At 37.2% G+C, this 72,089-nt stretch overlaps 1 protein-coding gene across 1 annotated transcript; it reads right to left on the bottom strand.

Moving 5' to 3' along the window:
* Positions 1 to 19,130: 19,130 nt before the first annotated feature.
* Positions 19,131 to 44,043, bottom strand: LOC149804825 (galectin-7-like). Its single transcript, XM_089945064.1, has 4 exons — positions 43,885 to 44,043; positions 21,402 to 21,484; positions 20,044 to 20,263; positions 19,131 to 19,537 (listed from the first exon to the last, which is right to left on the bottom strand). Exons 1-4 carry the CDS (start codon positions 43,903 to 43,905, stop codon positions 19,412 to 19,414), a joined length of 450 nt encoding a protein of 149 aa, XP_089801190.1. The 5' UTR covers positions 43,906 to 44,043; the 3' UTR covers positions 19,131 to 19,411.
* Positions 44,044 to 72,089: the final 28,046 nt, after the last annotated feature.

The raw sequence follows: 72,089 nt of genomic DNA, 5'->3' as shown, positions 1-72,089 counted from the left end.
AATGTACAGCGAACATCAATGCCACATGAAGATGAAAATATATTACAGTTTATGAATTACAGACACAGGATGAAAGTTCCTTTTATAACCTACTTTTAAACTCGAGCATCACATTTTTTGCTCTTTTGTTTTTATGTTAAAACTGTCTTTTATGACTCATCGTAGGACGGGCAATTACGTTTATAAAGATTTATAGCGATGCTTACCATGAACCATGACCAGCATTCCCTGAAAAATGTCCTTGATACTTTCTAAGGCATGGATGTAAACGGACGCACATTTTACGGAAAGAGATAAACGGGCAATTATAGAAGTTCAGAAGGAAATTAAACAGATATATCCTATTTGCTACAGTTTAATAAAACTTATCAGATATTGACTCATAGATATATAAACAGTTTATATACGCTTCTGTAAGGTCTTTTTATGTTTTATTTTTTGAATTATTTATTAAGTTTGTTTAGTTTATGCATTCTGAACAAAATCTAACTTTAAGAGAACACTGACTATTATTAAGTACAGGTCAGTGTCTTCTATTCCGTTTCGCTCGTATTCTCTTATGACAAGGAATTTGATCTGAGAAAAAAGTAATAAAAAGGTGTGTATTACTATTTCAGATCAATTATGTATATCACCGTAAAAAAGTTTCTCAGACTTATAAAATTCGCGCACATCTTTTGGGACATAGGTCTTATCGGCATACCCCTTCTCCCAGTGCCGTAGTGTTATATGTTTAGTACGATTTTTTAGTGATTTATTTTCTGTCACGTACCTATTGAAACCCTTTCGCGTACCACAGTTGGTACTCGTACCACGTGTTTAGGATACATTGCCTTAAAATATTTATTAACTTTGGAAAAAAGGAAGCATTTTGGAAATGTCACCTTAATGATTACTCGCTGACAGAGAAAACACAAGCTTAACGCTCAGTTACATTTTTGAATAACAATATCTAATAAGCACGAGCATATCTTGCATTAAACTTTGTAAGTATTCAGTAATATATAATACCTGTATGAAACTCTATGTGAATCAGTCAGAAAACAATAAACACAATGATAGCAAATATTAGGATGACAAATGTTGTAACCCTAATGCTGCTCTCACACACACACATACACACACACACACACACACATAAATAGATAGATAGATAGATAGAGAGAGAGAGAGAGAGAAAGAGACAGACAGACATACAGTCATACAGAGAGAGAGAGAGAGACAGAGACACAGAGATATTCCCACCCAAAGATATGATATTTATCCAGTTTTCAGCCTGTGAAAAAGGTAGAAGAGTAAAAAAAAACTGATATCACTTCTACTCCAAATTGTACAGAGATCCATTCGACAGTACACCACTTCCAACAAGACTACGGACTACTAAATTGGGCGTGTATGCGTGTTATGATTTCAAGTCAAAGCATGTCCACAACGTCAAAGAAACAGAAGGACATGATAAAAGAAATGCAATAATAAAGATACCTATTATAAGTTTCAAGACAAAGGCATTGTCTTCAGGTTGTCTCAAAAATAGTGAGAACAATGATAACGACGAAAGGGAGTGTTCTTCAGGAGAGGAAACATGAGAAGAGCTCATACCCGTCAGGAAATTCAGGAAGTCAGGACCATTTAAAAAAAAAACTAAAGAGAATAAACCCATACCAGTGAAGAAATTTTTAAAAGAAACAAACCGTTAACGAAACAAAGAAGACTAAAATGGCCTGTTATGGTGCTTTTTGAAATTTCAGTTTGATTCTTGTTCAAAGAAAAATACCAAGAGAACGTAAACGTGCTAAAATACTTGTCTGTTTGTCTTGATGTTTAGCTTTGCTTTTTTAGGATACTCAAGCACACCCACACACGCACACATTTTAATCATGTAGGGTTTTAAGTTTGTTTTTTTGTTTTTTTTTTTGATTTGGCAATCATTGAGTAACATTTCTTTTCTAAGAGATAGAAGTGGCTCTGAAAATGATCCTTAGCGATTTTCTTGAATACTAAAGCAACTTACCAATTAACTTGACATCATGAGTTTGAACTTTTTTATTTCTTTTCTATGGACAAGTCCTACTTCTCGTGCTGTTGTTGCTGCTTCATAGTTTTTGTAATGACAGCTGCTGCAGCTGGCGTCTCAGTGGCGGTGAGACTGTATGTAGTCATAGAAGGGTCACAAGTCTTGGATAGTGGAGCTTTCTTTGTCTTGTGTTCAGCTAAAGACGTCTGATACAGTTCTCTCAGATACAAGTGTCTTGTAGCAAACTCACCAGTTCGTTTTTACCCCTTTTTTCTTCCGTTCACAATTCAAAATTGTCCTGTTCTTGTCGCTTTCTTTTTTTCCTTTTCTTATTGTTGTTGAACAATGCTTCTTCTTCTTTCGTATACAAAAACTATCCAAATCTTCATCATATTTCTTGCTGAAATCACCCATCGCTGGTAATCATCTTGGCTGTGCAGGTAGCATTACCGTCGCAGTGAAAAATACTTGCGGAGACGATACGAAATCAGATAAACTAAGTTCAAGTCATCTTGTTATGGAAGAATAATATTGGCTACAGCTGCACTAATAGTAAGCATCGTAATATCATTCCGAGTATATAATGTATCCAAAGTAGGCGGATCCAAATACATTGTCTTCGTTTGATCATTCATGATTATTGTATTTGAAGTGTTTTGCCATGGTAAATCCTAGGAACGCACATGCGAATATATACTGAAAATAACGTCACGAATGCAATGTCGTCTGATTGGACGAAAGACGAAACACGCGAACTGACTTATGCTACAGGCACATTTTCTCATGATTTACCTTTTCTCAAAACAGGCTGACAATATGTAGTTATAACCATATCACCAACCATCCTTCCCAACATACTGTTCACACTTTTTATCTAGTATGTGTGGTGGCATCTCGGGTCATCACCAAAATCACAGACACTGATATCTGGAAAAGGAGAGAATAATGTTTAGAGACAGTGCCTCTGGAAATTGTAGGTGTTTGGAACCGCTTTGATGAGACGCTTGTTAAGAAGAAGAACGGCGAATGGGTGCAGTATATGATAACCCTTTTTCTTTCTTTGGCAACGCCCAAATGCCATTTTCCTGGCCACCCAGATGTCTATGTTTATGTTTATATATGTTTTTATGTATATCTATGTCTTCTACAAAAACGAAACCTTAAAACCCCGTACATCCTATGTCGTGTTTTACGTGTGAGAGTATTGTAGTGTGCCTATAAACACTTCATATCCTTGTGTGATAATATAACATATTCGAGTGAGAGTATGTGTCTATTTTATCTCCTTTGTTTTACGTCCTACATATCAGTGTGGTATTATGTTTGTATGTATGTAATTTTACTTGTGTGAATAAACACTTTTACCCTTTCGTTAGGGGTGTATAATGGATTGAACATGAAATGTGATTACTGGATTATATCATGTTTGACGGATTGAAATCAAAAAGCGTTACTGGATTGGTGTGTTTGTTGGATAGTAGATAACAAATTTAAAATTTTCATTCCAGTTTGCCGCCATAAACAATCGACCCTCTGTATCTTTAAACATCCACCCTTTGTGCCATAAAATTGTTGATCTTATAAACCTTTTGACCCGTTAAAACGATTGACCACATGAGACAATCCCATATTAAACCTACTGACAAACTGTAAAATAGGATTTCCGGTATGACCGCCACGTGCTGCGTAATGTAATCCTGTGGGCTAATAATAATTCCCGTTAGACCCCCAACTATACTCATATAACTACTAAGGTGCATGGCAGTTACATAGATTTGCAATATTTTTATTACATTATCAAACAGTGTACGATTTCTTAACATTATACTCACAAAAGTGTACTGGACTGAGACGAACCCCTTCCACTTTAAACAAAGCGTGGGAGTAGCACACTTTGGGTGGTACAACAAATTACTTCTCGGGATATAACTATAGTTCGAGTGTATCAGAAAGTATTTGAAGAAATTATATACAATGGACTTTTTTCTGAATAGATCTTTTTCCCAGGATGCTACAAAATGGTTTCAGAAATTTCAGAAACAAATGTGGTAGGACAGCCGCATCTTTCTACATCAAGAAAGCGATAACTTAACACATGGAGAGAGACACTTCTACGCTACATTTCCAGATAACCCTAAAGCATTCAATACAGTTTGGCCTTGTGGGTTGTTTTACAAAATGCAAAGACTTGAAATCTAGGGAAAGACCTGACGCGTCCTGAAAAATTCGTTCGAGGACGTGACATGTACTATTCTCTTTGCGGGAAAACAATATAAACGATTCGTTATTAAGCATGGCTAACGTCAGGATCGCACCTTTTACGCTTGGTTTTTCTCATAATGATAGACGACCTTATGACCGAATTGAATCGAACCACGCGCGTTCTTCACATGTCTTGCTTCGTATTAGCAGACGACACGACACCACTTTTATAGCTAACTCACAAATTGCGTCTTATATCTGGAAATAGATATTCACTTTACTTTTATGTCAGTATTGGACACCATCTTCAAATCATATAGAATTACATAGAAATATGGTACGAGAAGCGTTCTATTGACAATGCAGCAAAAGTCAAGACAGAAGACAAAATGGTTTGGAATAGAAACATTAGTTATGTTTTTAGTTAGTTATTATTTATGGTTGTAAACATTAGTTATGCTATTAGTTAGTTATTATGTTTGCAAACATTAGTTATGCTATTGGTTAGTTATTAATTATGGTTATAAACATTTGTTATGCTATTAGTTCTTAATTATTTGGGAAACATTAGTTATGCTAACAGTTATTTATTAATTATAGTTGTAAACATTAGTCATGCTATTAGTTATTAATTATGGTTGTAAACATTTGTTATGCTATCAGTTCTTAATTATTTGGTAAACATTAGTTATGCTAAAAGTTATTTATTAATTATGGTTGTAAACATTAGTCATGCTATTTGTTATTAATTATGGTTGTAAACATTAGTTATGCTATTAGTTATTAATTATGTTTGTAAACATTAGTTATGCTATTGGTTAGTTATTAATTATGGTTATAAACATTTGTTATGCTATTAGTTCTTAATTATTTGGTAAACATTAGTTATGCTAATAGTTATTTATTAATTATGGTTGTAAACATTAGTTATGCTATTAGTTAGTTATTAATTATGGTTGTAAACATTAGTCATGCTATTTGATATTAATTATGGTTGCAAACATTAGTCATGCTATTTGTTATTAATTATGGTTGTAAACATTAGTTATGATATTAGCTAGTTATTAATTATGGTTGTAAACATTAGTTATGATATTAGCTAGTTATTAATTATGGCTGTAAACATTAGTCATGCTATTAGTTATTAATTATGGTTGTAAACATTAGTTATGATATTAGCTAGTTATTAATTATGGTTGTAAACATTAGTTATGATATTAGCTAGTTATTAATTATGGTTGTAAACATTAGTCATGATATTAGCTAGTTATTAATTATGGCTGTAAACATTAGTCATGCTATTAGTTATTAATTATGGTTGTAAACATTAGTTATGATATTCAAAGTCAAGAAAAAACTACTTGGAGAGCAAATCTGGAACTAAGGAATGACTTAATTCAGTTCAGACATATATATTGGGATTTAAAACTAAACAACGTGTGGTTTGTTGGACCTGAATTTCCGTCTAGGTTATAATTTCCATCTGAAATAGTGAAACGCTATATCCTGCCTGTTGTTAAATCTATGATATGTTAACTCTGGGGAAATTAGGTTGACGACAGAGCGAACCGTCTTATTTTAGGTTGCGCTAAGCCACTTGCAGAACAAAGCTATTTCTTTGAAAGTGTGATTGACATTCTAAAGGTGGGAGACAGAATTGATTTATTCAATACGAAATAATATTTTTTCATAAAAAGAGGCTTCTTGGAAGAAAGGTTTATTTTTTCCGTCCATCGATGTTGATACATGGAGCAGATTAATGCTGGTGACGGCGGGTGGTATATACAGCAAAATGCACGCCTTATCTACAGTAAACATGTCCCAGCAGTGCAGGGTAAAAACGTAGTATGTTATCGTTTAAGTAAATCAGATCTTTTCAAATATTATTTACAAAAGTCCATGAATTTTGTTGCATAGCAACCCACGGAGATGTAATATCCTTTAGTTTATATCCAATAGTTATTACCACAAATTTTCGCCTCTTTTTCCTTGGTTTATACGTTGCTTGATCCTTTTTAACGCTTATCTTGATTAGCATTTTGTTGTCTTATTAATTTTGTCCTGGTTTATAGTACAAAATATATTTGTAAATCATCCTTTAATACATACACCATGGCATAGAAGGAAAGTTTCCGATTACTATAGTCTCCCTTTATTATTACAGGCATTATTGTCCTGAGAATTATATACATGTTACACAATATGTATTATTCATTAAAAGAGTTTTCATACTTTATGTATACCTTTTCCATTCAGTTGTTTTTCTAAAAAAAATTCAAAATATTTCAGTGCAAGAATTAAGTATAATTTCAAATATAACCGTAACATATTAAATGCAGTAATTGTTTTTACTATTACAATAGGAAATATTCATCGTTTTAGCAACATATACCACTTTTGCATACGATTTGTGTGTCCTCAATAGCATCAGGTAAATGTTTATAGAATGGCCAATGTTATACTAAGATAGGTAAAAATAGTTCTAATATATGTAAAGGTATATTTTTGGTCATAAATACTCATGATATTCCACGTTGTAAATAGGTTAGTCGACGCAGCATTCCTCTTTTTAGATTGTAATGTTGTTCTATGCTGTGTTTTGGTATCATGTTTATACTGAAAATAATAAACCTGACACTGTTTCTGTTGAAGAGGAAATCAAGTCAGACAGCCAGTCGTGCATGCATGCATCCATCCATCCATCCATACATCCATCCATGCATGCATACACACACACACACACACACACACATACATACATACATACATACATATATGTATCATGTAGTTAGAAAGACTCGTGTTGTTGCCACTGGTATAAATGCCTTAACGCATAATTCGTCCGCTTTAGGAATGATTATAGCAGTAATCCCAAACATATTCCAAAACACGCATAGCAATCCTTGTCATTACAATTACAAAGTTAGCGTTTTTATGTATATCTATATATTTTGTAAATCTTAGTACATGATTTCTATCTAATTTTTGTAATTTCTATTCATAGCATATCTAAGTTAGATTTTGTCTACGTGACCCGTGTCTGTTATGAGCATAAAATTGCATAGGATCTATAAATAGATGTTTACGTATATGTTGACAATTACTATTAATAATATTAATAATAAGATTTAACGACAACTTTTGGTTAATTTCTCATTGGCTGATGGGGTTTGGACGGTTATAGAAGAATTCAGTAACTTCACATTGGTTGGGCTAGAGTAGTAAATGGGGGCACCCTAGCGACAATGGGAATTAGCATTACAAGACCCCTTGGGCAACTCTAGCGACAATGGAAAATTAACATGGAGAAAAATCGTGGGACAATCTGGCGATAAGGGAAATTAACATGGAGAAAAATCGTGGGTCACTCTAGCGACAAGGGGAATTTAACATGGAACTATAGTGTGGGTCTGTCTAGCGACAAGGGGAAATTAACATGGGAATAGAGTTTGGGTCTGTCTAGGGACAAGGGGAATTGAACATATGGAAATTGAACATGGTGGGTCTGTATAGCGTCAAGGGGAATTGAACATGGTGGGATTGTCTAGGGACAATGATGGTAGAGGGTCAAACACAACAGAGACAGAAACATACATACACTAGTACAAGCGTGAGATTTATATATAAAGCATTACCAAGACCTGAAATCTTGCTGGGATGTTCAAAAATTTGCATAATTGTAATGATGCTATAAATAGCTATAATCAAGGAAATGCTCAGCGACAAAATGGATGTGACTAAAAGTAACGCTAAAATGACGAAATTGTCCCAGAATTTAAAGGAAAATAAACATATCCCCGAAAATTAAGTTACAATGGTTTAGAATAAAATGGATAAAATTAGTAACTACTTACAATATCAACTTCTGTGACGATCGTGAATAAATACCTATGTATCTATAATCAGCTGAAATTCCTATGAAATCCCACTATCTATTTATAGCTCCAACTTGTGGGTTTTTCCTTTGGAAAATCCCACTATCTTTTTATAGCCTCAGCTTGAGTGACGTTCCTGTTTATGAATTCTAGTATATATGTATAGCTACAAAATGTGGAAATCCCCAAGTCGATATTTATAGTCTCAAAATTTCCAGCGTCAGTGACGTCACTGTACTGAACACTAGGGGATAAATGTCAACAGTGTTGCAAGTGGCTGACCTGAATACACGCTACTGCAGGTAGGTAGGTAGAGTGTATCTGATAGGGATAAAGTGAGTTTTTATAGGGACAAACAGAGACCAATACACACACACACACACACACACACAACGTACGCGCGCAGACATACGCACACACACACACACACACACACACACACACACACACACACACACAGAGGGAAGAGGAAAAAACAAACCCCAAATATACTATCAATACAGAAGGGAGATAACACAAACCCCAAATAAACTATCACACAAACGTACGCGAACGCATACAAACCCCAAATATACTATTCACACAACGTCGCTAACGCATACAAACCCCAAATATGCTATCCACACTCGGGAGGAAGAAGAAAAAACAACCAAATATACGATCTACACAATGTACGCGAACACACACACACACACACACACACACACACACACACACACACACTCACACACAGAGGGAAGAGGAAAAAACAAACCCCAAATATACTATCAACACAGAAGGGAGATAATACAAACCCCAAATAAACTATCCACACAAACGTACGCGAACGCATACAAACCACAAATATACTATCAACACAGAAGGGAGATAATACAAACCCCAAATAAACTATCCACACAAACGTACGCGAACGCATACAAACCCCAAATATACTATCAACACAGAAGGGAGATAATACAAACCCCAAATAAACTATCCACACAAACGTACGCGAACGCATACAAACCCCAAATATGCTATCCACACTCGGGAGGAAGAAGAGAAAAACAACCAAATATACGATCTACACAACGTTCGCGAACAAACACACACACACACACATACACACACACACAGAGGGAAGAGTCAAAAACAAACCCCAAATATACTATCAACACAGAAGGGAGATGATACAAACCCCAAATAAACTATCCACACAAACGTACGCGAACGCATACAAACCCCAAATATACTATTCACACAAGGTCGCTAACGCATACAAACCCCAAATATGCTATCCACACTCGGGAGGAAGAAGAAAAAAACAACCAAATATACGATCTACACAACGTACGCGAACAAACACACACACACACATACACACACACAGAGGGAAGAGGCAAAAACAAACCCCAAATATACTATCAACACAGAAGGGAGATAATACAAACCCCAAATAAACTATCCACACAAACGTACGCGAACGCATACAAACCCCAAATATACTATCAACACAGAGTGAAGAAGAAAAAGTTTTTTGAAAGCACCTAAACCCTCACCTGCAATGACCAACTCTGCCAAACACCTACACCCCACCCCCACTCCCAGCACTACAAAACCCATTTAACCCGTTATTTTATGGCATCAGTGTGTGATTTAGGAAACATCAAGACACAAAATGATGGATGAATAGACTGACTATTGCTTACCGACTTGCATGCCTAAAGAGCGTGCGTGAAGGAAAACATCCTTCCATTTCAATTCTAACTAAAACATGATCCAGAGGGATAGAGAGAGGTGAAAGAGCACAATTTCATAAAGTGTGAGTAAAAACAAAACACGCCATCCTTATTATACAATGTCAAGACCAAGAGACACTTACGTTTTCTTTCTGGTCTATTCTCTTTTAGAAGGTAGTATGAAATTTCACATCAGGGCCAACGCATCGGCTCACATTGTCAATTTTTCCATTTCCATGTCTTTACTGGCACAAGTTCTTCATCATCTTCAATTTCTTCTTCTTCTGAATCCCTCTTCTCTGTTTCGTCTTGTTTTTGTTTCTTCTCTTTTCTCGTAGGGCACTCTGAATTCCAGTGTCCTTTCTCCTGACAACGATATTAGGTATCTTGACTTTTGTCTCTCTTTCTTAGACGAAGCAGGTATTCTGGAGACAAATACCCATTTACCTTTGCAGATATAGCAAACTTCATTAGCACTTACACACTTTCGTATGACTCTGATCAAATCAACGATCAAAAGAGTAAGTTTTGTTGCCACTTTCGCATGTGAATTATGCTTTCGTATGACTTTTAGCAAATATTTGACCAGCAGGTCGATCTGTGCTGACTCTTCCATCTTCGTGATCGTTTGAGAGCGGAATGAATACTCTGACGCTAAGACACTCTCCTTATATACAGGGACCTGCTGCGTATGAAACCTAGTCAAATGTAATTTTGCAATAAGATGAAACGATTTCATTGAGGAAGTAAAAAGCAATGATGTACCGTATCGCCTCACACAAAACCTGAAGTGTTAGTTCAAATCCGTGTCAGCGATTTCGAAGACGACATAACTGAGCTTTAATCAATGCTCTCCAATTATGCCACAAAACCACGAGTCCTGATTCACGCCAAAAGAAATTTCGTTCGGTCCATAAGAAATAGTATCATATCTGAGAAACGCAAAAAGGAACTTCCAGAAAACTGAGAAAGACGGCTTACACCTACAACGTAAATGTATGAGTTCAAGTAGTGCGTAAAACTTAGTCAAATTAAATTTTTATAGTCAAGACGAAACGATCTCTTTTCGAACAAGAAAGCAGACACCAAGCGACAATGGCGATCCGTGTCACACAACACTTTTCAAAATGTATATTATCAGAGGTTTGTTCTAGCGATCTGCACGGTTAAATTAAATGTTGATGTATTTTGCAATAAGACGGACACAATTTCCATGGGATCGCCCATGGTACGAATGTTCGTGCATTAGTTTAATTTTTAAAAATATTTTTTTATATAAATCGCCTATAGGATAGACCCAGTAAAGCATGGCCATTCTCGTCACTGTCTGAATAGCTACTCAAGTCAATTCGAAGCGAACGCGGTAAGAAAATAAGTATAGCCAATGAAATGGCTTACAACGGGTGATGCATTGTTTTGTTCTAGGACTGTATGGCATAATAATCCCTATGTTCTTGCGTTGTTACCATTACAGTGCAGACAGACTGAAATGTGAACTTACAAGCCCTCTTTGTGTGTGTTGTACCATTTCCTCTTACCACATCAAAATACTGAGCGTCACAGTATTGGTTCGCGTTTTCAAACTGACCATTTTTTTTATATCTCACTTAAACATTTCGACATAAACACTCACACTCACATCGGTAGAGTCAGAACAGACGTGTTACAGTATTGAGGGGCATGTTATCTTTTCGTTTTCAAACTAATACATTTGGGGCTTGTATGAAGTAAAGAACCGAAAGTACAGTGAAACTCAAGGATGATGACCCAATCTGTCTGTCTATTGATGCGTGTATTTACTTAAGAAGAAATATGACCTCTAAAACACAAAGAGATACGGCAAACATGATTAGATCAAACACAACGATGTTTTCCTTCACGCCCGTGTAATTTAGAGTTTCAATCGTCTTTGAAGACAAACTTGGTCTCCTTTTGTAGGGCTTGAAATAATAAAAGAAACTGAAAAATCTTAAGCACTTTGCTGTAGATAATTTCATCAACAGACTAAACAACATAAATACCGTTACAACAATAGAAAGCCTTAAATCTTCTATCAAAAAGAAATGCATGAAAAAAATTAAAGGTTAACGATAACTAACCAATGAAACCGAATTTAACAAAGGCAATGACATGTGAAGAAATGCCTCTCACTTTGGAAAGGTAGGCGAATGTACTCTGTCATGCACCATCAACTTGAAAAAAATTATAAACAGAGAGAAACCTGAATTCAAAATTCAGTTGTTTCTTTTTCTTCAAAATTGTTTCGTTTCTTTTTTCTTTTTTTTGGAACAAATCTAAGCACTAATATAGAGTGGAAAAGGGAAAATGCACATACAAGCTTTGATATTTCTGAAAAAATGAGGGGATATTCCTAACGTTCATAACCACCTATATATGCTTGGACTTGTCTGTGACTTATCCACAAAACAAGATGTACATATTTCTGGTCAAGCTGCAAGTGTGTGCGTGTTTTTGAAAATGGTAAAAATGGGATATACAATTTTCTCGTGACACTTATAAAGTGAAGAGTCTGTGCAAGTGTCAAAAGCCAAAGTCATATAAGTTTTGTATTTTGTACGGCTTGTAAAGATTTCCACTTTAGAAAATGTGAAGTATCACAAGTTATCATCACAAACAGAAGTGGAACATAGGGGCTTGCAAGAAAGAAAATAACCCAGACAGTTGGTGTCATAAAGAGTGCTAGAGACGGTACCCGAACTTGCTTGCTTGCTTACTTGAATTAAAGTGATTTTCGCTCTAATGGAGCATGTATCACTGGTTTAATAACGCACCGCGTGATTTTTAATTACTCCTGGGGAAGGAAAGAGAGCCTCATCCCCCCAGGCTTTTATGTACTCACAGACTACTTTTAAATTTAGCCAATCAGGTGTAGGACTAACTAGTCCTTAACAACCTGACTGAAAGGCTTTAAACATGAGTGGGAATTGTCTCACCACACACTCATTTTTCTGTCCGAGCGTGGTAAAGGAGGAAAAAGGTGCTCAGCAAGACAGCCATGGATGTTAAGTACTCACCAAAACGCTAGCCCGTACTTATTTCAAATCAAGTCGTGTCACCAAAAAAGACGACGTGTACGACATCAAAGGCATTGTCAAACGCAGAATGCCTCAGTGCTAACTGGCTAGGTCTGCATTTCTTGCTCCCGCTGCTGTTGCGTATATTTCTTCCCTCCACACCGAGTTCTGGGCCTAATTCTTTAAATTTCGTTGTACCCGAACTTACATTATCCATATTATCACCAACAAAAAAAAAACAAAAAAGAAAAACGCACAGACCTAAAAGAAACACTCACTCACTTTTTACAGAACATTACTATTTTTAAAATTTTGATAAGCGACGGAAACGAACAACTTAGAGTCACACTTTCTAACCAAGATAAAGAAATCATGTGCTGATAGACTCACTTCTGTATTTTTTCTTCTAACTGACTAACATATCATAGGCAATGGAACGTTATTTCTTTTCGAGAGTATGGGGTAGCCCTAAAATTTTTTGGGGGAACTTGAAGCTATGGCGCTCGCATGCAAGTCGGTAAACAATAGTCAGTCTATTCATCCATCATTTTGTGTCTTGATGTTTCCTAAATCACACACTGATGCCATAAAATAACGGGTTAAATGGGTTTTGTAGTGTTGGGAGTGGGGGTGGGGTGTAGGTGTTTGGCAGAGTTGGTCATTGCAGGTGAGGGTTTAGGTGCTTTCAAAAAACTTTTTCTTCTTCACTCTGTGTTGATAGTATATTTGGGGTTTGTATGCGTTCGCGTACGTTTGTGTGGATAGTTTATTTGGGGTTTGTATTATCTCCCTTCTGTGTTGATAGTATATTTGGGGTTTGTTTTTGCCTCTTCCCTCTGTGTGTGTGTATGTGTGTGTGTGTGTTTGTTCGCGTACGTTGTGTAGATCGTATATTTGGTTGTTTTTTTCTTCTTCCTCCCGAGTGTGGATAGCATATTTGGGGTTTGTATGCGTTAGCGACCTTGTGTGAATAGTATATTTGGGGTTTGTATGCGTTCGCGTACGTTTGTGTGGATAGTTTATTTGGGGTTTGTATCATCTCCCTTCTGTGTTGATAGTATATTTGGGGTTTGTTTTTGACTCTTCCCTCTGTGTGTGTGTGTATGTGTGTGTGTGTGTGTTTGTTCGCGAACGTTGTGTAGATCGTATATTTGGTTGTTTTTCTCTTCTTCCTCCCGAGTGTGGATAGCATATTTGGGGTTTGTATGCGTTCGCGTACGCTTGTGTGGATAGTTTATTTGGGGTTTGTATTATCTCCCTTCTGTGTTGATAGTATATTTGGGGTTTGTATGCGTTCGCGTACGTTTGTGTGGATAGTTTATTTGGGGTTTGTATTATCTCCCTTCTGTGTTGATAGTATATTTGGGGTTTGTTTTTTCCTCTTCCCTCTGTGTGTGTGTGTGTGTGTGTGTGTGTGTGTGTGTGTGTGTGTTCGCGTACGTTGTGTAGATCGTATATTTGGTTGTTTTTTCTTCTTCCTCCCGAGTGTGGATAGCATATTTGGGGTTTGTATGCGTTAGCGACGTTGTGTGAATAGTATATTTGGGGTTTGTATGCGTTCGCGTACGTTTGTGTTGATAGTTTATTTGGGGTTTGTATTATCTCCCTTCTGTATTGATAGTATATTTGGGGTTTGTTTTTGACTCTTCCCTCTGTGTATGTGTATGTGTGTGTGTGTGTTTGTTCGCGTACGTTGTGTAGATCGTATATTTGGTTGTTTTTTTCTTCTTCCTCCCGAGTGTGGATAGCATATTTGGGGTTTGTATGCGTTCGCGTACGTTTGTGTGGATAGTTTATTTGGGGTTTGTATTATCTCCCTTCTGTGTTGATAGTATATTTGGGGTTTGTTTTTTCCTCTTCCCTCTGTGTGAGTGTGTGTGTGTGTGTGTGTGTGTGTGTGTGTGTGTGTGTGTGTGTGTGTGTGTGTGTGTGTGTGTGTGTGTGTTCGCGTACGTTGTGTAGATCGTATATTTGGTTGTTTTTTCTTCTTCCTCCCGAGTGTGGATAGCATATTTGGGGTTTGTATGCGTTAGCGACGTTGTGTGAATAGTATATTTGGGGTTTGAATGCGTTCGCGTACGTTTGTGTTGATAGTTTATTTGGGGTTTGTGTTATCTCCCTTCTGTATTGATAGTATATTTGGGGTTTGTTTTTTCCTCTTCCCTCTCTGTGTGTGTGTGTGTGTGTGCGTATGTCTGCGCGCGTACGTTGTGTGTGTGTGTGTGTGTGTGTGTGTGTGTTTGTATTGGTCTCTGTTTGTCCCTATAAAAACTCACTTTATCCCTATCAGATACACTCTACCTATCTACCTGCAGTAGCGTGTATTCAGGTCAGCCACTTGCAACACTGTTGACATTTATCCCCTAGTGTTCAGTACAGTGACGTCACTGACGCTGGAAATTTTGAGACTATAAATATCGACTTGGGGATTTCCACATTTTGTAGCTATACATATATACTAGAATTCATAAACAGGAACGTCACTCAAGCTGAGGCTATAAAAAGATAGTGGGATTTTCCAAAGGAAAAACCCACAAGTTGGAGCTATAAATAGATAGTGGGATTTCATAGGAATTTCAGCTGATTATAGATACATAGGTATTTATTCACGATCGTCACAGAAGTTGATATTGTAAGTAGTTACTAATTTTATCCATTTTAGTCTAAACCATTGTAACTTAATTTTCGGGGATATATTTATTTTCCTTTAAATTCTGGGACAATTTCGTCATTTTAGCGTTACTTTAAGTCACATCCATTTTGTCGTTGAGCATTTCCTTGATTATAGCTATTTATAGCATCATTACAATTATGCAAATTTTTGAACACCCCAGCAAGATTTCAGGTCTTGGTAATGCTTTATATATAAATCTCACGCTTGTACTAGTGTATGTATGTTTCTGTCTCTGTTGTGTTTGACCCTCTACCATCATTGTCCCTAGACAATCCCACCATGTTCAATTCCCCTTGACGCTATACAGACCCACCATGTTCAATTTCCATATGTTCAATTCCCCTTGTCCCTAGACAGACCCAAACTCTATTCCCATGTTAATTTCCCCTTGTCGCTAGACAGACCCACACTATAGTTCCATGTCAAATTCCCCTTGTCGCTAGAGTGACCCACGATTTTTCTCCATGTTAATTTCCCTTGTCGCCAGATTGTCCCACGATTTTTCTCCATGTTAATTTTCCATTGTCGCTAGAGTTGCCCAAGGGGTCTTGTAATGCTAATTCCCATTGTCGCTAGGGTGCCCCCATTTACTACTGGCTAGGTTAAATGAATAGGAACGTTCGTGATAAATTGAGTAGTGAGATCCATCACGTGGTGTATATTGTGAAATATAGTCGTAATATAAGGTGTAGATAACGAAATAACTGAGCAATCAGATTCATTCCAATTTTTTAGTCATTCTCATTTTTTGTGCTCATGTTGAAAGTCTGCAGATGTGTTTTATGTTGTAAATGGATATTATTCGAGAATAAACACGTTTGTTTGGACTGTTCAGTGGATACAAAAAGTGCTCATTATTTTGATTATAATATTATTCCGGAACTACTACAAATTATTCAAATGAGTTCTGGGCAACGCCTTCTTGAAAACAGCATGCTTCTTGGCAGATAAGTACATTTCCGGTCTTGAATTTTTCATTCTTTTGGGCTGTCACAAAACTTAATCAGGACTCTTTTTTACTTTCTTATTTTTTTTGTCAATCTAAGTTTCGTGTTATAAAAATGTATTACACCGCAAAGTCATTCAATCCAGTTTTTTTGCGCGAGGCGAAAGATCTTGACTCAGAGAGTGGTCAAGACCCTCGTAAAGATTGTCCAAGGGACACATAGACGAGAGTGTATGAGAGATACGTAACAAGGAGGGTAAGAAAACCTTTTTGATAAAGGGGGAATAGGGCGAGCCTCAATGCTAAAAAGTACTGTGTCTCAATTTCATGTATAATGTTTCTTGATATGAGTCTTAAGATACGTGTTTGAATGATATATGAATCATGCATACTAAGAATTGATCACTATTAGGTCTGTAGGATGTTTCCTACCGAGGAATTTTTAGTTAGCAATAGTGTAGTCAAGCAAAGAAGTGATTTCGCTTGTCTTATTTGTGTATCTAAGACGTGAATTCTTTTAAACCTATGAATTGGTTGCATTAACATAGGAACACCGTGGTGGGTTATACGGTAATTATACATTTGTGTGCATGTGTCTGACATTTAGTTCGAGATAGTGATTAATAGTTCACACTGCAGGAGCTTAATTGTTATTAAGCGAGAATAAACTATGTTATCGATTAATTAGTAATGATAAATAGTTCTGTTGCAGAAATATGTTAATTTACTATACTATGTTATTTGTCCATGGAAAGAGAGACAGTCTAGTGTATGTAGACAAATACGCCATTATTGTATTGGATGCAAGGTTATGACCTGTTGTTAAATGTGGTACAGGCTATTCTGAATATACGTAGAGTAGGATATATGGTCAGTTCAGTTCGGGATATAAGGAAGCATTCAAGATTAGGCTGCATTTATTTTAATATTTTAATTTATCAGGGAAATCGCTTCCCTTACTTAATATTGGCGCGACCGAACAGTGTAAGAAACTGGATGAGAGAGAGAGAGAGAGAGAGAGAGAGAGAGAGAGAGAGACCACTAAAATATTTGTGACGCGTAAATAGACCAGAAGGTACCCGAGAATGTTCCAGTGCAAGACAACTCCAGCCGACAAGAATTTGAAGATTCTATATTGCCCAGCAACCTGTTATATAAAACCGTAACTGCAATTGCATCTTAGAACTTTAAGTTAATTTAGTTTTCTAGCAGAGGTACATCCTGCCATGGTCCTGTATAATTTTCATTTGTTGATCTAATTAATTTCGTTGTTATATTATGTAAACAGGGTGCTCGTGTTTTTCTATTTTGTATCTCTGCTACGATCCCCATTTATTCCATACATAAATAAACATAAATTTCATATTTAATGAATATTCGCTCAATCCGGGCTATAACACCGTGGGCGATCATTCTTTACATTGATAATAATCACCAAATGAAAGAGCGACGAAAGAGATGTACAAGGCATTCGCTGCATTATCAGCAGCATCAGGCAAATATTGAAAGAAGGCTAATTCCATACTAGGATAAATGATATTTAGCAAACTGATTAATCTATGGACATATGTATACGTTTAGATTTATTTAGCTGTTTCAGTTTATACATGCGTTAGTTGACGTAGTATTTCATCTTTTTCTCCTTTTATCTTGGCCGTGTTTTAAAATAGTGTACTTTCCTGAATTTGATTAACCTGATGTAACCTGTCTTGAAGAGGAAACATATTCAGTTAGTCAGTCATATATAAACAGTTCATTAGCATCTGTACTAACTCATTAAACATTGATTATCTTATTTTGTTGTACGTCGTCCAACTGATCATTTCGTCCATCGATCCACCTTCCTCAAACGGGACACAATATATTTGCATCTCAAAAGTCAAATTTGTCCATGACCTAAAAATTGTATTTTTTTGTTGTAGAAAACATGTTCAAGATGCTTCGCAATTTACAGTTTCTAAAATCACTTTTTTAATCTTTATATATATCTTGTTTCACGTACTATTTACGTCTTATACACCATCTATTACCAATCTGATAAAAATCAGATCTCTGCTGTTATACGTGAAGATTTGACAGCGACCGCTTAGAGGTCATGTTCTTGTAACCATTGTTATTACCATAATCGCCAATTTTATCAACCAGTCAGATGAAGTCTTATATCTTCGCCTTTAGAGACTGAGCAGTATGGATCAAGACCATGCATGTGTACCGAATTATTTTATTCACTTTCAGATTTTTGAAACCTGCATTTCCATTGGCTAATTCAACGGTCACCAGGTCGTATGATCTTCACGAGGGAAGCGGATATCCGATTTTAATCAGATTGCATACATTACTCAAAAGAGTAGTATCCCAGCCATATATACCTTGCCAAGCAACAGAAAATAATTAATATAATTTTATTTAATCACCAATACCTTTGTTCAAAAACAGTTTTAAAAAAAAATCAAATGCTTTCTGTGGACCTTAGATATGAACGAATGATAATGCAAAAATGGCTTAGATGTCGGTACAAATTATTATTAGTTTCAAGCAAAGCATTTGCCTTAGCCACTTAAATTCATAGACAGACACCGTGTGTTCCGAATTAACAGTGAACTTTGAACTTTGAAGAAAGACTGAGGCACACAGGGCTGGGCGATATATAACATTCACACGATACATGAATTTAATATGTATACTTTTATTGCTTTGATGCGCGATCACATATATAGTTGGAAATTATGGCATTTTGTACTAATTTGCATAATATGTGTAACATATAGTAAGCATAATATTTTTTAAAAAATCGAATTATATCTTTACAGTTCAGTGACAAAACCAAAGACTTCAACTTGATGAGGGATTCGGAACTGAAATTAATTGCCATAAGGTTATTCTCCATTTTTGTACTGATTCATTGTGCAGTTTTCTTATTTCGAAGATCTTATTCGATAATCTTTGGTTAGTTCAATATTGATTCAATTTTAACTTCGTCAAGCTCCACATTTCCATCAATTCTCAAAGTATCCACATCGTGCACGGGCATCCTATGGTGAAATTCCTTGATATCATGTTCGCCAATCTGAATCTGAAACAAAAATGATTTTAACAAATTTGTAAAAAAAAAATATATTTTACAGGTATTGGTACACGACATATTAAAACCAGTATATGGATGTAACGGTTGATATGATAATCTGTTTAATATTTTGACAGCTATTTAATAATGATGATATCAACCGTGATTAGACAACAGTAGAAAAAAACAACCTCTGATAGAATTCTGCCTCCGATAGTGGTATAGTCAAACGTATGTGAGCTTACCAATACTTCCTCTCGGAGAACGAAGTTGCGTTGGATATACACTATTAGCTAGGTCTTCACTAAAACATGTAATATAGAAGTTGAAATTGGTATGCCATGTAAAAGGTTCACTGTTACGTGCCTGTATGCTATGGACTTTAAAACTGTTTACATTTTGCAATTGCTTAAAATAACGAATGTTTACTGTGTTTCCTTCATCAGGTTTAGATCTCTAAATTTCAAAGCACTTGCGAATGAATACAAACACAAACCAAACTGCCTTTCAAGTACCTTATATTCGTCCTTGTGAAGCTGAATCTTCATCTTGAACTTTTCTCCATGAGCGAATGGGAAAGCCTTGGCGTTTCTTTCTTCAGATCCCCATTTACCGCCCTTTCGATCGTTGCAGACGATAATATTTTTGTCCGAGCCAAAGTTAAAACGGGCATCAATTACCAGTGCCACATGCTCCGGATCTGCCCCACCTCCTCTTTGTAACCAAACGTTGAATCTGCAAGATACAAAAAAGAAATAATAATAATAATAATAATAATTATTATTATTATTATTATTATTATTATTATTATTATTATTATCATTCGAAGAAGAAAAAAGAAAGAAAAAAAAGAAAGAAAGAGCAAACTTATTCTCATTTGGTCTGCTGTAAATTCAAGACAAAATGTACATAACTATATCATTATAACTCTTCACGCATTCCGCACAAAAGTCAGCGAATGACCCATGCGCTGGTTGATCTTAAACCACGCGCTGCACAGAGCAAACAATATGTAGGCTTTAAATGTAGCTTTAATGACGGAAAATTCTAACGAAGCTAACAGTATACATGCTTTAAATATATCCCAATGACGGAAAATTCTAAAAGAGCAAACACTGTGCAAGCTTTGAATATAGCCGAATGATGGAAATTTCTAACAGAGCAAACAATATGCAGGCTTCGAATACAGTCCAATGACGGAAAATTCTAACGAAGAAAAGAGTATGCAAGCTTTGAATATAGCTGAATGATGGAAATTTCTAATATGAAACAGTATGCAGGCTTTGAACATAGCCCAGTGACGGAATATTCTAATAGAGCAATGCAGTATCAAGCTATGTATAGTGTATATGTAATTGCTTCCTATCTACGCGTTGAGTCACTCCAATTACAATATTACCAGTTAAATTTAAAAGGAAACTTTTTAAAAACCATTATCAATAAAATAACATGAGCAAGGCTATCAATATATTATTCAGTGTTATTGATGATAAAATTTAAGAGATTAAGACAATGTGTTTCACAACGTTTTAAGCCGTTTGGTTTTTCAAACGAGATTTGTATAGCATTAATTACTCATATTCATGGGGGCCGATACTAAAGAGCAAAGGGGGAGGGGGCCGACACGCACCCCCGGATTTCACATCTAAACGTATTTTAGCCTACATTCGAAAAACTTAATAGCTGATCATTACATGTTTCTAAAAGTAAAAGCTGTAAACTAGTATCTCACTTAATAGATCCAAGTGTAATTAGATCCAAGTGTATTGAAAACCATACATGAGTAAAGCTTGACGAAAACGAGCTGAATTCGAAATAGACGAAAAGATGAACAGCATCTGCAAACGGCTTCAAATGTCTTCTACGTTCTTACCTTTGGGCTCCATGGGGTACTTTGCCCTTGATAACGATATTGTCGATTCCCCTCAGAGATACACTCTTGTGAAACGGAACTGCCTGCATAAGAAAATGGATGGATGTCTGAATAGGCAAAACAGCAGCAGGGGGGGCGAATCGTCAGCGTCCGGTAAGCACATCGACGACCGCGTCGATGTCATCGCCCCCCCAGCAGCAGGGGGGGCGAATCGGACATTTTGTCCAATCGTTATTTTGCTTAATTATTACTTTCTGCACTCAGCGGATCCGGTGTCGTCAGCGCCTGGTAAAAAAAAAACGACGTCGGTCCATCCTACACGATGGTGACGTCATTTGGTTTAATTAACACCTTCTGCGCGCCGATCCCCAGCGTAGTCAGCGTCCGGTAAGCACATCGACGAACGCGTCGATGTCATCGCCCCCCCTGCTGCTAAGAAGTTATTTACAATGATCTTACAAACAGAGTGATCACTAACTCCTCCTCTTGCAGATCAATTAGGTTATTTGACTGATCGGTAAGTCTGAAATTAATTCTCGTTAAAAACCGATCATGGCATCGCATATAGACCGGATTAATCGGACTCTCAATGATCAAAAATCCCGGAGGGGCTGTTGGTGAAAACGAATAAAGGATATACCCCTGTTGAGCTTGATTTGATTGCTTGGTATCCACCTGATAACTCCCTTCGATAACATCACACACTAGATTGATCGCTATCACTGATGCGATATTTACGTTGTATGGAGCAATATGCCTACCACCATCTCCGTTATCGTGTCTGAGGATAGTTGATGGGGGGGTCTCCGCGGGTGGATTCTCAGGCCATCCTAGTATGGTTCTTATTGAACTGTTATAAATATCAACCATATACCCCGGTGTGCTTATTTCAATCGTCGACGATAACGTCGGTTCATGAACCGTAATAGCGATTTTTGATTCCTTTCCTGTGATCGATTTTATCCTGCGTTGAAATTCTTTATTGATTTGCTCTATTTGGTATGACCCAGTTGGTATTGTAACCTCCTCCCAGTTTGGGGTCCCATCGGGTTTATTTGTCCGTGCAAAAACCAGCGAGTTATTAGGTTGTTGTCCGTTAAATGCGTCCGCTCGGATATTAGGCCAACTGTGATATACTCGCAATTTTGCCAGCGCTATTTCCTTTACTGGAACCGGTGATGGGAAGTTCACACTGAATTCGGGTTTTGTTGATGTTATCGATATCATACTTGTTTGTACCGGAGTGGTGTTCTCCGCGATCCGCTGAAGTAATTGAGACCCTTCGGGGTTCAGCGACATTATTATTATTCGTTGTTTTTAGTGTCTAATTTTAACAACCAGGTGGTTTCGGCTTCCAGTTGAAAATCCTCGATTTTTGACATCGCGGAGCTATATAACTGGACCATCGTGGAGAATTCAACATCGGATACGAACAAATTATCAATCGATAACGAGATCAACCCGGATAATTTCGAGTATGCGTCGGATACTATTTGATGTTTTACTGTATACTCGTTGAGTTTTTTCTGAAAACACGATGATATCTTCCTAGTGATTGCGTTGGCAACTCCAGCAACTGTTGTCATTGCGGAGACAGCGATTGGAACAGCGATCGGGGTTATCGTGGTCACCGTGGATAAAATAACACCGGCGCCAGCTACTATACCCGACACCGAGTACACGACCGCGTCGATGGCGGTTATTTTACGACGGTATTTTTTTATTTTTACACGGTATTGTTCGGAAAGCGTTTTCAAGTTCGCGGAAAATTCTTTTGCGGTATCGAATCGATATTGATGTGACGTCGGTGATACCTCTGATTCAACTTCCTTGGTGGTCATTTTTATTTTAAAAGAGCTAGTGTTTTTAATTACTTAGATTCGCTGCAAATTCCACATACCATGTAATGTTTGCCCGGGCTAGATTTCTATCAACGGCATAAATTGTAAACTGTTCAGTTGCGTTCTTGTCTATAATTGTTGATATTGTATTGTTAAACCCGGATGAACTCGACGATAATATATTAAACTGCATCATTGAAACCAGTGTCAATCGATAAATGCCCTTAACAGTTGCGGTGATATTTACTGTATTCTGTGTAGGAGTCCAATCGAATGATCCATGCCGAATTGTGTATACTGTGTTGATGATGTTCTCATGAGGGATTTTTATTTTTTCGAATTGCTCTGCTACTCTCGGTAGTCCGTCTTTAATCGCTTCAACATCAGTTTTAATCGTTCCTATTTCCTGTATATGCGTGTCCACATCTTTTTTGTTCGCTGCAACATTAGTTTTGATTGTTTCTATTTCCCGTGTATTCTCGGTTATACTTTTTTTGTTCGCTGCAACATCAAGTTTGATTGTTTCTATTTCATATGTATGCACGTCTATGCCTTTTTTGTTCGCTGCAACATCAGTTTTAATTAATCCTATTCCCCGCCAATATGCGTCTACATTTTTTTTGTTCGCTTCAATATCAGTTTTGATTGTTCCTATTTCCTGTGTATGCGTGTCCATATTATTTATGATCGTTGTAACATCAGTTTTGATTGTTTCTATTTTCCGTCCATGCGAGTCTACATTATTTATGATCGTTGCAACATTAGCGCCGATTATTTCTATTTCCCGTTCATGCGTGTCCATATTATTTATGATCGTTGTAACATCAGTTTTGATTGTTTCTATTTCCTGTCCATACGCAGTGATATCATTTATAGTTATTGTGATTTCATCCGGTTTGGCATTTTTTTTACCAAGGAATTTATCAAAGTTGTCATCGATCCTGTTAACATTTTTTCGTAACGATGTAAATTGGCCCGACAGCGTCGTAAACTCCAAAATAGTATTTTTTATTGTTGCAAGATTCGGTTCGGTTACCGTCGGGGTTCCAAAAAAACTAGCGGTAGTGAGTTGTATATCGGTGACAGATTTTTTCACCTCGGTGGCAGATTTTTTCACATGCGCGTCAAGTTCGATCACGGATTCATTCAACCTTATAGTACCGTCTCGGATTAATTCTATTATTCTCTCTATCTCCACTATATGTTTACCTGGTCTGAGTCGTCCGTCGCTGGTATACAGCGCGATAGCGTTCTCGGCGGCATCACGCTGTCGTATTAAAACGTCATTCAGTGACATATTACCGGATTTCAATTTACCCTGGCGGTCTTGAAATACAACTATTTCGCCCGGGTCAACACTTGTTAGATTCAACATATCAGCGATTTCATCCTCAATTAGTTTTTTTATGTCGGCGGCGGTCGTTTCCGCGGATTGTTTCAGCGCCGAAACCGGTCGCCCCCAGATATCAATCATTATTATTGTAAATGTTATTCTCTAAAATCCGTTGAGCTTCTACAACCCCACTAGTGTATTCGTTTACAACCACATGAGGTGGTTTCCGCGATGATGAAATCGCCGCGAGTACGTTCAATACCTCACGGCCACATATCGGTGGGTCACTTAATCGCTGTGTTGGCAGCGTGGAATAAAAAACCCGGGCTGAACACGCCCGGGCTGAACACGCCCGGACATACCGCATGAACTCTTTCGGCGGGGCTAACCCGTATGAATCAAAATAGACGATTGCACGCGGATCAATCGCGTACGCAACCCAATGAGTTCCCGCTCCGGAGGACCCATCGAGGTTAATTATGCCTGTTTCAGTATTCCTTGGGGCCGCCGGTAATTGATCCCTCATAAAAACACCTCTGAAGTTTTTTATCGCTAGCGCGTTTGCGGCGCCTATTAAATCAAAATTAGACATGGGAGTCATTGACTCCCGAGTCAATAAACGGTTCCTGGTAGTCTTAGACCCTTTCCCGAGTACCATGAATACGGGGTTCCCGGTAGTCTTAGACCCTTTCCGGCCACGGGTCGTTTTTTTTTGTAACCTTTCCCGGTTGCCTTCTTCAATGCCATCCCCGCCGCGGTACCAACGGCTCCTAACGCCGCCGCCTTAGCCACTGCTGGTGCGGCCGCGGCAATCAACGCTGGAATCGCAGCTAACAGTGGAAATATCCCACCGGTCCTTTCCATGTTTTTAATTGCTGCGGCTGAAAAATCTATTTGAACACCCTTTTTATTCTTCATCGCATCATTGAAATGTTTTATTTGACGCGCCGTCAACGATATCTTATGATTACCACCTGCCATCTGTGACGGCTTCAGCGTTATTGTGGTTCCGCATTGTTTAGCCGACTTTGATCGTAATTTCTTGACTTGACCATCAGTCAACTCTACACTGACGACACTATACGACATTTATTGTAAACGCGTTTTGTGCTTTCAATTACATGTTTTCCACTGGCGCATCAACGATTCTCATTCGTCCACCAACGCCTTCTAGCAGCATTGATTTATCGCTGAGAATGACAGCAACCGCTCTATAATTAACACCACCCGGGGCTATACGAGCTCGGAAGTGTATATCAACGACGGATTGTCTCGTTAAATCAAGATGTTCCAGCGAAAAATAATAAATCGGATACAGGTTTTTAAAATCAAGTTGTGATATTTGCAAACCAGTGTCGACGTTTTGATCACGACCCATATACGACAGCAATCGATGATACACACGTGCGATATGGTTGTCGCCGTAATTAAGCTGTATATCCTCGGATGGTTCCTGTTGTCCGTTTATTCTCAGCGAAACATCCCTGACTCCTAATTGATCAAATATCATATGGCTGCGTTCTTGACTACCCAATCGTTCCCTATTCTGCAGCGCTATGAATATATGACGCGGGGCTGAAACACCCTGTTTTGACGCCAGGTGCCATGTAAACGTATCGGCGACGTTATCCTCTTTAGCATCAGTTGTTACCGCTAGCCAACTCAACAACGATTTCCCTCCCTGTTCCATAAATGCTAACAATCGTGCTTCCGTGGTAACTGATGGAGTCAGCACCGGCATCCACAATGCCATTTTAGTTAAAACGACTTTACCGGCAGCGACGCCAGCAGCACGCCATATTGCATTGTTATCATCGCCCCTTCGCGTCAGCGCGATTGTATGCTTAGCCCCATAGACAACTTTTCTGACATTTCTGCAGAATCCAAATATGTGATGGAGTGGAATCGCGCATGAAAACTGTCGGCGTGGTCCTTGCAACATTCCTACTCGTGCTGCGAATCCTAGATTGTAATCATTGTTGGTGCTTTTTATAATATTGAAATTAGCGCCTGGTCTTGCTCTGCGGTCTGGATTGGCTGCTTCAGCCTGTGGGTCAACTGCGGTATCTCTTTCCGCCAGCACGTTAACGTACTGAAGATGGTCAGCGTTATTGGTGGTGTCCTTCGAAAACATCATAGATGGGCCCGCCGATCTTGTATAATCATCCGAGTATCTCGCCAACCCAATTATCGTTGTTGCAACATCAACCTCGCGTTCTATTGATTCAATTTCTCGCCCGTCAATAAGATATCTGGCGCTCTCAAATAACGCCATGATACCGTTGTTGACGAAGCCAACTCGAACACGATGGTCATCTGCGTATGGTGCATTATCGGCGGCATTTGTCACGAGTTCTCCCTCGATTTCGATAAACGCTTCACACGGCAAAAAATATTTACTGGTATCTTGGACTTGAAGTTCAATTCGCGATCGTAGGTCGGGTTGCGCTGCATAATAAGAATAAAATTGATAATCACGGACAGAATCATCCCTGCGCACTGGGGCGTCCATATCAAACGCGGGATCAGCGGTTCGCGCAAACATTCTATTATTTATCATGTTGATGTTTTCAATTGAAATCCATCAACGTCGTTTTCGTCGTAAATTCTTTGAATTTAAACCACTCCCCGCTATCGCGTTCATGAGCGCGTTGGTTGCCGCATCGGCGGATGGCGAAGTCGCCAACGACTGAGTCGTCGCCAACGACTCTAGTTTTTCTTCCACGGCGTTATTTATTACTTTACTGACATTTGCAGGCATCACTGTCGTTGATGGCATTACCGGTGGTTTCTGTTTTCTTTTTGAAAATCTCTTGGATTTCACCAACGACATTAGTTTGTCTCGTGCGGCAGAAAACGCCCTTCCGGCAACATCTCCAATGGCACTAATACCCTTATCACGAATAACATCAATAGCCTTCATTCCTAATTGTTTGGCTAACGGCGCTACTTTTGGAGCCATTCTTGTAAATAACCCCGCAATGGTGCTACCGAGACCATCTCCATAGTACGCGCGGTAAATAGGCAATCGCGAGTTTACCACGTAGACGAGTACTGGTTTATCATGGTTGTAGTGTATGATCATCCTTATTAAAAACACCAGTTTTCCAATTAATCATCCACGAGTTCGTCTATGAGCGTTCGATATGCATTAATGTCCATAATACCGCCTGCAAATAACCGCTTGCAAATATCAGCGGCCTCATTGATTATTTCCGGAGAGTTATTTCCGGCTCGTTTTCCTCCGATTAGTACTTCCAGCCGTGATATATCACTGAGAACACTATTAGGACAGGTAACGCCGTAGGATTCTTTACCAACAGAGTATCCTTTTCCTTTTTTTGGTGTTATACTCTTAACTTCCTTGTGGAATGCGTCGTAATCGGATTTACTACGATGTGGTAATGCATCTTTATGTTTACTCGCTAAATACACTATTCTTGCCCAGTCCTTTAACGACTTTATATTTTTCTCGTAACCGCTATTGATATGCTTCTTATCTCGTATGCTCTTAGCAAAATTGTTGGCAGCAAAATTAATTAATTCTTCCCTGTTGCTGAAGCCTCTAATTTCATCTATTGTGCTCTTCTTGAGTACAATACGGGGTATATTCCCCTCTTTTTCTTCCGGTATTTCTTCTTCTGGTGTTTCTTCGGGTATTTCTTCTTCTGGTTCTTTCGCAGTAGCACCTAATTCTTCCTCGTCGGCCATTGTAACATAAGGTTCTTGTGGTTCGGTTATAGCGAGTGGTGGTGGCCTCCGTGTTGTAGCAGCCGCTATTTTTGCAGGGAGTGTTTCTAAAGACCTTTTTGTTTGTTTTGTCTCTGCCGCTATCTTTTCAAGCGCACCAAGAACGGGTACAGTTACCGCCGTAACATCCTTAGTCGCTTTAGTTACCGGGGCAAATAACTGTTCACTTCCAACAGCAAAATCAGTTTGCATTTGTTGTCGCGTTTGAAGTTTCTCTCTCACTCTGTCTCGTAACGGTATAAACTTTCTAAGCGCTGCTAGCCGCTCTCTGGCTAGCCGAGTAGTAAGTGATTCACCTACCATTATTGTAAATTGATCCGCAATTTTCTAATTTTCCGCCGAGTGTACCATCGGGGGCTCCACGGAGTTTTCGTCTATAATCCTTCTAATGTTTTTGATCTTACTAGAAATCTCCCGGCGTCGTTCATAAACACGTCCGAGTTTTTTTCGTATTATTTCAACGGCAGTGAATAGTCCAATGAATGCATTTGCGTCATTGTGGTACAGGTTCTCATTAATCGTATGTTGTAATCGTTTTATAAAAAAATACTCGCGGGCCAGGGTAAAACGCCCCCGTTTCGACTGTTCGTTAATAATCTCATAATCGGATAATATTTTTTCACTGTCGAGACCATCAGATAATTCAATTCCTTGATTTTTTAATTTTGAAATCTCGGCTAATATATTATTGATGTCTTCGATATTCATTATTCTTATAAAACATCTTGTTTTTAAATAAAAAGAAAAATGAAACCCCGTGTATCAATTCCGAAGGTGTTTAATAATTCGTTAGACGTGACCTCGTCAGCGCCATAGGCGCCGGTGACTTCATCACTCGCTGATTTCTGTTATATATGAAAATCGAATTCTATGCCCGGTCTTTTTTGAGATCGCTGAATTCTGTATTCCTTCTGCAACAAATCGTATTGAGGCGATATAAATGTCAAAATATTTTCCTGCCTCATTCATCGACTGAAATATTTTTTCCTCGTGAGTTGTTGTATCAAATGACTTTACGGGTTTTGCTTTCTTTGGGTATTTACCGGTTTGGCCTTTTTTGGTATTCTGACTTTGCGAGATAGCTTGCAAGTTTGTAAGAGAATTATCAGTCTTATTATTATTAATATGATCAATCACAAGCCCATTTTCGATTAATCCGTTGAATGCTTCAAATACAATCCTGTGAACATAATACTTCTTTTTTCCGGCACCAAACATCAAATACCCCTGATTATTTTTCCATCCAACCGGCTTCTTCAGTCTACGATTTCTAACAATGCCGTCGCGAGATGCCTCGTAATTGACGACCAGGGGATGCGGCTGAAATTCTTGGTCCATTTGTATAATAATACTACTTGTCTAATTTATTATTTGGTTTAATTATGAATCTTTCAACGTAGTCTTGGGGGGTTTTAATGACGAAATCGGCGGTGGGGTCAATGACGGCGTTTTTAATTCGCTTGTCATAATAGCGTTTTAGTTCCCTGTATCGCTTTCCGCCACAATTAATACACAACTGCGATTTTCCTCTTACACCGACGTGACAAACCAAGCACGGGAGGGGGCCAAGAGAACCATTACGAACGCTTTGTAAATGATACCCGCAGAATTCACCTCTACATGATTTATTGCACGGGGTTGTCGACCCAATCATCAACCATTTGCAGTGATTCATTATACTATATTCTTTCATTTAAATACTTGTTTTAATTATATGGATGAGTTTGAGAGATTAGCAGTAATTAAGCCCTGGAAAAATATTAAGTTCAATCTCGATAGAGTCCTCAAGGACACACCAAAAGCGTTAATAAACGATAAAACCCTGTTGAATAAAATACGCGATTGTATCAATGAATTCAAACGTGATGGTGCATCTCATAGTTGGTCAACATTTCGAATTGATGGTGTTGTTGATGCTACCATGAACGACAACCGCGCAGCAATGATAATATCACAACTTGACAGTAAAAGGTATTTCTTCAGAGTAAAATTCATTGTCCGGGTGGAATCAGGCGATTGGATCATACGTGATAAATTTGAACCAGTTTTCAGCGACAAGAAAACAGTCACTGTCAGCCGCGACTCCAAGCCGGGGTTGTTAACCGGAATTGACAAACCATACTATGAACGAGCGTATCCTGAAACAGCAGTTGTTTATGGAATATACCCGTTAAATAAGAAACCTGATATCGGAAAACTGAAACCGATGAAACAGTCAACGGGGATAAATTGTGTAGCAGAACGAATAATAGAGCATTTTACAAATGCATGTCGAGGAAACAAATTGACTGATTTACGACGTAGCAAAATCAACCAGTGGGAACTAACCGTAAAAGAGCGTGGAGCGACCATCAGCGACATAGCGAGATTAGAAACATCGCTGAGATTTCCAATAACCGTTACAACGATAACCGGTGAAGTATTACACGAATCAAAGTACAAATCAAAGGGAGCCCCAATCAAAATTATCGATCATAACGAACACGCATGGACGCCCGTGATCACAATATTTCCACGGAATAGAACAGTAAAGTATATACCCGAAGAATTCCTGGGAGAACAATTCTCCAAGGACGGTTTTCTCGCGGAGAGGAAACTATTTGATGCTATTGCCTACTTGTGTAAAAACGACCCTGTATCAGTGTGGTTACTTCGCAGCGCTGAAAACGATGCGGATACCTTTGATCAGTTTGTAAGGCCAAACGGTGAATTATATCGCACTGAAGCATTTCACAACAGGATGAAAAAAACCGCCATAGAATTTGAGGAGCATGATGAACAACTGCTAACAAATTGTTTTACGATTCCATCGGTTGCGGCTCATGTTGCAGCAAGGAAAAATGCGTGGAGACCAACGCGCAAGGAATTTCTGCCGGATGTACAATCCAGTTGTTTGGAGTATTATCACGGTGGATTATGGAACACTGAATACAACCGCGACGCTATGATCTCGGTTGATATGGTTGCCTGTTATCCAGCGAGTTTTCTCGGGTATGGATCCGCCGCCGAGTACTTTAGACGATTTGGACACCCCAGTCATGAAATGACTCGTGTTGCTATTAATGGACCACTGCCTGATTTTGATTTAACCGGATTCGCTCGCATAGTATCATTTGAATTCGCGGCAGGACTCCATCGCTGTTGCTATATTTGGATCGGTAGACACATGGCTGAAAAGAAGTGGCTGCCAATAGCGCTGCTACGGTATATGATTGATTGTAGCATGCTAGTTTCGTTGATTGTCAGTCGGCTGATTATAGATGACGCAGAATATGATTTCGTAATCAAGGACGCAGTGGCAAAAAATAGATACGTGAACTGCAAAACAGCTTTCTTGTCCAATGGAACGAGGTTGGGTACAGTTGTTACCTACAGCGATGGAGACAGCCCAGCATACCCGCATTTGAGGGCGTCTATGCTGGGTTATGCCGCTATCAATTTATTCTCGATGATAAATAGATTCCCCGATACCGCGGTTAGAGTAGCAGTTGATTCGTTTTATATTGACGTAGCGTATAAGGGAAACGTAGCCGAGTTTACTAGTCCGGACGAGAGTTGGGGTACATGGAGAATTAAAAATGAAATACGACGCGATTATTCCCCGTCAGCAGATGTCACCGTTGAGAACAACTACTTACGCGGTGATAAATTGTCAGAATGGTCTAATGCACCATCGTGTTCTGATCCAATTTGTAGACACAAGACGGTTTATTTAAGCGGCTGTGGCGGGTCAGGAAAGACGACTCGGGCAATTGAATTATTTCGAACGCGGGCAAGTATAATCGTGCTTACACCGACCCATAGACTAGCGCGAGAGATAAAACAACGAAATGTTGACGCCGTTACTTATCACAGCTTTTTTCGATACAGCGGCGGTGAGTGGACTCCTGATCGAATGGGTGAAAAATTTATTCCTGAAGTTATCATCTGGGATGAGATATGTACTGTTTCGTTAGATACTTTACAAATGTTTCTTGAGTGGTTGCTGCGCGCGAATACAGCGGTAATCATGTGTGGGGACCATGGCCAACCACCACCATTTGTCGGCGAGGGTCCACATGATTGGTTAAGGGGTTTTGTGGACTATTATGAAGAAACCGATACTGATTACCGAGCACTTGATGAACAACTGCGCGAGGTTAAAAAACTAATCAGATTACAGCCGGATAGAGTTCAGTGTGAAATAATCCGCGAGGTGATTCCGGAAACGCCGTTGAATGAATTCTGGGAAACATGGAAACCAAACGATTTGATTGTAGCGAGTAGAAAGATAGTCAGAGACACACTTCAGCGGAAGTTGTTTACGTTGCATAAGGAAAAGTTTCCAACGCGTCCAGTGCCGTTATGTTATAGACCCGCGGACACACGGCGGCAGAACATTGAAGTTGAAATTCCAGCCCCGACAGCGTCGTGGACAAAAAAACAAATTCTCGTGCTGAATGATATCGTGCTCGTTGATATCAGCGTCGTCGAGGACGCGCTACGTGCTGATAAATCCCCGTGGACGCTAGGATACGCAACGACAATACATTCCTCGCAGGGACTAACCATCACGGACACAGTTGTTTGGATAGTTGATAATCGCATCGAATGGTCGAATCTAGTCTATCTTGCAGTGTCCCGAGTACGGAGAATAAATCAGCTTCGAAGAATTGTTATTGACGGAGTCAGTGACGGAGTCGCTGACAAGGTCAGTGACGACAACGACATTATCGATGCAAGCGTCATTAATAGAAAACTCTCGGGTTACCGCCAACAGGATAAAAAACAGCGGCGTTTTGATATTGATGCCGAATTAATAATCTCGCTACGACAACAACAGAATAATCACTGCGCGAGTTGCAATTGTATAATGAGTTGGCGTTATTCGGATAAAGACACTCGCCAATTTACCGTGGATAGGATCGATAACAGTCTCGGTCATGTCAAAAACAATGTGAGGTTGACCTGTCTTGAGTGCAATAGACGCAACGGCGCTAGTTAAGACCACGTGGGGGCAATTGAGTATCGTTAGGTATCACTTGTAGTTGCTCGCGTGTAAATCCGCGCTGAGGAGCAGTTGAATCCAGTCTATAGATCGGTGGTCTACAAGTTGATCGTGTTATCGTTGATATGTTATGTGTGGTAACACTCCAAATAGGATCGGTAGCCCTTTTTTTACCGCCTTCAAGCTCTCCTGGTTCATACAGATATCTCACGGTAACATCGCCGAGAATCGGCTTGGAAACGCTATTTATTTTTGATTTTCCGGGTATATACTCGTATTTAATCGCGTCGCTGGGCTTCATGTTGATTGCTCGGGTAATCTCGTTATTTAACGCTGCAATTACGCCTGGCAACCTTTTGACCCATTCACGAGATCGTTTTTCTTGGATGAATTCCTTCGCGTATTGATATCCAAATAACCGTTCAGCAAGAGTCCGATTGAATCGTTCAACAATTGCCTGATCACGATGTAGCGCAGTATGACCTCGTCGTATCGCGACGCTATGATGTTTCAGCGTTGATAAAACAGCGCCGCGAAATTCACTACCGGGATCAACTTGTAATAGATTTGGCCAGCGCAGAGGGCCTCTTCGATAAATTCTTTCAAACGCAGCGGCTACTTCAGTTGCTGACTTTGTTTTTAACGGCTCCGCTTGTTTGTATCGACTCGCAACATCAACTACGGTTAGCGCGTATTTGTAACCGTTGTCATGCGGCAAAAATAGTATATCAGCCTGATGAACTTCATTAGGTACGCTGACATCAAAGCGCGAGAAGTTGATTTGTTTAGGCGGTGGTAGATAGATTTGCCATATAGCCTGTTTGGATAACCAATTAGCCGCAGTGGTCTTTGTTACCTTTGCAGCGCTTGCAAGCTTACCAATTGCGGCCTTCCCCTTCCAGTATCCTCTCGGAGAATAATAGATGGATTCCATGTTGTTATTATAAACGCTAGCGTATTCAATTACCAGCGCGAGAAGCTCCGCTTCCAATCATTAATTTACCTTTCATAGCCGATTTTACCAACCATGAGGCTAATTTTTCTTTGACGGATTTATCAGGAATAGCATTTAATGCGTGAATTAATTTTACATCCGCGATATGACGCTGTTGCAGATCGCTACTTTTGTAAGCAACATCATGAACATGACACGCCTTATCGATAGCGTTTATTGGATACTCACCGGGTTTGGGCTGATTTTGATCATCGAGTCTGATATCTAATCGTGTTCCGGGGCCACAGTAGCTATATCCTGGGAGGTGCTTTTCTCCTGGATACTTTGCCCACGGTGTTCCGGGGAGTTTTGATAACCTGGCTGCGATGTCACCTCCTCGCTTTTTTTTAAAACATCCCCGGGTTTAATAGAAATAAATCTAAATTTCTTTGTACCGCATTGTGCACACTTACCAGTAAGGGCCGATCTGTTATTTCTTGTTGTAGCGGTTGTCATATCATTTGTGCCAGTACGTACTCTACACTTCACACAATATAGATCCATAATTTATGTATAGAGATATGAATATAATTGATTTTTCGGCGACTAAAACAAGAGAACCAGTTAAGCATGTTGCAGCGTTACCAAACTCGATCCGGATGATTATCATCGGACCATCTGGATCCGGCAAGACGCAATTGTTACTCAATTTAATAATGAGATGGATGAAGTGGGATAAGTTGTATTTGGTTGCTCCTAGCGTAGATGATCAACGATGCTACGAGGTGTTGAAAGATTTCAACGAGAATGCATCAGCGATCGCTAAAAAAAATGTCATCGAGTTTATTACAGATATCAATGATGCACCGGGTATTGATGATATTGATGGCGACGTTAACAATCTAGTCGTGTACGATGATGTTATGTTAGACAATCAAAAAAACCCAGCTAGGATATTTTCCAGAGGCAGGCATAAAAACACTGACGTGATATATGTCACTCAACGGTATACTCAGATTCCAAAAGTAATCAGAGACAACTGTAATATTCTTGCTGTATTCAACGGCGTTGATACACACACGCTACGAAATATTTGGCAGACATGGTGCGGCGGTGACATGGACTTTAATGGTTTTCGAAACTTTTTTAGTCATGCTCAGTCGACCCCACATGGATTCGTAACGATAAATTTACATGATCCTCGCACACGATATCGTATCGGACTTGACCAAATATTCGGTTAGTTGTAAATAATTTTCATTGTAAATAACTTCTTAGCAGCAGGGGGGGCGATGACATCGACGCGGTCGTCGATGTGCTTACCGGACGCTGACGACGCTGGGGATCGGCGCGCAGAAGGTGTTAATTAAACCAAATGACGTCACCATCGTGTAGGATGGACCGACGTCGTTTTTTTTTTACCAGGCGCTGACGACACCGGATCCGCTGAGTGCAGAAAGTAATAATTAAGCAAAATAACGATTGGACAAAATGTCCGATTCGCCCCCCCTGCTGCTAAAACATATTTAGTCATAAGTAGACACACATTTTCTTACCTTTCTTCATGGCCAAATGTTAAAACAAGAGTATGTATGTATGTATGTATGTATGTATGTATGTATGTATGTATGTATGTATGTATGTATGTGTGTGTGTGTGTGTGTATGTGTGTATGTGTGTATGTATGTATGTGTGTATATGTATGTATGTATGTGTGTATATGTATATATGTATGTGTGTATCTGGGTATGCATGTATGTGTATATGTCTGTATGTGATGTGATGTGATTTGTACTTTTAACGTAGCTTTAACAGTTTTTCAGCCATATCGCTACGATGTCTGCAATGTGCTAGTTTTACAGTGATGTCTAGCACTGGGACATCATGCCGCAGACATGGAGCATGATGTCCCACCCAGTCACATTATTCTGACACCAGGCCAAACAGTCCTAACACTAACCTCTTAATGATGAGCGCCAAGCGAGGCAGCTGTTAGTACCATTTTTGTAAGTCTTTGGTGTGACTCAGTCGGGGATCGAACCCACGACCTCCCACATCCGAGGCGGACGCTCTAACCACTAGGCCACCGGAATGGTGTGTATGTATGTATGTATGTATGTATGTATGTATGCATGCACGTACGTACGTGTGCGTATGTGAATATTTGTGTGTGGATGGATGGATGTTTCGAGCGTTTATAAATTAGTAGCTTCTTCACACTGTATCTGAGACATATATCTGTCTACTACCCTCAGGCAAGGGAATTTATCTTTATCCACCAGGCGTAGGATTAATTGACTTCTCTTCCTAAATATATCTAAATATTTAACTTTCAAAAGACTCCACCCTGAGAACTAAAAATAAGTCAGCTTGCAATCTCTCTCTCTCTCTCTCTCTCTCTCTCTCTCTCTCTCTCTCTCTCTCTCTATATATATATATATATATATATATATATATATATATATATATATATATATATATATTGCGGGACGGGAGAAAAAGAGTTTCATTTTGACTGCAAGGCAACAGCCGATTCGTCCAAGCGTTGTTAATCAAATGAAATTCAAGCCGATAATAGTGAATGACTTGCTTGATGACATTAGGTCTTACAAGGAGTGAATGATTGAGCGGATTGAAAAGTACTAATGATCAAGTTATAGAAATAATAACCAATATGAACAGTTTATACCAGATCATAAAAATGACATGCAGAAACATAGAATTTAAACTGACCGTTTCAAGCCAAATTTATTACAAACAATGATTCTTTTTAGTATTTCTCATATGAATAATAAAACTGTAAAATTGTAAGGACATGATTATTAGTATGAGAATCAAATGATCAAATCATAAGGCACATCTTATCAATTCGACAGAATTTATTTTACAATGTCATTTATATCAAGTTTTAAAAATCAACAAAACAATTTGAACATATGCAAGCCATGGATTTGAAACATTTAGAATGAGTTTTTACTATAATAATTTTTCAGAAAACACCACCAAACAAGCAACAAACAAAAAACTTACAGTTCGCAGTAGAAATGTTAAGAAATCGGACATTTTGTATTTAGCCTAGCCGTACAAGAATAGTGAGAGACACAAAACATAATCCATAATTTCATTGAGATAGGACGTGTAATATCAATGGTATGGTTTGGTTAGTTAGTGCCCACGGAGTGGTCTGCAATGAATTTTAATGACTAAATTAATTCGTGAATAGTAAGTAGGTCTATGTGATCTACATATGAGTTAAGTGTCTTGGGAATACCCCCCCCACACACACACACACACATACATACATACATACATACATACATACATACATACATACATACATACATTGATCAAGCCAGGGGTGAGAAAGCTTGCCAGTAGCTTCTCGTGGGTCGGTGGTTCTTTCCGGGGTTTTCCGGGTTCTTCCTCCACCATTAATACTGGCCGCCATGTATAGCCTATCGTGCTGAAAAATGGCGTTAAACCCCACAACAACAACAACAACAACCAAGCCAGGGGCTCGAGCCTACTGGGACATATATAAGATTGCAGTCATCGGTAAAGGGAACCCTTTACACCCATCGGCCATCCGGAGCTCCTATATTTATTTATTTATTTTGAAAAATTTTGCTCTGAAAAACACGATTTCAAATGTTTTTAAGACTTTGTTGCACAATTATATGATCGACGAGTTTAACTAATTTAACTCGATGACATCATAACTTCCACGACGATAACCAATAAACATAGACATCGGATGCTAAAATGATTATATATATATATAATTATTGCTAATGAGTATAAATAGTGATAACATATTCTTATGCGTTTCACATTTTCAAGGAATCTGTTGTGTTTTCTCATCATGGTCACATTTCAATCAAGCTTGAATGAGATCCGTTGTATTTTCTCATCATGAGTCACATTTCAATCAAGCTTGAACAAGATCCGTTGTATTTTCTCATCATGAGTCACATTTCAGTCAAGCTTGAATGAGATCCGTTGTGTTTTCTCGTCGTGAGTCATATTTCAATCAAGCTTGAACAAGATCCGTTGTGTTTTCTCATCACGAGTCACGATTCAATCAAGCTTATATGAGATCAGTTATGTTTCCTAATCATGAGTTACATTTTAATCACGCTTGAATGAGATCTATAGTGTTTCCTCATCATGAGTCATATTTCGATCTGAGGAAAATCGACGTCTGCTTTTTGTTGAGTTGATGTAATAGGTATATGTACGAGTTCGCATTGGGTTTACCTTTATATTCGCCATTCAAATTACAGACTTCGTATTGCTCAAAGTGAAAAACGAGATTTAAAGCGTATTATTTTGCAAAAACAATATCTTTTCCCAACACTAAATTCAAGTCATTATCTGCAAGGCTACCGAAATGAACTCAACCAAGAGTTTGAAAGTTACGAGGACACCAACTTGTATCGGTGCCTAACAAATCTTAGCTGTGTCGAAAATATTGATTTTAATCAGACTGCGTTTGCATTTAAGTTTTATTTGTTTGGATTTGTTTGCTATTGGGATTTGTTTTTCAATGCTAGAAACAAAGCTGGCAAAAGTGTGAATCACGTTGTGAAAATGACTGATCCGGCGAACACTTTGATGATTCGCAAGTAGTATGAAGCGGGGAGCCATTTGAATCCAGGTACATTCAATCTACTAAATGCATGTCATTTGAAGCGTGGCAAGAGTAACAAACATGGGAAAAACACTTCGGTTTATCCTGCTCTCATCTTGGTTACTTTGTAATAAAACTTCCCACACAAAATTTACAAGCAGCAAGTGAGCTGATATTGAACCTTCCCAACTGGGTTCAATAACGCGTGTTTACGCCTGCAAAGTTGGATCTTGTAAACGAAAGGTCAAGGTGGTGTTTTATTCATCTCGGAATAACACCTACACCCAAGGTTAATGCAAAGCCATTTACATATATATATATATATATATATATATATATATATATATATATATATATATATATATATACACTATACTATACTGTCATTTGCTTGTAATGTGAGGTTTAATTAAACAAAGCAACGCATGTTATAAACGTGTGAATACAAGATATATATATAATTTATAATTTAAAAGTTTGTCATTTTGAACGAATATACGTAGATTTATTTTTCAAAAAGTCATCATGCAAAAGTGATCGATATAATGATTCCACTGCAAAAGTGTTTTGTATGTAAACGCCCAAGAGGTTCTGTTATAATCATAAGCGTTTCATTGCTAATCCGTACGAAAAGTCTCTATTTCTATCAGGGTTTTCACTAACCACTACTGTCATACGTGAAGAATTAGATTTGCTGATCATTTCTTTTGTAACTTTTCACACAGGTTGCCAGTCAGCATTAAGTATGTCTGTCTAAAATTTCCCTTGATCACATAGATGTTTGATCTAGCCGTATACATTTTTGTGTCATCAGCAAAAAGGGTTAGTATCAGTTTTCGAATAAAAAGGCGAATCATTAATGAAACACACACACACACACACACACACACATACACACACACACATTATGATCCGAAATAGATCCATGAGTTAGACTGCCCTAATAGCATCGTCGGAAGACATGGGAGACAATCCGCTAGTTTCTCTTGTTATATATATATATATATATATATATATATATATATATATATATATATATATATATCGGCTTAAACAATCACTACGTGCGCCAATAACATTTTCTCGCAATGGTGACTCAGCTTGGCCTTGCAACCTTGATTTAATGAGACAATCAAAGTTTCTCTTCCAAACAATCACTTATTAATCAATAAAAGATGCACATTCATCGATGTGTAGGAGACTTGCACAATGTATTGCTGATAACGTATTTTTGGTGTATGAATACTCAAGATAAACGAAAAAATCTTCTCGCTGGCAGCTACGGGTGATAAAGGAGCTTAACTGGAAATAGCGTTGCTAATAACTATCCTCTAACTTTTGCAATGGAGAAGACAGACAAATCAGGCGCAACAGAAAATGACAATATATGTACATATGTTGATTGTTTCTATTTTCTTTTTCTTTTTTTTGAAGGAGAATTTAACGATTAACTAATAGACTGGCTGCCAGTCCGTTCTGTCTCTTGCCTTAGCTATTCAGGGGCAGATAAGTTGCAGGTAAGTGAATCTTCGCCAAAATGACATTAGGTCGCCCATCGAAAAGAATGCATCCTGTTTGGATAGATATATTGCCGCAAGGACGACATCAAGTTTAGTTAACCAGGTCAAAAGCTCTTTTTGAAAAGGCAGATTGCCCAAATTATGTCTTTGTTGAAACTTGTAAGCCACTAAATAATATGTGCAACAAAAGTTGTTTGGCACGATCGTTTTTCACAGAATCTAGGCTGCAAAACGTGTATGTGCTCGCATTGTCTTTATCATTTTTATTTAAATAAGGAAGTGTGCACTTCCCTTTGTAGTTTACAACTTTAGAAAGTGTACTAAATGGAGACTTAAAGTCGATATTTAGTAGGATAAAATCTAGACCAGGGCATATATATAGGAAATTTTTCCCTTGGGAAATGTCAATATTGATTTAAGGACATTAATTCAGCTGATAGTTTCAATATCTTAATTCTAGTCCGTCAATGCTTGTGACCTTGGTGGAATACAGTTCCATTTGATCTGTGTGAAGACTAGTCTTTTTTGTTTAGGTCAAGTAAATTTCACCACTGATTGCATATTTCGTCATATTAATACTTGCAAACGGTTTAACAGGTATGATGTTTTTCTTCGGACCTGCACTTTGCCAGAAAAACAATGAGTTGTTCTACTATTTCTAAAGTATTCGTAGTAAGTTCCTTTATTTCAATTTGCTGGGGTAGAAAGGACGTTACATTTGTACAGAATGTTTTAGAGTTTCAGATAATTTTATATATTTAATCACTGCTATCGATTTTGAAAATAACTTTCTTATCCAGTAGTGAATCACACGGTGCAATTTTCTTATGTACATCGAATATATACATACATTTCTTTATCCATATATCCACCCATGCCAAAGTCCGTCTGTACGTACATTCCTACCTACCTACCTACCTGCCTGCCGGCCTACCTACCTACCTACCTACCTACATACATACATGAAAAACTGTGAGATGACATCGCGTTCCGATAGTGCTCAATGAAGTAAAGTTAAGCAGACGATGCGGTATTTAATATTTCGATAACGCGATGGTAAAACTACTGACATGAGGGTATGTATACCTAGGTTTGTTAAAAACGAGTAAAAACGACAGTATGAACTGTGTAAAAAGACTGCAACAAATTGGACAATCTAGTGATATGGATCAGTCGAAGGGCACTTTTCCATCAAACGATTTTGGGAAGAACAAACTGAAACCGTAAGTGAGCATATTCGTTCATCTCAACTTCAGTTTATAAATTTCATACAGTTTCATTATCAGTTTTTCTTGAATACCAATGACTACACCTAATACAACACCGAACTAAACTGTATTTGATAACGAACATCAAGAGCCTCGTAAAAGATTTTTCTACGACGAGCAAGATAACAGCAATGCCGGTTTAGCCAACTTCGTCCCACAGTAGAAAATCTTAGTTCAGAATGAAAGACCGTATCACTACATCACATCGTGTGATACCGACAGCAAGAAAAAGCAACACAGGTGAAAATAAGACAGACATGCAAAAATAATACAGAAAATGAAGGTCAGCAATCGGCTGCTTGATATACCCCCGTCACAAAACAAGCAATGAACCATGCAAATAATGCATTATAACCAGTCCATGTACAAATCAGAGATATTGCATGCAGTGGAGTGAAAAAGAGTCCAAAAATAAAATTGTTGTTATCTCGAATTAAGGCGGACTACGGTCCAGAGGAGCTAAATCAATCAATATACAGATATGCTTACAATCGAGGAGTGAAGGTAAGAAATATCTGAATATAGAAAGGTGGTCAAATGCTAAACAATAAACACACACCGTTCGAGTTAATGATTAGGAAACCCTACTTGACAAAACCTTTCAACAGGGATTTGGCCCAAGTTTGTTTCAGCCAGGAAATGGTATGAGTGATTAAGGGCAATGTGTACGCAACCTATCTACAATGGAGTGTTTGGTTATAGAATCTGATAAACGTCATTTGTTTTATACTTAAGGCATATTGTATCATGGGCGCCCTCACAAAAGGGCACCTGCTCCATTCCCCACCCCAAAACCGGATTCGAAACCAGACCTTGTACATTATGCACGTGTCCATACTGATCTTCATCCACTCGTGTCTGGAAACTTAAAAAATGTTGGAGAAATAATAGACCCAACAGAAATAGTAGAGACGCAGTGGAATTTATGTTTGACGATAGTCTATGTCACATCCTGTTGGGTAAGAGAGTGAAAAACTTTCTTTTATGCATGATCTCATTTATAAGAAGGAAGAAGGGTTGGCATTAACGATGTAGTTGTTTTGGTTTAAATGCCACTTTTTAGCGCAAGATAGGATATACATGGCTGTCAGTATTAATCGTGGAGGAAGAGCCCAGGAAAAAAAAAAACAGTAAGGACCACGGACCCACGGGAAGCTACTGGCAAGCTATCTCACATAACCACACTGGCCGAGCCCGAGACTCGAACCCACGTGGACAGAGCTGAAATGGCAGTCATCGGTAAAGGTGAGCGCTTTCGACCACTCGACCTCCCGCGGCAATATGCTTGTAGATTTGATTAAGTCTTGAATAATTATGAATGTTATTTACAACTGTTCCCAGTGATGCAAGGAAGAACTGATATGATAATTCATGTCACACAAACTATTCAAAAGTAAACAAATCCAATTTTTCCAAGTAGATTGCATTTTTTTAGTATGATATTCTTTATCGTTGTTCCTTTTAATATTATCCTTTCCGGTGAGTTTAATCTCTCATGTGATTCTATATGTATATTTTTTCTCAAGTATTTTAATTTATTGGGTATTATTCTACAAGTTGCCCGTCTAATTGCTTACGTAATGACTTAATTACACAAATACATGCTTACATACACACATCTATATAAGCACACATACATGCACACTTTGAAATTCATACAGCCTTGTAGGCTTAATATTTATTTAATGTATATAATAGCTTCATAATTAACATCCATTACAAGTTGATAAAGATTATATTTAAAATCAAATATGTGATTATATTAACTATATGGTGTGCCGCATATTTGTATTTAAATTGTTGGATGTTCTAAACGAAAGCTTTGTTTTAAAGATGATACAAGTATTCTTGCATTGCGCGTCTATTCCATACTGAATATGAAGATGGGACACGTATTCTTGCATTGCGCGTCTATTCCATATTGAATATGAAGATCAGACACGTATTCTTGCATTGTGCGTCTATTCCATACTGAATATGAAGATGAAATAAACTGAGGCAGCAAATATCATCTTAATGCGCAGTTGTAATGACGATCATTGTAGTTTTGTGAAATATATTTACGTGTTTGGTGTGCTGTGTATTCATTAATGTTACTATAATATTCCTTTAACAATTACATCATAATGAAAATAACTAATGTTTCTTCAAGTTGAAATAAAGTCAAATATTCATGAACAGTACGTACAAAATCACGCAAGATAAAAACTGGAAACTTACCGGCTTGTTGTGCGTAGACATCTTCTGTCTTTGTCTTTATAAACAACAATCAAACCACGTCTCAGGGTCACGAGCGGATGCTTTGAGGTTGAACAGAAGAGCGACAACAACTTCGGCCTCACCTGGTATTATATATTTATGCCGTGAGATGTTGACACAGCATATGCATATAACTATGAGTGGATTTGTTGAGCATGGGCGTGTCCTCCTATACCATTCGCTCGCGGTTTGATGGAGAGATTAACTTTGATGTGGGACAGTTTATTTTAAAGATTTAGGTATATGTAAATGTTAAGAGGTTTTCATGCTAAAAGTCATATTTGCTTTGCTTATTTGCATACCCACATGACATCAACATTGAAACGAATGGGCTAATCGAGTTAATAAAAGCGCATTCGCAATATGAATCCACAGCACGTTCCCTCCAGCAATGCGTGCTCTGAATGGATATTACGATAAGAAGAGTTGGAATTGATTGTACGTATTTCGATTGGTGTCCAGACATGCTTTGCCCATTGGGGTGTTTTATGCTTGATCGATAAACAATCCCCCAGTACTGTGGGGTATATTTAACACCTAGCTGTAGCTGACTCAATGGTCCGATGGTAGGATTTGAAACCGCACCCTTTTGGTCGTGAGTCCGGTACGCTAATCCCTGAGCCACCGTGGTTCGCTGTAGCATATGGGTGCAACATTGAAGCATGTGCTTAGATAATGCATACAGTTCACTAAGGGCACATTGACATATGCTAAACTATTAAGTACTAAGGCAATGAGTGGAATGATTTCTTCTCGGGCAAACACCACAGCAGCATATGAACACTGGTCTAACATCGACTCAGACCGGCTGCTCACTGACTGTGAGCCAGGGAAATGATGTTTTTGTTTCTGTAAAGTTTATTAATAGCATCTAGTCAAAATGTTATTATTAAAATGAGTCGGTTACGCGGATTTATTGATAGTTAAGACGACTGACTGAAGAACTCACTGGTCAAAGTATTTGATGGCGCCATCCCAGTGCCCCTACTTTCCAACTGCATTTCGTGGTTTTCTTTCAGTGAAAATTTTAGCAGGAGACACGTGAAACAAACTTCGCCCCATCCCTGCCACCCACACACATTCCATCATTTTTCATGTCTGATTCATTTACAGCAGCGTACGACTGATAGTAATACTTCATAACCCGTAACATCATCTAAGTGTCATTTCCTGATGCTTGCATTTATACATTTCTGTTTAAAACAGTAAATGTAAAAAACCTGCCATGCTTGTCGTCTTAACTGTATGTATGTATGTATGTATGTATGTATGTTTGCATACGCGCGTCCAATATCACATTTATTTCAAATAAAATGTGATGTGGCGCACATTGTCAGAGTCAGCAAACTTCCTGGAACAAATAGTTTTCGTCCGCCTTGTTGTCGGTATTTTCTTCCGCCGATGTGCATATCGGACTTATGGTTGCATGAGAATTTCTTGCGGAAGATAATTTATTATTCTTGGTCTTAGTTTGCTTGAATTGCTAGCCATTAATAAATATAGGTCAAAAGGTACGATTTGAGTCAGTTTCCCTGTATTTCATTCTGTTCAAAATACCAACGCTATTAAGAGTGTTTTAAACACGGCCTTTGATCCAAGGTTTTTTCCGCGCCGTTTCATCTTCAGAGCTTGATTATTCGATAAAATTCTTTCTCATGAGCTGGGCCGATGGTGACCGGGCGTGGAAAAATAAAAGAACTAATATAAATACAGATAATGGATAGACCGATCGTTCCAATATATATATATATATATATATATATATATATATATATATATATATATATATATATATATATATATATATATATATATATATATATATATATATATATATATATATATATATATATATATGTAGATATATATATTTATATATATGTATATATATGTATGTATGTAAATATATATATATATATGTATGTATATATATATATATATATATATATATATATATATATATATATATATATATATATATATATATATATATATATATATATATATATATATATATATATATATGTATGTATGTATGTATGTGTATATATATATATATATATATATATATATATATATATATATATATATATATATATATATATATATATATATATATATATAATGCTTTCTTACCCAATTTCAATTTTTGTGGCTTGGACTGTAGTAGTATGCAACGTAATAACTCTGGCACACAATGATATATTTTTACGTATCGAAATCGCACTTGTTAGCAACTCTTTCTTATATGGATTTGTCTTAATTTTTATTCCAGAAAAATAATTTCAGTGTGCCAGAAACTTATATGATATATGCTATCATTCTCTGTGTGTGTGTGTGTGTGTCTCTCTCTCTCTCTCCCTCTCTCTCTCTCTCTCTCTCTCTCTCTCTCTCTCTCTCTATATATATATATATATATATATATATATATATATATATATATATAAAGGTCTCATCTACTTCATAGAGATTTATTCCCTGCTATGTATTGTTTTACGTAGCCAAGTAGATTTTGTTCTAAAGCCATTTCTTTTTATTCATTTTATTGACTTGATGCTGCATTAAACCATTAAACGATTCCTTTGCCTTTTCATCACTGTTTAGTCGAATTATTTGATAATTGGAAGTTGCTGTATTCATAACTCTGTTTCCTCCTCAGTGATTGAGTGAAGAAGAGTTTAACGTAGACATTAATAAGATGAAGGCTTAGTTGCCATCAGAGGTTAAGTTTCTAATAGTGCACAAGGCATATAGAAGCTGTATACAGAAAACACTGTTCTAGCCCTTTTCTTACAAAATGTGAAGTAAACCAATATCAGGCAAATGTTTCACAATTTCATTCACGTACTATGCTGGAAATTTTGTAGGAAAGACTGTTAATTTTAGCATCACATTTCATTAGCAATACTTTGTATCATTTCCGTGAATTTCACGAAACTGTTTTGCAAAATTTGTTTTTTTTTTCTTTCTTTAAAAGTGCAATTTATAACCACTGGTTGCTATTTTAATGTTTCTACGTTATATTCGTTCTTTAGAATCAACTTTTTAATAATTCGTATTCTTTTCGTTTCTTTGTATTACCTTCGGTAACTGTTCCCCTCCCCCCAAACACCCCGCCACCTATGAGAGGCAGAGCCGTTTCTTTGTATTACCTTCGGTAACTGGTCCCCCCCCCCCCACTCAAACACCCCGCTACCTATGAGAGGCAGAGCTTGTGGGTTGCATAGCAACGTTAGAAATTTAATTTTCATTTTGGGGGTTAGATAAAGGGTGGTAATATATTAAATTCCCTCATAATGTTCTAATATGTACCATTTGGACAACGCTATTCTCGTTTCATTAAAACGTTATCAATTAGCGATAGTTTGTAATTTTTGGTAACGTCTTTGAAGTTCTTGATAGTAGTAATGCCATTCTAGCACAAGTCATTACAACATAATTATTTAACTTGTAGCATTTATATGTGTTGTTTTGAATTTTAACCGATTCATTGAATACATCACGTTCAGTTACTGTGTGTTTATGATGTTGACCAAAATTATGTTATCGTGATGATTGACACGGCTGCCTTGTTGAACAATATGGTGGATATCTCATAATTAAATGACCCGAGCAAATTTCTTCCTGATAATTTTTATTATGACCGAATATTTGTACATAATGAATTTCCGATCATGATAAATCAAGCAATATGTGATTCCCATGCACACATTTTTCTTTTCATGGTCAGTCCTATGTTTATCAAGTTTAGACCTTAGTCTTCAAAACTCCTTTACTTGTACGCCGTTTAGTTCACCCTTGCAGAATAACGCCAACTTGCGTTATGTTAAAAACGTTGTCCTTCGAGTAATCAATTGTGTAGTAAAATTTGATCTTGTATTTTATGCCAATTTAATTATGAATGCATAAATTAGTTGTATCACCGTTAGGATTTCAATTCTATCGTTTTACCAATTTCGTACACTAACCATTTTGATAGCACTAATAATGTGAAGTCACCATGAATAGTGTTAGTAAGTTTGATCATTCTATATATTTCCTGATGCTAGCCTCAATGAAATCTTCATCAACAATGTTTATGCTTGAAAACGAAAGACTTTACCATTTTGAAATTTTGTTTTCTTTGGACACATTCGCAGTTATTATTTTCTTGACCTTTTCCATATGAATGCTAGGTGCACTTATAAGCATCAGTTTGAAGAGTCCTTCTAGAAGTCGTTAGTTTCTCTGGGTCTTCAGGTTGTATTCTACTTCATATACTGTTTTGACCACGATGTTTGTTAAAATATGACAATCCTCTATATTTTTGTCGCTGTTATCCTATTTGCGTATATAATTGTAGATTTATGTAGAGAATGGTGTAGTTTTCTTTATTATTTTTTTAATTGTGAAATAAAAAAAAATTATTGTTGAAATATTTTTTCTAAATTTCTATATTTCAACATGTGAAAAGTATATGATTATATTTTCACATCTAAAAGTAAACTTTTTCCCATCATGCCATGCGACGCTTGACTGTGTGCGCCATTTGAAGTATCTGCAGAAAGAAAAAGGAGTCTTTGTGATCATGATTACCAAACGGAAAAAGAATTAATACCTTTTGAGCACGGAAATTCTTTTTGCTGAAGATATTTGTTTCGTCACCGTTTGGTTCTGTACTAAGTTATGTTCCTTTTAATTCTTTGCCTCGGCAATGTGAAAAACCAGATATGTTGCATCGGACATGCATTTGTGATCAGATAGGATACAATAGACTACATAATTCAAACATTTAACTTATTTCAACAGATTTGTTAAATCCCAATTAAATCGTTATCTCAGATAGCTTACATCTTTTATGATCAGCCAATAAATGCAAGTAAGATTGAGGTGACATTACAAAAAATGGGTGGTGAGATGCATGGTCGAGTGATTTTAATCTTCCAAACTTCGATTTATAAGCAAGTCAATTATATAATAACAAGAATTTCTTTTTTCCTACGTTAACACCGGTTATATTTAATATTGTGGCAAGGCAATATATTTTAACTCGTGGCCTCGCCACACATTAAAATATTAGTTTTATTGTTGCTGTAGTTTTGTTTCATTTTGTTCTTTTCATGGTGTGAGGTGATTTGGGAGGGGGGTGTACCACACGTTGAAATATATCCAGTATGAACGTAGGAAAAGGAAATTTCCTCCATATATTGTTTCCATGTGAATAGCAATTTTTGTTGCGTCGGTTTCATTACTTTCCTCTCTCTAAAGAATTTTTTTGAAGTCCTAACATTTGTAATAGAGTTACTGCCATCTTTCCTGGTGCAAGAGGATAATCCTTAAAACAGTTATGCAATCCTATTAATCCTATTATCATGCTCTCTGTCATCTGGAACATGACAGATTCTGTCAGCAGTGCGAGTTCTGCACCGGTGTGCTTTAATCATATATTGCAAGCTAGATCTGGTGCACTGACATAATGAGCGGGCTCATATATTTGTGTTTCGTACATACATTTTAAAGTCTTTAAATATCACAGAACATTAGAGTCTCCTTCAACACGACGATACTCGTGAAGATTATTCATTTTCAGCCTTTTGAAACTGGAATGTTCCGTGACACCTTGTACACACTGGTAAATCTTCAATTTGATAGGCTTAAGTTTAATAGTGTCGAGTTAAACTTTGATATCTGAGGAATGAACATTTAATTAATTCAAAGATATCCAAGCGTTAATATATATATATATATATATATATATATATATATATATATATATATATATATATATATATATATATATATATATATATATATATATATATATATAATTTGTACATATTAAAACATCTACTAGTTTCTGTTAACTTGTCATTTCTAAAGTCTTTGCAAACTTTTCTAAAGATTGGCTAATAAGTCCAAAGCCATACAAATTTCTTCATTCCTTTTAACTAGTGATTTTTCTCTCTCTTTAACGAACCAATGAAATCTTTACGAAATGAAATGAATTTCTCAGCGTTGGTTGGTAATATTTATAACTCTTTATTGGGCTTTTAACTAACTTTTTTACTAAAATAGTGGTTGTTATAACCTGTAAAATTACGAATGGCAATTTTTATGAATATCGAATATTTGAATTTTGAATTGCAATCGTTATGAGTTATACTTATGTACCTCGTTAAATTCTCTCGTTCTCTAACGTAATAGCTAACAATTTCTTTCTCAGATATAGCACACATTGATTGATTTGAAATTTTTTTCATCTTCAACAGTAAACACCACATGCATTGCATTCTTTGACTTTAAGTGAAGATACAATAGTTTTGCGAATTTACCTAATGTATCGTAAAACATCTCAGTGCAGTCAATACCTCTGTAAACAGCTAAGTTATAATTCCTGTCTTAAATCCTTTTAGTTCATTATGGAGTTGAAATGACAAGCATGGTTCAGTTTAGTAATTTTCTTTCTTTCAATGCTTCTTAGCCTAATGACCAGTACGAATCAAACCCTCTTAACTTTTGTCAGTAATTGTCCTCGCATGTGGCTGCGTCTGACTAAAGAATAAGTTGAGTTAATAGTCACTGACACCATAACATTTGCATTGAGTGTTTATTTTGCCAAATGATGCTTTCCTTTCAAACGTTCATGGATGTTCTACTAGTATTGTTATGCCATAGTCGTTGCAGCGTATTTGTCTATGAAGAGTTTGTTTTCATGTCTTGCACTAACATTGACACTCTTCACTTTCCTGTTCTTTCCCTTAACTTTGAAATTCCCTTTGTCTTCATTGTCTCTGTTGCAAGAATCTAGTACGAACTGATTTTCTTCACTCTAATGATAGCATATGCTGCGCCTTCTTTGTTGTTCTACTCTGCCGTTTAACTTTGGCCCGTTGTTTTCATTCGTTGTATTCGTTGTTCAGAAATATGTTGAACCAACCTTTTTCGTTTTGAGTTTATCACGAGACTTGTCATTATATCCATCCAATTACACTCCAGCTGGTGTAAGAGATGTGAAAATGGTTTAATATCATGGCCGATCATGAAGTGCTCTTTGCTTCTTCATACAAGGACGCGAATGAGATAGGCGTAAGATGGTTCTAATAGCAGTTCAAGCATTTCATAGTTGTTGACTTGACATCTTTTATTTCTCAGTTAATATAATAACTCCATAAAGAATGCACCATGTAACCGAATACAAGACTGGAGAAAAAAGCGAATCACCTCAAGTGTGTGCTGACGATCTGCGGGTTTACATGAAAAATGTATGTTAAGCAATTTATATTAGAGTGACCGTGCCATAAAAATAACCAGCTGGTACCAGTTATCTAACTCTTGCATTGGCTGCTCACAACCAATTGATTAAAGAAATCATTATGAAGAAGCAACACTTCAATGTAGGTAAATAATTGCCAGAATCGAATAATTACGGCTAACAGCAGAGTTTGGAAAGGTTCGAGATCCTTGAGGAATATTCGTATACAAAAGTAAATTACTGGGAGAGAGACTTATTTCAATCAAAATCATTGCAATATTCAAACACTAACTTATTAGTTCATTTAGACACTGCCTCAGGTCGTTGGCAAATGTAATGATTAGTTTCCACCGGTGGTATAAATTTGGTAGTGAATTGGAAATAAGACATTAACACATGACAATAAAACAATCGTGTTCTTTTGTTCCTGTGACGTAACAAACAAATAAAGCTCCGTAATCCTTATGTTGCTTGAATTGTTGTTCATTTATCATCTGAATTCATTTTAACCAGAAGCAAGCTGACATCAGAGAAATTATGCCACTATACTGATGTTTCTTAACAGGTTTTACCACTTCACAACAATTCTTTGTACGGTAACATTTCCGGGAAACAATGTTACTCTTCACTAGAAGGGTATATCTTGACGCATTTGTACTACAGCTCAGATATGTTGCCAGATATAACAATAATGCGAGAGCATACTTCTCTCAAACCAAATAGAAATCATAAGGACAGAACAAACACTACCATTGAATCCCTAGATGCAATGCTTCCAGTCAGTTTTACAGCCCTAACCATACAAATGCTTGGAAAATACTTCTTAAATTCTGTACATGTGGTAATTTCAAGGTGTGGGTGGGTGGTGGCAGTTATCCCATTAAGACAAATTGGGAAACCACTTATATTCTGTCGCAAAATTTACTTGTCAAACTGTAATCAGACATTTAGAATAACCCATACAATGTGATCGTTTGGTAGATGTGATGTCAAATGCAGAAACTGTTTCTTTATGTTTTAGTCGGAAATAAGTAGCTTTAGCTTCTCATATCACTTTCATAGCCAGGTTAATCATGAAGAGAATGAATTGTCCCAACAATGACCACCTGCAGTCTCTATGTTAGGCAAGCATAAAAGGAATGTCTATTTCCTAGTCGTCTTTGTTTGGAGCCACGTACATGATGATCAGACATATCACCTGAAGATAATTGATGAGGCTGGAAGGAATACAATCTGATTCGCCTAAAATGCGGGGCCTGAAGAATACTTAGAAAAATTATGTGGGTAAAACAGAAATAAAAGCTAAATTTTACATCCCCTATAATTCTAGCATTTCAAAGCAAGGTGCAACACACAGGTGTTTAATGTAACCATAGAATCGAATTTTCATGAGAAACATAAAGAGGCTAACGATGTATTAATCTAAACTTCGGTTGTTGTTTTTAAAATGTGTGCACTTAATAGATTCTTAATAGCATTAGTAAAATTACGGTATTTTTATATTTACTATATCACCGTCTACGCAAAATAATTAAAGCCGTCCAGGTTTTTTCGAAAGTTGATGGCCAAAGTGCAACAAATTTATAATAGTTAAAACGATAAGATTTATTTAATGCGAACAACAATGTCACAATTGTTTAAGAAATAATGTTTTCAAAATGCGTATAAACTTTGCGATGAGAATCAAAGAATCAATCACTTCATTTTCATCAAAATGTTTTTGTTAAATTACTGTTTAGTTTTATGATGGAATCTAGGAAACTGCAGATTGGTAGAACATATGTGCAATTTAGGCATGTTGACTCATATGGGAGTTAATACAGTAACACAATTCATTCAAATGTTTGACTATATGTCATTAAACCATCTGTCCCTAGAAGTGATGAAAGGCATCACTTTCAGCTACCAGTTTAATGAATATTTAAGAAATTTGTTAAAGATTTACATCTCGAAATAGTTGGAGAAACAAATATAGATTTCAGATGTTGCAACGATTAATACCATTGTGTAGAATAAACAAATTGTCTGGTAGGCAATGTTTTTAAGACAAATTTGCAGATAAATCTTCAGAAGGAAGATGGATAAATGATATGCAAATATACAAGGGTTAAATGGGAATGAAGTGTAATGACAAAAAGAAAAAATACAACCGTTCGGTACAAATGTCGAAGAAACCTGAATTTATTCGATTAGAAGTAATTTGAAATTAACACTGGGCAATTAAATAATCGCTGAGAAAATGAATACATACATATATGTACAGTTGAAAAAAAACACCAATAGGTTCATAAGTTCTTTCTTGTCAATACTGAAAGACAAATTCGCAATATAAGTCATACGATCGTTTAGTAATGGAAAGGATGTTTAAATATTGCGAAGAGCTTGTTCGTTAGATATAGTGAAGAAATTTTTACTATATAAATCAAGAGAAGAGAACGTTCCACCAATTGATAAAGGCTACAAATTGAAAGAGATTTGTCGCGCCAGTAATGAAGAAAGTTTAACTTTATCGGAGTATTTAACAGAGATACGGTTAAAGTTCTGAAAGTCCTTTAGTTGCAGTGATGTCAATTATTGGATGGTACACGCATTGATCCTGTGTAGATATAAATAACATCTGTACTATGGAAAATGTAAGCTGATGAACTTATACATGGGAAAACAGTTAATCATGTATCTTCAAGTTATTTCGGAAAGATATTTCTATTATCATGTTTTATGAATTGTGCTAAATGGATTCATGATAGTGAATGAGTAAAGCCCAAAATCAGATACAGCTAAAAAGGTTTGGCAGCAAAGGTAGAAAAGCATGGTACAGCATCGAAGACTTAAACGAACTGACTCCATGAATGGGGTCGAACAAAGATACATAATTGTGCATCAGAAACGTCGAATGTGAAAGAATCTTGATGACCACGAAATGCCGATGAAGTGAAAAACATCAAAAGTGTGGGCTGAGAAAGCAAAGTAGTAGAAAACAACGTAAACCAAGTCGAAAGTAAAAAAATAGGACACATTTTTTTTTTAAATTGAAAGAAAAGGAACATTAACGAAAACAATTTCGTTCAAAATATTTCCTCATCCTGGTCCTCTAAATGAGTCTTAGTTTATGACATTAGGGTTGTTTATAACAAAATAACTCATTTATGCTTTAACATCTGGTTAGTGGAATATGTCTCTTTGTTGTGTTCAGTTTTAATTTAAGTGGATTTATTGACTGAAAATAATCATTGGAATTAAAAAGAGCTCTTGGACTTTAGAACTAAATCACTAATTTGGGATTATTGTATATTCGTTTAGAGACCTTTTGGCCTATATCATTGTGATAAACAGACTGTCAGCACAATAACAACGTTCTAGACTATTGGTACATCAATGCATTCATAACTGGAATTCATTTAGAACATCACTTTCATTCATTCAGAATACTTTGAACTTATTATAGAACTTTTGTGCTAATTTGTGATTTAGTTCACAATACTGAATGTTCTTTCTTACATTTTCGTTTTGTATTCTTTTGTAATAATGTTTTTGTTGAATTTTGCTCTGTCCTGTTACTTAATATAAGATCAATGAGTCGTAGCAAAAGAAGTTTTAGAAACTGCAAAACGTGATATCGTTTTCCTGGAGTGAAATATTAGATGGGAATTTGGGTTTCGTTGTAGGAAAGAAATAAAAACTACCAAAACCTGTTTATTGTGATTTCGCAGTGTAGGAGCGCTGAATGTGGTTGATGCAAACGATCTACTGCAAAAAACTGAACAACAAATATGTGACAGAATAAACCTTCCTACTGCAAAAAACTGAATAACAAATATGGTGACAGAATAAACCTTTCTACCGCAAAAAAACTGAATAACAAATATGGTGACAGAATAAACCTTTATACTGCAAAAAAACTGAATAACAAATAAGGTGACAGAATAAACCTTTCTACTGCAAAAAACTGAATAACAAATATGGTGACAGAATAAACCTTTCTACTGCAAAAAAACTGAATAACAAATAAGGTGACAGAATAAACCTTTCTACTGCAAAAAAAAACTGAATAACAAATAAGGTGACAGAATAAACCTTTCTACTGCAAAAAAACTGAATAACAAATATGGTGACAGAATAAACTTTCTTCTGACTAAACTGACAACGTTCACAGTGACATGATAGAACATATTGAATCATAAGGCACTAATGATTACGCAAGGTCAACATGTTCACCAGACCACAAATAAACAAAAATATGATTGGAGGTTATAAATAAATGATACAACTAGAAATGTTTGTGATGCATAACCTCTATTTCTTTTGGACTGATTCTGAACAGGTTAAAGAAACAGCTGATAAAATTTTTTACATGTGCACGGATTGTTTGTTAATCATAATGAACATTTCACGAAATGAAACTGCATAGGTCTTATAATTATGGACTTTGAAAGAGAGGACAAAACTAAATGTTTAATTTTTAAATGTTCAGTACAAAAATATTTAATAAATCAGTGTATAGTCGATCAGCAGTCAATTAGGTAGATTGTTGGAATTGTTTTTGCTATGGACTCTAAGAGTTTCTGCTATACTTTGGCTTTAGCTTGCAAACTGTTAAAAATTAGTTCAACAAGGTAGAAGCAAAATTGTGAAATCTAAAGTTAACATTGTATCATTCAAAAATACCGCAGTGTTCCAGACTGGATAGACTTCATACTACTATTTCACTGTGATTTATAATTATAATTTATAATGCTATCGAATACCTGTTTTTATCGACAATGATTTATGAACCATAGAAACTAGATCAACAGGCATCATACACGAACTTAAATTTTAAGGTAGATAGATCGCATAACCTTGATGAAACCATGGATAAATGAGTCATGCGCCAAGGCACGTACATAAAATTACACCAACACACTTTCACCTGGACTTGATAGTGCTGAGAATGTAAAATATTGAGATCTTGATCTTATCTAAGGGGCCTTCCATTATTATGTCAACAATTTATGGCAATTTTTTACCCCCTCCCCCCCCCCTTGTCAACAACTGTCAAACTTTCAAAGACCCCCCTAAAAAAATTTTACCCCCCCCCACAAACTAACAATATTTTATACGGTTGGCTTTTATGCTAAAAATATGCTAAAATAGAATTATGGAAATTAAAAGGTCTACAAATAAATTTTAATACATTTTTTTTACTTGTTTAACAGATTTCAAATTGACTATAACACTTTGAATTCATGAAAAAATCGAGGGTTTATATTCTAGCTTCTTTCATCTTCCCATAGGGAAGCCAAATGTTCCTCAATTGTTATAATGGGCAGAGTGGCTGATTTTTTCTAAAAAATAACATTGTTGACGTCAATTTATCTTGAACTCCCCCCTCCCATGCAACAATTGTCAAACTTCTTCAAACCCCCTCCCCCCATTTTGTTGACATAATTAATGGACGACCCCTAATGATGGTAAAATATATGACTACATGTAAACTTAAAAGCATGTATGATTAACCATAGTATACATACACATACATACATACGTACGTACATACATACATACATACATACGTACGTGCATACGTACGTAAGTACATACATACATACATACATGCACTCACTCACTCGTGCTCAGGCAGACTGTAAGTTGCCTTTTGCGGTTTGTGGCGTATGTAATGATGGATTCAATTTTTTTTTAATAGTTGCTCCGTATACGAAAATATGAGAATTAGTTCTTCTGATTATCCAATACAGTATCTTTGTTTTTGTTCCTTTTAAGGACACATTGAAGACATCGTTGGCTATATCATGCCGAGCGAATGAGAACTTCGTGTATTTCCCAACGGACACACGGAGGCAGCCGACCCGGGCTACTTTGGATATGTATTGAACATGCGATCCTTGGATTTCGAGTCTGATGTTCTACCAACTGAGTTGCCGGCGGTCCTGAATCAGTGGAAAAGTCTGAGTAGCTGAACTGAAAGGATGGACATTTGTAATGTCACATAACTGTTTTGGAATTTCGGATAAGTAACCAGAAAAAACACATACGGGTCAAGCTTGTAGTCAGTCTTGAGGAAGATGGGCGGAAGGGGTTGGTGATGTTTATGTGGTTTGGATTTTAAACCTATCTTTAAAAAAAAATTCAGTCCATATCGTTACGATGTCTGCAGTATGGCAATTTATAGTGACGTCTAGCACTGGGGCATCATGCCGCAGATATGTAGCATCATGTCCCACCCTGTCAAATTATCCTGACACCAGACCAACCAGTCCGAACACTAGCCTCTCAATGCTGAGCGCATGGCGAGGCTGTTGTTATTACCATCTTTATACGTCTTTGGTATGACATGGTCGGGGTTCGAACCCTCGACCTCCTGCGTCCGATGCGGAAGCTCTAACCACCAGACCACCTGAGCGGTCGGAGAGGGGTAGGTAAGAGGAAGGTATCATATCATCTGTTGATTTACAGTGATCAAAAATATCAGGAATATTAAACAGAGATACTCGTCATTTCATAATGACATGTACGTTGTTTGTTCTTCATTATCATTTTTAATTTATCAAGTATGTTGTAGTGACTTACATGTATACAAAACCCTGGTTATCCTAAACTTCTTAATAACCATAGATCGATGAATGTATATTGGCATCGATCATACTAACACTGATACACCCACCCCCAAATTAATTCGCCCACAAGTAAAAACTTTTAAAAGAATGGTTGTGAAGTAAAACAACCCACATAGTTACTCTTCTTTATGTTCGTATACTTGACACTTAAAATTAGTGGACATTTCAACTCGTATGCAAAATATTGAAATCAGATTCAATTTAAAGTGTCTCATCCTGTCACAGCTGGAGGAAAGGTCTCTAACACTGCTAATGTACCGCATGACTAATTTACAGATATTTGAGAGCGCATTTGGGTTTAAATGGATAACTTGCTGATACATGTGCTTTTACCTGTGGAAAATTTACGCTCAAAGCTTAATTACTTCACCTGAAATGCTGACTGCTAGTCGTAACTCTTATACTCTATTAGTCCAGTTAATTCACAGCTAACACTCTCAGAAAGGTAACTACCACAATATGGAATATATCAGGTATTAACGTAGGAAAAGAAAATTTTCTTTTTATTATATACCAAACTTGCTATAGGATCGGGATTTAGAAGATTAAATTCACTATTCGGCACTGCACGCTAACCTCCACCCTCTTTTCATAAATTCAAACTTTCATAGCCCGATCATATAAATATTACTGACTTAAGTAAGCGGTAGGATTGGGTTGACCTTATCTGTCGCAGTATATTATCTTTTTGTCACTTTTAAAACTATTTGACCCTATCTGAAAACAGCGGAAGTCTGACTCAGCAATGCAACACTGCAGGTTTGTCGTTGTTGTCAAGGAAGATGGGGAAATAATTAAGATATACGCGAAAGGCGTCTGGTTAGATTACTTTATAAAATATTAGTTGTCATGTCTGAAATGTAAGGTAGATTCTATTTAATTGCTGTAGCTCGCAAAGTGCTCGTTTTTTGTTGTTGCAAGTACAACTTTTGTAGGTACACACAATCAAGTCTAGTATGGCATGATGATAAATCTTATATTTTCACATGTGAAACAAATATGAAAAGTATTTCTCCAATAAGTCTCTATATTTCATTATATATATATATATATATATATATATATATATATATATATATATAGAGAGAGAGAGAGAGAGAGAGAGAGAGAGAGAGAGAGAGGGGGGGGTAGAGGGAGACAGAGACAGAGTCTACACTCGTTATCATTCCACTCGCTTATTGCTAACAAATTGCCCAGAACTGATTTAACCACCACTGAATTATCCCGCCATACAGCCACTCTCGCTGTTTGTATTCCCTTATATAACAAGATAACCGGGTTAGGGTCGGATTATAACACAGAACACTGTTGATGGTGACAAAATACAATGTTTATTGATGAATGATTCAATGGAAAATACTATTTGATTCGTGCGCTGACAAAATCCAAATATTGGATATTTAACAAAATATGCACGAACCTGATAATGTATTGCGATTAAAATGAACTTTGAACTGATATGCAAGAAAAAAAAACTTAAATAGTAAAAAGATAAAATGATTAATGATTCAAAGTGATTCCACACAAACAATGGAAAAATGATTCACGTAAACATTGACAATTTCCGCACGAAAATGATATAGTTCACTCAAATAATGAAATATGACACGTTTTCTCGCAAATAGTGAAATATGACGAGTTTTCACTAAAATAGTGAAATATGATATGAAACATGGACATATATCTTGCGGAATCGACCACAAATCCCAAAGGTCTTCTCATCCCCAACGTTCTATCGAATGATCGAGGAGCCACCACGAACGGTTTGCACCTCCTGGTCTGCCTAAAGATCCATACAATCTCTTGTTCTCTACAGACCCGTTGGTCCAGAAGCCTTGTTTCTTCACTAAGTGATGACCTTTATCTTCTTCCAGGCCACTATCAACTCCGACAGCAGCATACTGGGTATAACACAACCAAAATTAGCACCACTGCTAAACAACACCTACAATACGGTGCATATACGGAAATACATCATAAGTATCACTCCGTTCCTCTTTCACTCTTTCAGCACTACACTCAGCATTCACCAATCAGCGGTTTTCGATCAATCAATCACCAATCAGTCAGCTCTACAACTGGAGATTGCGCGTCATAAAGTAGACTGCTCACTGGCAAGACTCTTCGTAATGTGATGCTTTACTGTACGATGAGGTAATTTATACACAGGCTGCCTGTGTGTTCAATGTGTATCGGTTTTCCCATCGTAAGCACTTTGCTCGTTTGGAATGAACTGAACTCACCATTCGAAATAATATACGATATACACAAACCACCCTCGGGTGACGCTGAACACCGAAATAAAACCCGAGAACACGTATTTTATCTAAATAACAAATAAACGATAGATATATACAATTCCGTGATACCTTGTCAATTCTCTGGCAATTTAATCTCCCGTCATACAGATATCTTTGTTTACCGTCATCAGCCAGCCTAATCTTTGGAGAAAAATAAACTTTGTAACTCTTTTAGACATATGATTTGTAGTATATAAAAATAATCGGAAATTCACTCCGAAATATATAATTTCTAATATGGAAAACCTCATTGCACATATAATTTTAATTATTTACGGATGTATTTTTGAGATTTCCAGCACCATAGCAAAATATTGTTCCTTTGATGGAAACATCTAGAATAACCAAAAACGATGACCCTTTATTTAAAAAAAAAAAACAGAGTTCGTATGAAACGAACTTTTGCGATGGAATTTCAATAGTGTCCCAAAACTGGGGTGTTTCAAGTAATATTGTTTAAAGGAAGCTTAAACAGGTGGATAAGGGATAATTTGGATGGAACTCCCGTGGGTCATATAAGCGAAGCCCAAAGAAACTCCAACTTTTTAAATGTTTCCATTGCATAATTTTAACTATATAACTAAAGAAAGTCTACTCTAGGAAACGTTCCGGATCTTTCTCAGCCGTTCCCCTCCGAACCACCTCAGTATAGCATTGATCTTACCACTACAGGCCGCATTCAACATCTTGTTCACAGGGTTTTTTTAAAGAATTAATCCCTGTTCCAGAATACATACATATGATCAAATCATTTCAAACTGAAGTCGATCAAAATAGTTTTTACCTAACTGCTAAGAGAACATGAACTACTACTTTTTATTTTTACACATGTAAGACGGTAGTCCTTATCTTGAAAGACTGAGTGGAACAAAGGGAAACTCGTACTTCAGACCCAAATTATCTCTTTAATTTAATATAGACTTAGGATGCATGAGAAGTTCTACCCAATCGTACTCGGTTATGAAACAGCTCGTGGTAAATGTATGTATAAATTGATTGATTCATACATTAATTAATCTATGTATTTGTTAATATTGTTTGAATACAAATGTGTGACAAACAGCCTTTCCTTGCGTGATTTGTTTTATTTCTGCAGCCTAATATAAACAATACCTTTTCTGTATCAAATGATAAAGTGGATCAATTTTGAGTGTGCACGTTTCGTCAAAATATTTTTAATACCATATACATCTGTGAAAATGTTTTAAAATTATCTCCTTCCTGAAATCCAATGTTATGACGTACAAAATGTATACGGTAAATAACTCCTGTCGAAAGAAAACAATTATCTAGCAGATTAGTCCCCCATTCAATGCCGGTCTTATGAAATGCTATGGAAGTACATTTATTTCTGAAGGCGTTTGACTCACCACAATCTTGTTCCCAACAAAGTTTCTGTCCCCTACAGCAGACTTGTTAACAATGTCAAATGGTCGCAGCTCATCCCTAGACTATGATGTATTCGAATGTATACTGTTATGACTCAATGGTCTTAATCTAAGTAGCAGAAAAGAGCGAAACCCAAACAAGCTTTGTGAAATTCAATAAATAGTTTATGTCCTTAGAATACAAAGTGAAATTGAAAAGTAACTTACCGTATTATGAATTAAATCCCAAATAGTCTAAAGGTTCCGTCACAAGTCCAAATGTACGATGTTCTGATTGATTTTCAGTGGTATTCCAAAACAATTCCTATATTGAACGTGTTGATTTTCCTGTAGTCTCGAACGTCCAAACGTGCCATTAACCTGGAGTGTGATAATGTGATAATGTTTAACCGTCTTTTGATGTATCACAAACTTTATAAGCAAAATTATTCCTGCTTCAATTCACTATAATTCGAAGTTGATGTTTTAGTCCAAGAATAGTATTGAGCATTTTGTAATACCTGTGAATAATAATTTGAATTTTAAAAATCCACCCAAATTTAAAAAAGCTGAACACACAAAAAGATTAATTCTGCTTCAGATATTAAGGCACGAATGAGTATTTTGTAAAAGGTAAACAAGAACGACAGTCAGTGGGGGACTAATTGTCTCGATTATAAAACAATAAAATTTGTCAAAATATTTAGGAATTTCCAGGTGAAAAACTTAATGTCCTAAACTAAGATTCAAATAAACATGTTTACCACTAATAATGATCTGAACATTTTAATCCCCACTCATACGAAAAGATTAGCTATGTATTTTGTTGTTTACAAAATGATTGTTACTCGTCATATACACCTTCACATTCTTTTTGGAGAAAGTCAAGTACATAATATAGATGTACATAATATGTAATCATTAAGAAGTGCCAACAAATTAAGTATTCATACCACTATTTGGACATAAACTTAATGCAATAGACAAGTTCATCCCAGCCTTACTGTTTTCGCAAGAAATTAAATATTTATCATAAGTATCTAGAAACATTTTTAGTTAAGGTCAAGGTTTGCAAGACTAGTCTACCTTTACAAATTTAAATTGATTAAGAATAAAGATCAAATACACACACACACACACACACACACACACATACATACATACATACATAGGTGCAAACTATTTATTTTAACAATTATATTTTTGTCTTAATGTGCAGCAAAAACATCACACTTTCTTTCATGGCTTGACCACGCAATTACATTATCACATTTTCTTTCATGGCTTGACCACGCAATGACATTATCACGTTTTCTTTCATGGCTTGACCACGCAATGACATTATCACATTTTCTTTCATGGCTTGACCACGCAATGACATTATCACATTTTCTTTCATTGCTTGACCACGCAATTACATTATCACATTTTCTTTCATGGCTTGACCACGCAATGACATTATCACATTTTCTTTCATGGCTTGAACACGCAATGACATTATCACGTTTTCTTTCATTGCTTGACCACGCAATTACATTATCACATTTTCTTTCATGGCTTGACCACGCAATTACATTATCACATTTTCTTTCATGGCTTGACCACGCAATTACATTATCACATTTTCTTTCATGGCTTGACCACGCAATGACATTATCACGTTTTCTTTCATTGCTTGACCACGCAATTACATTATCACATTTTCTTTCATGGCTTGACCACGCAATGACATTATCACATTTTCTTTCATGGCTTGACCACGCAATGACATTATCACATTTTCTTTCATGGCTTGACCACGCAATGACATTATCACATTTTCTTTCATGGCTTGACCACGCAATGACATTATCACATTTTCTTTCATGGCTTGACCACGCAATGACATTATCACATTTTCTTTCATGGCTTGACCACGCAATGACATTATCACATTTTCTTTCATGGCTTGACCACGCAATGACATTATCACGTTTTCTTTCATGGCTTGACCACGCAATGACATTATCACATTTTCTTTCATGGCTTGACCACGCAATGACATTATCACATTTTCTTTCATGGCTTGACCACGCAATGACATTATCACGTTTTCTTTCATGGCTTGACCACGCAATTACATTATCACGTTTATTATGCCAAAGACTGGATATGCCTTAACACGATAGCACAACAAAATAAACTTTGAAATCACTGATTTCTCCGATTTCAGGAAAATGCTGTACTAAAAATGTTCATTGACAGAATACATATAAATAATTTAGGACGATTACATCAAAACTAAACGGAAAGGTTTTTGAGTTATGAAGATTTGAGATTATCCATGGTGTAACGCACACAATATCTTTTTGAACTACTCGGTTGAATAAACATCACGCCAACTGACCCAAACTATCAGCTCTATCTCAATTCGCCAGCACTCATCGTTGGGTTCAAATTTCCATAGTTTTACGGAGCTTGCACAAACACAGAACTCAATGCCCCAGCGTTCATCTAGATTCCACGGTTCTATGTCCATCTCGATAACGTAAACACAACTGGGAGTATTCTTGGTAAAAGAAATTTATATTAAAAAAATCCAGCACCCTGATACAGACCATTCCTGTTGATGGTAAGTCCATTGGGGATTCGCGTAACCTCTACAAGGCTAAACAACTATCTGCCGCATCCACAGGTGCTCGACGCAAGCTTGATGTTAAGAAAAAAAACAATCATCTAAAGGAAAAAAATCATACAGAGTGACAAAAATACCTCAAATTACCCCGATGACCCGTTCTGACATAGGACTCTCTCTATCATAATATATAAGATAGAAGGTACGGAACTTCCAAATACTTCGCTCCACCCATGATCCTCGATTTCCTTCTGCTATTTCCGTCTTTAAAAGCATGCGACCATACTTTATGGCTTGTTTTACTTCTGAGACATTTTTCTATCCATCAAGCCATCATTGACTTTTCTGCGTTGAAACCAAACTGAAGTTACGGGCTCCGAAACGTGCGATTTTCGCGAAGTTTTCCTTTGTGGTCACTTCCGTGCTTCTATGATAATAAGAATAATCTTTTGAGCCAATCATATTTCGGCGTTGACGTTAGTGCCGCCTATTTTGAAAATAGAGATGGATGTATACGATGTGTTGTGCAGTGAAGAAGACACTGTATAATACTTGCATGGAACAGGATTCCTAAAGCTGAATCGAGTTAATGGTTAGTAAAAAACTTACTTTTGCATCTACCGCTGTTCTGTAATTCAAGAAGGGATGCACCATAGAGTTGAAAACATTGTCCATATCGCTCTTGTCACCGGTTTTCAGCTGAGCACGGAAGTGTCCACAAAGGAAAACTTAGCGAAAATCGCACGTTTCGGAGCCCGTAACTTCCGTTTGGTACAACGCAGAAAAGTCAATGATGGCTTGATGGATAGAAAAATATCTCAGAAGTAAAACAAGCCATATAGTATGGTCGCGTGCCTTTAAAGACGGAAATAGCAGAAGGAAATCGAGGGTCATGGGTCGAGCGAAGTATTTGGAAGTTCCGTACCTTCTCTCTTATATATTATGATAGAGAGGGTCCTATGTCAGAACGGGTCATCCGGGTAATCTCAGGTATTTTTGTCACTCTGTATGATTTTTTTCCTTTAGATGATTGTTTTTTTTTTCTTATTATCAAGCTCGCGTCGAGCACCTGTGGCCGCATCTACATGCTCTAAATACGCATCTTAGACGAAAGACCATCCCCTTTAATATGCCGGCATGCACTTTCACCCCTGAGTGTATTAAATCATGTTGGTGTGTGTGTTTGTGTGTGTGTGTAATTTGGACTTTTTAACGTAGCTTTAAGAAAAATCTGTCATATCGCTACGATGTCTACAGTGTGTCAGTTTATAGTGATGTATAGCACTGGGACATCATGCCGCAGACATGTAGCATAATGCCCGACCCAGTCACATTATCCTGACACCAGACAGACCAGTCCTAACACTAACCTTTTAATGTTGAGCGCCAAGCGAGGCAGCTGCTAGTACCATTTTTGTAAGTCTTTGGTATGACTCGGCCGGGAATCTAACCCATGACCTTCCGCATCTGAGGCGGACGCTCTAACCACTAGGCCACCGGAGCGGTTTATCCTGCTGGCAGTGAGTCCTACCGGGTGTCACGTATTGTATCCTATGGAAAACCACACTGGCGTAGACCACAGGAAAGCAGCATTCTTGAGCTCTTCATACACATTTAAAACAAAAATACCAGTACTCTCAGATTAAAACAGTGATAGCACACTATTAGTCGACGTGGTCTTGGTCTATTTATTAACCGCGCTGCAAGCACATCTTGGTTATAGCTCCCGTTTAATACAGCCCCAGAATATTTAAGATTTTACTTTATTAAATGTGTTAATGAAACGTGGAGAACACATTCAATCTTTGTAAACGGAGTCTCATGTGTCCACAGAAAATGATCATTCACTAAATAACGTGTTTATCATTGCCGGTGGAGACATCATGTGGTGTGCGGGCCTCAACATCAACACACAAGCGCCGGGAATTTCAGCCACTCTGACTATTTTCACCCTCTTTAATTAGAACCAGCGCAAAACTAATTGCAAATAAGTTATGGGGGAGCCACCAGATTTAGAGAAGGAACATAAATCATTGGTGCCGCCTACCAATCCTGCGATTGACAGGAAATACAAAGTACTGCAGATCCCACAAAATATTCACAACATCGACAAGGAATGCAAACCACTGGAGAGTATCTGCGTCTCTCTGGGGTTGCGACGTACCTGTTCAGATTGGGGTGGAACGAGGATACAAAGCAGATAAACATCGGATACTGGAGCCACCCAGGGCATCCTAAACCAACGGGAAGGGAACCTGGAGCTCCAGCCGACTTCGCACATTCTCGTAACTATTACCGGTATAGTTTTCCTCTCTTCTAATCATTACATGATTTCCCGATTACCTATTTCAATGGTCTTTTCCGGTACCCAGTCGTATTTGATACTGCTACAATCCTTGCAGAGTTGCACGATATAAGTGTGACCATCTGAAGCAGTCATTGCCACAGTATAGTCGTAGTAATAACCTATTTGTTTTTGTAACCTTTCACGGCGTTCGCGTGTCCGCTTAAAGCGGCCATTTCCATGACTAGTTCCTATTTTGGGTTCTTAGACTTCTTTCCTCATGCGTGTCTATCCTTTCCTATGCAGATCCGCATAACGTCCACGTGGTCGTCTTTAGCAGCCTCGTCAAAATTCAGATGTATCCAACTCCTTAAGGAGCTGCACGACATTTACATGACCTTTCTGGAGACATATAGTGAGGTTCTTTTATTATCGGTGGCACCCAATGAATTGCATCTGTGGAATTCGGCCAAGTTGCTTCAACGGACAGCTTCGAGGTTATCAAGGTCAAAACACGGTAAAAGTTTTGTTTCGAAAAACTACAGTGAAGCATTTTTTAACGTCATCGATGGGATGGTCATTCACTTATGTGCATGCACAAGCTTTTCCCGAAAGAACGAACGGTGCAATCAGGTTGTTTAGGCTTCCAAATGAAGTTTCAAATAAATTTAAAGCTATACAACCATGTGACAAACTATTGTGTAATGTAGGTACATTTGTAAACAGAACTGCTATGAAAACCTGATGTTTCCCAACTGCGAAATGGAACGTGATGTCCTTGAAAGCACCGAGGTCCTTAGCTAACAATTTACTTCTTCAATTTTATGAGCATTATAATTAGTAATGAATGCATCTGACATTCGTAAATATCAATAATTTGTTAACCATGAGATTTTCCTTTAAATATTAATGAAGACACTGCAACATGTATGAGTTCCTTGTGTATGTTTTCTTCAATTTTACACGTTTATGAAAGGTCGAAATGTAATTTGTTATAATATTGTCCGTACTTCCATCTGTCATTCCATCCGTCTGTCTTGTAGCAATTTGGTTTCCTACAGTAACTCGAGTTATCTACCATCTACGATCATCAAACGTTGTGGATGCTTTGCTTTGGGGGAAAAAAGACAGCTATCGAAGTGGGAGTCGAATGGTCAGTCTTAGAGGTCACTGTGCCAAAAATAAGTAAAGTGGGGTCCGCACAATAAAATTAGTTTTGCATCATGTACGTGGACTAAGCGTTATGGACTTATAGGCTGCTTGTCATTGTGGTAAGTAATGAGCCTGTCGAAACTTGGGTCTAAATGTCAAAAGTGAAATTCACTGAAGGGGAAATGATGGTTTCATACGGAGTTCTTCATAACATATAGAAATCAACAACGGAGGCCATGCATTTGAGATAGCGTAGAAACGTTTAGATTGGCGGTTTAAACGTAAAAGGTCAAAGTCAGTGTGACGGAAATAGAAACAAATGATTTCTGCAAAAAAGACGATAGTTCTATAACACATACCTAGACCAAAACAATGTGAATGCATTGTGCTTGAAATAATGAGGAAAATTTTGATTTTGATAAAAATGGTCAAACGTCAAATCACTGCATCTGAAAGAAGAAAAACATTTCTTTACAAAATAACTTTATTAGACAACTGACATTGACCAAAAAATGTGGACGGCCAGATCTAATCGTATTGAGGAAGCATACTTATTTGGGGTCAAAAGATCAAAGGGCAAGGTCATTGTGGCTCAAAGAAAACATATTATTGCAGCTTAACGTTGTTCCTTGTCCAAACTAAGTTTGATGTTGCTTATCACTGGATTGTATTTTGGACCCTAATCTTAGCCGCTCTCGCGTGAGCCAGATAGGTGATCAATTGATCCTTCGGTTAAACCAAAATATGATCTGCTTTATCGTTATATTTTTAAGCCGTTGTTGCTCTTTTGACAAAATGTCAAAGATGATAGCAAGAAGACTCATAGATTATGGTTTGGTGCTTTACAACACAGCAACACAAGTAGGTTATTTAGTGCCGAGGCAATCGGAGTAGAGTATCTTGCTCAAGAACACTCCACGGTGGCTGACACAGGCTTTCCAACGGTTGCATTCGAAACCACACCCTTTTGAACGCAAGTTCAGCACGCTAACCACTGAGCCACAGCGTCTCCCCAAGATTCAGTGGTACGTTGTGCATATTTATGTAACATAAAAATAATAGCATTTAATTTCTAATGATCTCAAAGTGAGAATATAAAGACGAAGACGACAGTGATGATGATAATGATGATGGCGAAGTTTATAGTCTTGCAAGTTCTTCTCTGCGAATTAAATAACATAGTGATTCGCGCCTAAACAAAAGAAGAAACTTACTGTTATGTGAAACATATTGTATACTGTTGGGTGTACAGTCAACGCCAATTGCTATCGAATAATTGGTGGTAGCATCGGATAGTAGTCTGACTCCATGTTTCGTATGCTCCCTGCTATTAATATAACGGATGATCATCATCATTTAAATTACTGACGTTTTCGACCATACGGGCATGTACGTCTGGTTAATGTCCATAAGAGGACTATTTAATTGATCCCGGGGGAGCATCATCCCCTAGGCATTACTGTGCATAAAAGGCACTATTTAATTGAGCCGTCAGGTCTTGGGTCAATATGACTGGCTTCATAGACCCTAGCGACTTGAATGTAAGACTATATTCGAGTGGGGATAGACCCAGCACACACTCGAGTTAAAGGTAGCAATTCAGTCTGCATTAGCTGCGCTAGGTGTCATCCAAGCAGTATGTGACGCCCGTAGCGATTCATCGCCATTATCAGGTCACATCGAGACACCTAGGCTTTTATTCCCATGTGGAGGTTTAATTAATTGTTCATGAAGATAGGAAAAAGTGCCTCTCCCTTCATGTATTTAATATGTGCTATGCACGGTTATTAATTTAATGTCTGGCGGTGGCGAGGAGGAAGGTTCGGTCAGGGAGGAGCCTGCTCACTAGGAAGGCACATTGGTTTATCCAGGGTATAAATTTGTTGACTCCCTTGCCAAAAGGTCAGTTAATTGTCGTCTTGACGGATTTTTGGAGATATATTCTGTACCGGTTATTTTTAAATGATAGTACTGCACCAGTGATCGCTTAGTGATATTCTGTAGGGTTATTCAAACTTTATCTATTGAGCCTGATTTGGATGGGGTGGTTTTTGGTTTTGGTTCACCCTTTTGTGTATGGTTATTTAAACTTTCCTAGGCTTGATGATGCGCCGCTTTGTGCAGCTGGGCCTGGTGGTCCTTGGGGTTTGGACCACCTCATATATTCTTAAGTTTAGGGTCCTAACTAGTTTCGCTAGGTATTTGGCTGCCGCATTGTCCAATCGGGCCTGGTGATCCTTGGGGTTTGGACCACCTTATATGTATTCATTTTGGGACTATAGTAAGTTTTCCTATCTTAATAGACTTTGCCGCCTTGTGCAGCGGGGTCTGATGGTCTTGGGCTTTTTAGACCACCTTATATATTCTAGTGTATTGGGTCTTATCTAGGTGTTCTAATTGTTATTAGTGCCTCGATGAGAGGCTGTGCCTTAGTGCAGTTGCGTTTGTTGTACTACAGATGATCTGCGGTCACCTTGCGGTAGGAAAATATGTTAGTGTCCTTAGTTTCATGTTGTATCATTGTGGTGCCTTAGAAAAATAATTAATTAATTTTTTTAAATAAAATTTTTGGTTGGGCTAAGTACTTGCTAATCTATCTTTCTGTTTGATTTATTTTCCTAGATTTTTATTTTATTTGCAGGCTAAGTCTATTTGATTAAGACATATCTTTGCCGAATGCTCGGTTTGCTAAGACATGTCAAGACATCTGTTCTTATTTATTCCCTAATTTTAAGTTTATTAGCCTGTCTGCTAGTTATGATAATTGTTCCTATTTTGTATTATTTATGTGATGTTTTTTTTATTTTCAGGTTAAATCTATTTTGATAAGACAGATATCTTTGCCGAATACTCGGGTCGCTAAGACTTGTCAAAGACACCTGTTCTTATTTATTCCCTAATTTGTTTTGTTTGTTAGCCTGCCTACTAGTTTTTGTAGGCTTGGACTTATTTTGTTTTTATTATGATCCTAGCTTGTGGATATATTTATCTATATGATGTTATTTTCAGGCTAAATCTAATTTGATAAGACAGATATCTTTGCCGAATACTCGGGTTGCTAAGACATGTCAAAGACATCTGGTCTTATTGTTCCTTACATTTAGTTTGTTAGCCTGTCCCCTAGTTGTAATTAATTGAATGGTATTCATTTATTGTCTAGCGGGTCATACAGTTTTGTGTAAATGCCCCCCCCCCCCCTTTTTTCCCAATGTCGGTTAGGAAGTTTATAATATTTTTGTAAGTAATGTCCTTATAGTCGACCTTCCGGACATGTTTGCAAATTTCTTCCGTGACAAAGTACAAACCATTAGAGATAAGCATGACACCACAATTTCAATTGACTCGTCGTCACCATACAGCTGGGATACAGAATTTGAGTGGCAACTATTAGCAGCATTTGAACCTGTCTCTATGGATTTCGTACGTACAATCCTGATGAAGAGTGCACCAAAGTCATGTGAACTTGATCCAATTCCAACATCACTGCTGCTTGAGTGCTTAGATCCAGTATTGCCTTCACTAACTGATGTTATTAATACCTCTCTCTCCCATCTGGGGAATTCCCTTCATTTTTCAAAAACTGCCGTGTAAAGCCTCTGCTGAAGAAACCAACACTAGACCATAACGATTTAAAGAACTACCGCCCAGTTTCTAATCTCCCATTCATATAAAAAAAAAATCTTAGAAAAGGTTGTTCTATCCCAGCTTCTATCTCATCTGAATTCAAACAGTCTTTTTAGTAATGTACAATCTGCATATCGCCCTTGCCATAGTACTGAAACTACTCTTCTAAAAGTAGTTAATGACATTCTCTCTGCGTTGGATAGCGGAAAGATTACAGTCCTCACCCTCCTTGCTTTGTCTGCAGCATTTGACACAATAGACCATGATATATTACTTCACGGTCTCCAGAATGTATTTGGCATTCATGATACATCCTTACTGTGGTTCAAGTCCTAGTTGGTCAACAATACACAAATTGTATCTGCAAATAGAATACACTCCAGCCCAATTGATTTATGTTGTGGTGTTCCACAGGGGTCTCTTCTTGGACCCGTTCTCTTCATTCTATACACTCAGTTGCTCTCAAGTATCATATATCATCATCCAGTGTCTCACCAATTGTACGCTGATGACACCCAAATATACAAATCTAGCCACCCAAATGAAGTTGATGCTACCATCCAAGGTGTAGAGAGGTGCATTTTTGATGTGAAATCATGGATGACATGTAACACGCTGCAGATGAATGATGATAAAACTGAGGCTATTCTGATCACAACACAATGAATTTCTCATTCACATCCTTTACCTCAAACAATAAATATCAGCAACACCAACATTAAATTCACACAATCAGTACGAAACCTAGGTGTTACTCTGGACAGTACTCTCACATTGCACCAACATGTCATGAACATATGAAAGGCTGTATATCTTGAGCTGAGACGCATCAGCTTCATTCGCATATATCTTTCATCTGATGCCACTAAAACACTTGTGTGTTCATTAGTACTTTCAAGACTGGACTATTGTAACTCAATTATGTCTGGTTCTTATCAATATCTGCTCCAGAAACTTCAAAAAGTTTTAAAAAAAACAGT

Source organism: Sinohyriopsis cumingii, chromosome 2 (genome assembly GCF_028554795.1).
Source record: "Sinohyriopsis cumingii isolate HCF-2022 chromosome 2, ASM2855479v2, whole genome shotgun sequence".
Classification (NCBI taxonomy): domain Eukaryota; kingdom Metazoa; phylum Mollusca; class Bivalvia; order Unionida; family Unionidae; genus Sinohyriopsis; species Sinohyriopsis cumingii.
The sequence above is the reverse complement of the archived record's forward strand: the minus strand, read 5'-3'. Positions and strand labels throughout refer to the sequence as shown.

Coding starts and splice junctions, on each gene's coding strand:
- LOC149804825 (XM_089945064.1), bottom strand. CDS start 43,905: ATGTCTACGCACAACAAGCCG. Junction 20,264..21,401: donor GTACCCCATGGAGCCCAAAG/GTAAGAACGTAG, acceptor TGTATCTTGCAG/ATTCAACGTTTGGTTACAAA. Junction 19,538..20,043: donor TTCACAAGGACGAATATAAG/GTACTTGAAAGG, acceptor TTTTTGTTTCAG/ATTCAGATTGGCGAACATGA.